This window comes from Pristiophorus japonicus, chromosome 13 (genome assembly GCF_044704955.1).
Source record: "Pristiophorus japonicus isolate sPriJap1 chromosome 13, sPriJap1.hap1, whole genome shotgun sequence".
NCBI classification, from domain to species: domain Eukaryota; kingdom Metazoa; phylum Chordata; class Chondrichthyes; family Pristiophoridae; genus Pristiophorus; species Pristiophorus japonicus.
This window is the reverse complement of record NC_091989.1, coordinates 125,909,974-125,982,062: the sequence shown is the minus strand read 5'-3', so window position 1 is coordinate 125,982,062 and position 72,089 is coordinate 125,909,974. Positions and strand designations below refer to the sequence as shown.

The 72,089-nt window shown below is 42.6% G+C and overlaps 1 protein-coding gene across 1 annotated transcript; it reads left to right on the top strand.

Moving 5' to 3' along the window:
* Nucleotides 1-21,869: 21,869 nt before the first annotated feature.
* Nucleotides 21,870-26,517, top strand: irx6a (iroquois homeobox 6a). Its single transcript, XM_070896927.1, has 7 exons — nucleotides 21,870-21,935; nucleotides 22,849-23,112; nucleotides 23,290-23,399; nucleotides 23,588-23,898; nucleotides 24,321-24,902; nucleotides 25,696-25,804; nucleotides 26,269-26,517. The coding sequence occupies exons 1-7, from the start codon at nucleotides 21,870-21,872 to the stop codon at nucleotides 26,276-26,278; spliced, it is 1,452 nt and encodes a 483-aa protein (XP_070753028.1). The 3' UTR covers nucleotides 26,279-26,517.
* Nucleotides 26,518-72,089: the final 45,572 nt, after the last annotated feature.

The following is a 72,089-nucleotide window of genomic DNA, read 5'->3' as shown; positions in this document are numbered from 1 at the left end:
TGCCTTTAACAAATCCATGCTGGCTTTCCTTAATTAATCCACACTTGTCCAAGTGACTGTTAACTTTGTCACTGGTTATCGTTTCTAAAAGCTTCCCCACGACTGAGGTTAAACTGACTGGCCTGTAGTTGCTGGGTTTATCCTTACACCCTTTTTTGAACAAGGGTGTAACATTTGCAATTCTCGTGTCCTCTAGGACCACCTGTTATATCGAAGGAGGATTGGAAGATTACGACCAGTATCTCCACAACTTCCTCCTTAACTTCCCTCAGCATCCCAGGATGCATCCCATCCAGTACTGGTGACTTATCAACTTTAAGTCTTTCTAATATCTCCTCTTTATCAATTTTTATCTCATCCAATATCTCCATTACCTCCTCTTTCACTATGACTTTGGCAGCATCTTGTTCCTCGGTAAAGACAGATATAAAGTACTAATTTCATACCAAAGCCATGCCCACTGTCTCCCTGCATCGGTCTCCTTTTTGGTCCGTTATCGGCCCCACGCCTCCTCTTGCTACCCGTTTACTATTTATATGCCTATAGAAGACTTTGGGCTAGAAATTGGGTGCAGTTGTGCCTCCTGTTATGAGTGGCGCAAAAGGGGCACAAATGCCGTTGCCACCGGGCACGGCGCTGTCATTGACTTTCACCATATTTAGTGGTAGTTTAGCGGTGGTGCTATGGTGTTACGCCCCGATCTCCTGCACACGGAGATTGTGACGTCATCGCTGTGCGCATCGCCCCATTAGAGTCCCGGACCCTAAGTTCACTTTCGCCCCATGCAGCAGCGCTGGGCTGATCGGGCGGATTCGCTGCTCTCTTGGTGGTCCAGGTAGGTGCATTTTAAATTGCAGAGCCTGCAGTAATGGCCCTTTAAGGGAAGGAAGGGCCCTTTGTACACGGCAGCATTGCACGATCCAGTGTGCAGCGCTGCTGAGATTTCCACCCCGACCACATCCTTTAGCACTCGAAGGAGGAAATGGAGCACTTGATTTAACACTCCACTTCCTTCCTGGAGAGCTAAGGTCAATTTTTTGAGAGTGGGGAAGCATTAGTGACTGGCGCTAAGTTTCCTGGCTTTCAAACATTACCGCCCCCAAACGGGGCGATATTGAATTTCTCTCCCTTTAGGAATCCCTTTTCTGTTAGCGGCTAATCTATTCTCATACTCTCTCCTTGTCCCTCTTATTTTCTTTTTCACTTCACCTCTGAACTTTCTATATTCAGTCTGATTCTCAATTGTATTCTCAACCTGACATCAGACATATGTGCTCTTTTCTGCGTCAGCTTACACTCTGGAACCGAAATTGCCCTCCGCCCCAAACGGGGCACACCTACCATTTTTTTAGCAGATTCACTGCCCCATCGAGGGCCAGTGTTTCACGCGGTTTTGCCCTCTTTTTCCCTCCGCAGTGTAGAGCGGCTGCGGTGAGGCAGACGTGCCGCCTCGCACTGACGTGACATGACATCCCTCCCATTCAGTTAAAGGGGAGTGCCGCTGTGATCTTTGTAGCCACTTCACTGACATCCACTGAGCCACCAGGGAGGGTTTTGGCCGGGCCAATGGCCCGGTACCTAAGAAGGGATGCCGGTCTGCCTGTTGGTGGCCCAACCGAACCCGTGGCCACCATGTCGAGCCGACCATGTGCCCAATCGGTGGCAGCACAGGCGGCATGAAAACCCGTTTCCGCCATTCCCGGCCAGGATACAATATAGGAAGGGTCAACCCATCTGTCTGCCCCCAGTCGGTAAGGCCTATCCGCTCCATTACCGCCTCTTGAAGCGTAAGGAGGGGGGCAATTTCGGCCCTTCTAACTCTTTCAGCATCCAAGAAGCTCTGGCTTTAGTTGCCCTACCTTTCCCCCTCGCGGGAATGTACCTTGACTATACCCATTGCTCGATTACAGTTTTGCATGCCAATCATTGATTCCAATTTACCCGGGACAGATCTGTTCTCAACCCATTGAAATTTGTCTTCCGCCAATTAAGTATTTTTACTCTAGATTGCTCCTTGTCCTTTTCCATAGCTAATCTAAACCTTATGATATTATGATTATTGTTCTCTAAATGTTCCCCTACTGACACTTAGTGCACCTGACCCTCCTCATTCCTGCAATGCAAGAAGTTAAGTAAATCTAGCCATGATGAGGCCATCTCTGGTCTCATTGGCAGCAATGTGCTCCACTGCTGGAGCCATCTGGACCTCCTGCTTCTCCTCTTTGACTTCCAGCTGTTGCTCCTCCTCCTCCTCCACCTCCTCTGAAGAGACTTTGGGATGTGCGCCATGCTGTTCGTGCAGTTCTATTTCTTGCTGCTGCACTATATTGTGCAGCGTGCAGCAGATGACAATGATTCTGGAGACTCTGGCTCATGTGTACTGACAGGCTCCTCTGGATCTGTCACAGCATCTGAAGCGTATCTTCAGCATGCCTATTGTTTGATCTATGACAAATCTGGTGGCTATGTGGCTGTCATTATAACACTTCTTGGCCTCATTGCTTGGCCTCCTCAAGGATGTAATGAGCCACATCTTTAGTGGATAGCCCTCATCTCCAAACAGCCAGTTGGTAAGTGTGTTTGGTGGTGCAAAGTTCTGAGGGAGGGTGGACTGGTGCAGGACGAAAAAGTCATGATAGTTGCCAGGGAATTTGCTGCACATATACATGATGATCTTCCTGTCATTAGTGACCAGCTCCGCATTGAGCGAGTGGAAGTCCTTGCAGTTCACAAACACGCCTGGGTGAGGTGGGGGCGCCCTGATAGCCACATATCTGTAGTCAATGATGCCCTGCACCCGTGGGAAGCCAGCCAGAGTGGTAAAGCCAAGCGCATGCTCAGTAACACTTGGGTTCATCGGTGGCAAAGTTCACATAATTGTCTGACTTGTTAAACATGGCATTGGTGATCTGTGTGATGCATTTGTGGATGGCCGACTGAGCGATGCCGCAAATGTCTGCTGCAGATCCCTGAAAGGAGCCTGAGGTGAAGAAGTTGAGGGTGCTGATGACTTTGACAGCCAGGTCCTCTGGGCTGCAGGTCTTGCTCCAGCAAGCTGCAAACATCTGCAAGGACCTGGTGCGATAACCTGAGCCTCCTTTGTCAATGCTGCTCAGTCATGTTGAGGAAGCTCATCCTCTGCCTGTATAGCCTGTGTTGGGGGTATCACCTCCCACGCGGTGCAGCCCTGTGCTGATGCCCTCTGTCCTGTGGATCATCAGGTTGGTGAGAAGAAGGTTGGTGGTGTTGTTGCTGTCGCTACAGGTGTGCCTGCTGCAGCTGGTGTTGGGGCTTATCCTGGTCCGATTCTGAGGACCAAGGTGAGACAGTATATGCGGCAACCATGCTGATGTAATAGATGGCAGGTCAAGTAGAGATCAGAGGACCAAACTGTCAATGTTGTGACAGTTACCAGCAATGTGGTGAGGGTGGATTTGAGGTTGCCGAAAAGACTTGCAAACTCTAGTCGACTAAAATCTGTGCTCAAAATGGAATCAGCAGGAGCCTTTCCCTTAATGCTCTTCATTAATGTCCTCACTCAATGGGCACTGAGTTTCTGCCTCACATTGACAGACGTGGTCCCTGAGCCCGTGATCTCCAAGGTCATCCAGTAAAAATGAAAAGGTAAGGTATGGATAAAAACCCTGTTAAGGATCTCACAACAAGGATTTAATGAGCTTAATTAGGTCACCCAACTCTCCCGATCGGGTCTGTGGTGCATTGGCACACGCGCCCGAGTTAAAGGCTGGGGATGGGATGATGGCAGGTTCCTGACACGCCGCAATTGCTGCAACTGTTACTGCCGACCCGCCTCCAAACCCGAACGACCAACAGCAGAAGAATTCCAGCCTTTATGTTTGTTTAGGAAACAGTGTCACAGGCCACCAATAATAACAACAACAACAACTTGTATTTATATAGCACCTTTAATGGGATGAAACATCCCTAGTAACTTCACAGGAGTATTTTGAGATAAAAAATTTGACACCGAGCCACATAAGTAGAAATTAGCGCAGGTGACCAAAAGCTCGATCAAAGAGGGATCGAGGGTTATTTTTTTGAGGAGAAGGATGATGACGGCAGATTTGAGGGAAAAGCAAACGGTTCCTGAGGAGAGTGAACCATTAACAATATCAGCTAACATGGGAGCCAGAAAAGGAAGTTGGGTGGTCAGCAGTTTGGTGGGGATAGGATCAAGGGAGCAGGATGAGCTCAGAAAGATCATGAGGGGAGATCAGAGAGAAACTGGAGAAAGATGTGAGGTCAAGGTTAGGGCAAGGGGTCTTCCTTAGAGGAAGTTTGGCCTGGTGGGCTAGGGGAAGGAAGGGAAGAGGCGGCCGAATGGATGGTCTCAATCTTAGATACAAAGAGGTCCATGAGCTCCTCACACTCCTCCAAGTAACTTAGAGCACCTTGCACACCGACTCCTAAAGCTGGAAATACCAGAACAGATATATACATTCTGAGCAAATCAGTTCATAAGTTTCAGGGTAAAGGACTTGGTGAAGCACAGAGCATGAGTGAGCAAGTGCAAGTGGAACTGACAAAAACACAAAAGTGGGTCTGGTGATGTCATTTGATGATGCGTCATCAGTCAATTTCCTCAAAGAGACCATGACCAAATTTATTTTGACATTTGTGCATTGAGGTGCTGCAAACACATACAATAATTTCACAAAGGCACAGGGCTGCAACCAGGCTCTTCCACGACTCCCTTAGTAATACTCTGGGCTGGAAATTCAGTACTACCCATTTTGAGGTGTTAATCCTGTTGGGGTGGTAACTATAGCACCCGTGAAAAGTTTGCACCGCCTACTGGGAAATTAGGTTGAAACGCAGCAAGAGTGAAAGGAAGCGTTAATTCAGTCACCCACATTTCTCCTTTGGTGGTGAAACAGCAGTTGTCATTGGACCACAATCTAGCAAATTTACTAATTACTTACTGTAATACTCCTCATACAACTATTGGTAGAACGCCAGCAGAGTTGTTTCTCAAATGACAGCCATGAACCAAGTTCTCGTTGTTAAAACCAAACCTGGCACACAGTCAGTCGAAGAGGAACAATTAAGACAGAAAGAGAATCATGATAGAGGTAAAGTAAGAGAGAGAAGTGTGAAATTGAATCAGAAGATGGGAGTAAAGAACTATCACCATAAATGCTTAAAGTGGTTACCAGGAAGAATAGTGAAGATATGTGGCCCTCGCACATATTTGGTCAAGTTGTTTGATCTTGGACAGGTTAGGTTTGTTCATATTGTTCATATTTTATCTACAGATGTGGATGGAGTTGAAAGTTGGAATGATTTGCTATTTATGACTCATCAGATAGTCTTGTTACAAGTGGAGTACCAATAACAAATCCGACATCAGATGTACTAGAAACAAGTCCAAGAGAAAGTCAAAATTTAAGCCTGAGTCTGAGTCAGGCAGACAAACAGTCTGAAGTTGTAGAGAGTCAAAAATGTAGATCAAGGGTTGCCCTTGGAGGAAAACTTTCCTCAGGCTCAGCCTAGAATGAGTCTAAGTGCAACACCATGTTTGGAAAGTTTTGTTTGAGAGCGAAGGTATCATTTTCAAAACAGAAAACAAGTGGTTAAGTTTGATTTGTAAATTTTGCAAAATAAATCAATTTTTGTTGTGTACAACCATGCATGTTATGTATAATGATTATTTTGTTGTGATTACTTCTTCATTAAGGAGGGAGAAGTGTAATATAGAGCTCTACCTAATGGACTACTCCACCTCGTGGACTACTATGGTAATGCAACTGCTCATGTAATACAATAAAAGCATCATGTGACAAGGTCACCTGACAAGTTCCTGTAGAGCCATCTTTTTAATGTGTTTTTTGATGTCGTAGAGAATATATCACAGCCACTTCTTCCCTTCCTGCCCCTCCCCTGCTGCTAACCACAGTTCTGTTGCTTTGTTCTTACAGATGAGGAGCCAGAAGCGTGGCAGTCTTCCGTGAGCCGTCCACTTCGACTGACAGGGGAGATGATGAGAAAGGTGACGAAAGTATAATGACAGGGTGAGATCCTCCATCAGTTGAACCGAGAAGAGTCAACATTCCTAGGTTTTGAAGAGCCTGAGGCTACTGGCCCATGTGGCCTGCAGCAATGTCCAGTGCGAGGGGAAGCTCGGGGGTCATCACTCCGGAGGGTGAGTCGGCCTACGAGTCCTGCTCAGAGGTAGTCAGAAGTGGACCTGGACTTGGAGGCTATGTCCAGAGAGTCCATGTAAATGCACCGCAAGCTTATGGGTGCATTGGAGAAGGTCCTGTCGAGCGTGAATGCACTTGCTCTGAGGTTGGGGGAGGCCCTTGCCTTTCAGCAGTCCAATGAGCTCATCCTTGCCCATTTACAGAGGGAGATGGTATATGCCATGGTTGACATGGCAGCAGCTATCACATCACAGGCCCAAGCCATGCAAGGTCTTCATGATGTGATGCTGTCAATGATTGCTAGCATCAACTCTCAGACTGCTGCGTTTCAGACATAGTCAGTCGCAGAGTGATGCCATGCAAATACTGATTGCTGCATTCCTCGCTGTGTTCACCACTGTCCAACCGGGAAGTAACAGTGCCGAAGTAGGCAAGCAATCTCTGCTCCCACAGATTGCTCCGGATGCTGAGGCTCTGCTCCAAGTGTCAGTGAGCTGCTGGGAATAGAAGGTACTGTCTTTGCTCAAGATGACAGCATCCCGTCTCCCACCACTGCCACTCCGCCTTTGCAGCTGCTGCAGTCTACACACCGGCCATTTGAGACTGCTGCCGCCGATGCTGAGGCAGTGCAGTCTGCAGCCGGGCATTCCAGGCCCAGAGCTGTTCCAGGGCATCCTGCTAGGCCATCTGTATTGACTCCTTTACACACACAGCAGCCCTCAAGCAGCCTTGCTGCAGGCACTGAGCCCACATTAAAGAGGAGCAGTAGGCGTGGGGGGGAGGTAAAGGTATGGGGTGGCAAATCCCAGAGCAAGTCTGAATGAAGACTTTTTCCACCTTGGATGGATGTCCTTATCGTGTAAATAGTATTGTAAATATCTTGTTGCTGTTGTTTGACGCCTGCTATTGGTGTAGGGGTCTGAGACTAAAATGGTACATGGAAGCTGGTGTGGAATTACAAATGGCATGGGTGTTTGTACATGTATTGCTGAAATGAATTTTGTGTTACGCTGTTTCAAGGAGTATTTGTTACATTTTTTATTCATAGCTGGTGAGGGGTTGTTGGTGTGATGTTTGAGGCGAGGCTTTTGATGCCGTTAATAAAATGTTAATTTGACCGGTTGCATTCCCGTATTGTGTATTAATGTGTAATTTCATGGAAATGTACCATTCTCGTAGCACATAGCATTGTCATTATTAGCTGCATCCCTCAGCTTCCTCCATTCAATGATGCATTATGAGCCGCTGACATGTGGCCCTTGCACTAGCAGCAATGCCATGCTGCCTCCACCGTAGATGCTGCTCCTCCTCCACGGCTAGCTGGCCATTCAGGGCCATGGTAGGCTACTGTTCCTCTTCCTCCACTTCCTGAGGTGGGGCTGCAATCCCCACAGGCAATGCCTGGGCCCTCATTATGACCAAGTTGTGCAGCATGCAGCACACCACAATGAATAGTGACACTTGTTGAGGGGACTATTGAAGGCTGCCTCCAGAGCATCGGAAATACTGCTTCAACACCCTTACTGTCTACTCGATGATGTTGCTGGTGGCCGCATGGCTGTCATTGTAGCAATGCTCCACTTCTGTTGTGGGGTTGCAGAGGGGGTTATTAGCCAGGTGACCAGGCCATATCCTTTGTCCCCGAGCAGCCAGCCATGCCCTTCCCATGGTGGCTGAAACATTCATGGCACAGTGCTCTCACGCAGGATGAACGCATCATGTGTGCTCCCAGGATAGCGGGCATTCACTGCAAGGATGCACTGCATGTGGTCGCACTCCAGCGGCACATTCAGGGAGTGGTATCCCTTTTGGCTTCTGAATATCTTGCCGTTCTTGAATGGTGCTCATAAGGCCATGTGTGTGCAGTCAATGGCTCCTTGAACCCTCAGGAAGCCTGCAATCCTGGCAAACCCACATGCTCGCTCATTCTGTTTCTCCCTGCTCATTGGGAACATTATGAAGTCCATTCTGCAAGTGTAGAAAGCCTGTGTGACATCATGGATGCAGCGATGTGCAACAAATTGAGAGATGCTGCATATGTCCCCTGATGCAGCCTGGAAAGAGCCGGAGGCATAGAAAGCCAGCATTACATGGATTTTTACTGCAGCGAGCAGTGCATTCCTGATGCTGATGTGAGGCTGCAGATCTGCCTGTAGGAGATGGCATATCTCTGTAACGACCTCCTTTTGGAAATGCAGCCTTCTGATACACTGCTCCTCCGACAGGTCGAGGTATGAGCGTTGCTGCCGGTAAACCCATGGGGGGTAAGACCTCCTGCCCCAAAGACTATGGGCTCTCCTCATTCTTGGGCCGACATGGCCAATAGCCCTTCTAACTTGATGCCGCCTAACAAAAGCAGGTAGAAGGCAATGCTGGCGAGCTAGTAATCCATCCATTAAATTGATAAACTCAAATCGAAACGACTCTGTAATGTCAGATAAATCTGCCACTCCAAAATCAGAGGTTCATGCACCGTGCTCTGTAGAAATCTTGCACTCAATGTGACCTCTGATGAATGCTTTTTCTCCTCTCTTTAAATAGTCTGCAGGTATTGACTATGGAAGATGGGACGACTTGGTTTCTCCTGCGTGATTAGGGGTGGACGCTAAATGTGGAAGCAAATTTCCTGGTGGGTCACTGCAAGCTGCGCGGCCAGGCGGTAAGCAGTTCGAGACACATTACCGCCCTTCCCGGACATTAATTGAGCCGCTACTCAACCAAATTTCTCCCCCTCTGTGTTTCTTGTACCAGGACAACTAAATCTCTCTGAACACCAACATTTAATAGTTCCTCACCATTTAAAAAATGTTTTGTTTTTCTATTCTTCCTTCCAAGCTGAATAACCTCACAGTTCCCCACATTATACTCCATCTGCCACCTTATTGCCCACTCACTTAACTCATTGGAGGCCCTTTGCATCCTCCTCATGTCTTACTTTTCCACCTAGCTTTGTATCATTAGCAAACTTGGATACATTGCACTCAGTCCCTTCGTCTAAGCCATTAATATAGATTGTAAATAGCTGAGGCCCTAGCACTGATCCTTGTGGCACCCCACTAGTTACAGCCTGTAAGAATAAAAGTGTTTAGTAATGACAAAATTGATTCTGTGTATGTATAAATGTTGAAAATGTAGATTATATGGAAAGGCAGTTTGAAGAGACAAAATGGACACCTTCCCCAAGTTCATGTCTCCATGGCTTTGAAACTCACCAAACTAGAAAAAATGTTAATTGGAAAGCCATTAGCCTAATCAAGGTATGGCACCGGGTCCTCCAGACAGACACATGTGTGAAGAGAGCCAATAAGTAACTGCCCTGCAACCAAGACCCAATCCTGGGGCTTTCTGAGGAACAATGGACTTAAGGGATATAAAAACCCAAGAGCAGACTGCTCGTTCTCTCCTGAACACATGGTAAACCGCCCGCTCAAAGACCAGCCGAAACAGCAGACCGTGTGTTCAGCCAGCCAGAGGAAAGTGACGTATACCTTTTTATAAATCATTATTGTAACATTGTATCTGTTGTAACTAAGTCAATCCGTAGGATAGCTGACGACTGCTGATAGCTGTACATGTGTGTGTGTTTAATAAACTATTCCAAAGAATCAGTCTCGCTGTCAATTTAATGCCAGAAATTTAGAAATCTTACAAGCCTGCCAATCTGAAAATGATCCCTTTATCCCTACTCTCTGTTTTCTCTCCATTAACCAATCCTTTATCCATGCTAATACATTACCCTCAACCCCATGTGCCCTTATCTTGCTTAACAACCTTTTATGTGGCACCTTATCGAATGCCTTTTGGAAATCCAAATATACTACATCCAGTGGTTCCCCTTTATCTACCATGCTACTTACATCCTCAAAAAACTCTAATAAAATTGGCAAATATGATTTACTTTTCATAAAACCACGTTGATTCTGCCTAATCATATTTTGATTTTCTAAGTATCCTGTTACTTAATAATGGATTCCTTAATAATAGATTCCAGCATTTTCCCAATGATTGATGTCAGGCTAACTGGCCTCTAGTTCCCTGTTTTCTCTTTTCCTCCTTTCTTGAATAGCAGAGTTACATTTGCTATCTTCCAATCTGCTGGGACCATTCCTGAATTTGGGACATTTTGGTAGATCACAACCAATGCATCCACTATTTATGCAGCCATCCTTTTGGATGTAAGCCATCAGGTCCAGGGGATTTATTGGCTTTTACTCCTATTAGTTTCTCAAGTACTTTTTCTCTACTGACATTAATTACTTTAAGTTCTTCGCTCTTATTAGCCACTTGGTTCCCCACTATTTTTGGTGTACTTGTTGTGTCTTATACTGTGAAGACAGATACAAAATATTTGTTTAAAGTCTCTGCCATTTCCTTGTTCTCCAATATAATTTCTCCTGTCTCAGCCTCTAAGGGACCAACACTTACTTTTGCTACTCTCCTCCTTTTTACATACTTGTAGAAACTCTTACAATCTGTTTTTATATTTCTTGTTAATTTACTCTCATAATCCATTTCTTCCTTTTTTAAAAAATGGTCATCCTTTGCTGGTTCCTAAAGTTCTCCTCAGGCTTCCTACTATTCTTTCCAACATTATAAAGCCTCATCTTTTAATCTAATACTATCCATAACTTATTTAGTTAGCCACAGATGGATCATATGTCCCATAGTGCTTTTATTTCCCAATGGAATGTATATTCATTGTGAATTTTGGATTATTTCTTTAAATGATTGTCACTGTCATATCTTTTAAGCTAATTTCCCAATCCACCATAGCCAACTCGCCCCTCATACCTATGTAATTGGCTTTGTTTAAGTTTAAGAACTTAAACTCTTAGAATTTCACAATGCATTTGAAAGTTTATCATATTATGATCATTCTTCCCTAGAGCAACTTTTACTATACAATTACTAATTAACCCTGTCTCAGTACACAAAACAAGATCTAAAATAACCTGATCCCTGGTTGGTTCCACGACGTATTGTTCTAGGAAACTGGCTTGAATACATTCCCTGAACTCGTCCTCCAGACTACCCTTGCCAATTTGATTTGCCTAATCTATATGCAGATTAAAGTCCTCCACTATTATTGTATTACCTTTGTTACAAGCTCCTATTACTTCTTGATTAATACTCTGTCCTATGGTTAGCTACTTTTAGGGGGTCTATAAAGTAGTCCCACCACTGTTTTCTGCCCCGTGTTATTTCTTATCTCCACCCATACTGATTCTACTGTCCATATGCCATCCTTACTTATCAGGGCTACCCCCACCTCGCCCCCTCTCCTGTTCCAGTCTGCCTATCTTTTCGATATGTCAAGTACCCTGGAATATTTAGTTCCCAACCCTGGTCACCTTGCAACCATGTTTCTGTAATGGCTATTAGATCATACTTGTTTATCACTATTTGTGCCATTAATTCATCAAACTTGTTACGAATGCTTTGCGCATTCAGGTAAAGAGCCTTTAGTTTGAACCTTTTACCTTTATTCCCTGCTTTCATTTTATTTGCTGATTCATGATTACCTTTAAATTGTCTGTCCCTTCAATACACACAATGCTTCTCTTTACCCAAATCGCTACACTGCTCCATTGCCTTGACATTTCTCTTTAGATCTCTAAATTTCCCCTCACCTGACCCCTCCCCCATTTTTTTAATTAAAGTCCTAACTACAGCCCTAGTTATTCGATTCACCAGGACACTAGTCCCAGCCCAGTTTAATTGGAGACCGTCCCAATGGTACAGCTCACTCTTTCCCCAGTACTGGCCCCATAAATAGAAACCTCTTCCTCCCATACCACACTTTGAGCCATGCATTTAACTCTGATCTGTTTGGCCCTATGCCAATTTGCACGTGGCTTAGGTAACAATCCAGAAATTATTAACTCTGAGGTTTTGCTTTTAAATTTGGACCCAACTCCTCAATTTCTCCCAGCAGAACCACCCTCATTCCTAGTTCTACCCATGTCATTGATTCCTACATGGACCATGACAATTGGCTCCTCCCTCTCCCATTCCACATTCTTCTCCAGCTGCAAGGAGCTATCCTTAACCCTGGCAAAACAGCTTTTGTGATTCCCAATTGCGGCTGCAGAGAACAGTATCTATCCCCCTGACTATACTGTCCCCTACCACTACAACATTCCTTTTCAATCCCCCACTTGAATGGCCTCCTGTACCATGATTAGTTTGCTTATCCACCCTGCAGACTTTGCCCTCATTCACACAGGCAGCAAGAACCTCATACCTATTGGATAAGGTAAGAGAAGTGCTATTGGAATACCGTTGGAGGGTAAGGCCTCCTGGTGAGCACCCTGATTTCCCTCCTCATCCCTCTGCACACACGTTCCTGTATTTATTGCTGCCTTTGCTCCCTCCGCCATAGATCCTGGAGGGCGAGGTGCCCCCATTAATGTTACTAAGTGTAGCAATTTGAATCTTTAAAGAATAAAAGTAGCTACTTTTTAGTTGCCACAAGACTTTTGGTACTAAAGAAACTTCAAATTATTGAATTAAACTGTAGCAGTGCGTGAAACTAACAAGAAACCACTGAAACTGCACTAACCTGACAGCTGCGAATGGTTACTGATGATCCCTTTAAATAACATCCCTGGAGCTGGCTTCCTGGTGCTGCACACCAGCTCTCCCTGTCAGTGTTTACTCCAGGTGGTGAGGTAAGTGGTGAGAATCAATTTAACAAATCAGGCGGACAGTGAGAATTGCACACTCACTGATATCACGATTTACCTGCCGTTGACATTCCCAGCGATACCTCTTACCGGCAGCTCTACCGGGGGGAGGGGGAGCAGGATTTGGCATGTGGTGCTGGATTCGCCTCACCCTGGTGATACTTGTCTAGTGCCCTATTAGCGCCATCTACTGGGAGGTGCTAAGGGGACAAATTTTCCCCCTATATATTTAATTAACTTAGCTTACAGTTTAGTTTTTAAACTAATAACTAGATCTAGTTTAAGTTCTAGGTAGATGAAATTAAATATTTACCTGTAACACGAAGCACTATGGGATGGAAATTCAGTGTAGCCTGATTTGAGATGGTGACATTGCCTGGTTGCTAACTTTAGCGCCGGGTGATGTTTACCACCTCCTACTGGGACATTCAGTTTTAGCACCCCAAGGGGGGAGTGGAGCACTAAGGGAAACATTTCACACTCCTCTTAGGAACCCTGATTCCTGGCGCAGTAGTTTGGCATCGCAACTAAAGTTTTGACGCTCAAAAACCGGCATCCTAGTGTCTGAAGAGACGGTCCGATCGACTACCTGAAAACTGGACAAAAATGGACCGGAGCTCCTTTGAAGACTGTTGCATGCCAATTAAGGTGAAATAAGTGCAGGATAACTAAATGGTGTTTCAAAAATCACAACTTATGGACACCCACCTGCTCAGCCATCTCCTTATTGCCTCAGAAGATTGGGGAATGCCTGCTTTCCCTGTCGCGATTAGCAGCAGATGCTAAGGCAGGTAAATCCAATGAAGTTTGCGACCATGGTGTTAACGTGGCATTGCACACGCATCTACATCACCAAGTGGGTGGCGCTCGAGTGCGCAGCGCTAACGGTTAGTGCCGCTGGTGAACCTCTACTGAAGTTCCCAGGAGGCGCTGCCAGCGTGGCACTCGGTCGGTCGGGCGGGCGCTAACAGGTGGTGCCAAGCAGACAAATTTCTGTCCCTATAAGTCTTGGAGGCAAAAGGCAACACTTTCTTCCCCTTCTGCTCTGAATTCCCACTCTTACCAAATTCCCAAGTTCAACACTCTGTTTAAGTGCATTTGGTTTAAGACACTCTATTTTTATAGCTTTGGAGCCACACCTAAGTTACAAGTGCTGTCTCAGCTCCCTGCTCACAGTAATTAGCACCTATTCTAGATAAACACTGGCAGTTAACTGCCACAGGCAGGTGGTTTCTGTTAACTACAGATTTTAAAGTTCTAATTTAAATTCAAAATGTTGAGTCCTAAATGTTAAACTAAATTTCACCTTTTACAGCTAATACTCACCCAGAACTTACAAGAGACCCACTCGCTCCAAATTCCCAAGTTCAACACTTTGTTTATGTGCACTCCGTTTAAGATACTCTTTGTAGACCACATAACATAGTTGGCATAAAGGCTATTTATTCATGGGTCCCAATATGGATAGTAAACTTAATGGTTTCTTTGGGCACAGTTTGGAGTATATGTGGAGATGACTCTTGTCCACTAGATGTTTCAGACACTTAAGTGAATGTATTGACTATTATGGCTTGTTTTCTTCGTGAGTAGTTGATTGCGCTTGTTGGTCAAGTTCATATTCCGCGACAGGTTACTGCTGCCTGTCTTCTTCTGCCTGACCCGTGGCAAACCTCTTTATTACAATGCTGTTTGTTTTCCACGAGGAAACATATGAATTGAGTAACTCGTGCAAAAAAGATTATCTCCAGCCTGCATGATACAATTGTGCACTACAGGTTGAGAGATTTGGCATACATCTCCTGCTGTTGCTTGGAAAGATTTCATGGAGTCGATGTTTAAGACAACAGTTATCTTGACAGCGTTTGACTAATTCCCGATTCACATTAGTGCCAGACAAAACCACTTTGCACTGACACGACAGACGTAGTGTAAGTGCAGCTCTCTTCATTCTTGGACCTCACACCTCACTATATATTGACTCGAAGTGTTCCCAATAACTGCTACGTACAGCTTTGAATAACGCCGAGACAATTATGGAAGATTAATAGAGTATTCCACATGCTTTTCTCTGATTACTCATCGCGACAGTTGAAATTTGAGAATAATGTATTTGATAGAATGTCTAAAAATGAAAGTTAAATACCGTACGTACACACTTCAATATCAATGAGCCATAAAATACCGCGATCATATCACCTTTCTTGTGGCGTGCGCTAGAGTGCCACAAGATGCATCCTTCTCATTTTTAACAAAGAAATGTTTGACAATGAATTCGTCCACCTGTCAAGCGCACGCACAAACAAGCCAAGTTGGCAGAATACCATCTTAATTGCGGTCTGCACGTTTCAATGATTTTGGTGCTCTTTGGTGGTGGATGTATGCGATAGTTTTTGTTTTGTAAGGCATGTTCTTACAGTTAAATGACTCAAACTGCGATACCCCGGCTTAGTTTAGAACCACTTGCATTTGATCTCTTGAACGACAATGCGGAATTTATAATCTCAACTAAGTTTTTTTTCCCCAGTAATGTTGTCAACAAAATTTATTTGCACTTTGCTTGCCTATTTAGTGCACAGTTTAACGTATAGGTCGGCACTAAGCAAATTCAGTGTGAATTATCGCTGATACTCAGCACAGAAGAAATTGTTTGTTATCTACAACACAACCCAGGAAATGTCTGGAAATGACCCTGATTCCGGCAGAAATCATCATCCATTCTTTATATTTTTATATGCAAGAATTGAAAATTTATATTCTTTAAAGTTGTTAATTGGGTATATTGGGATTTTCATTTGTAAAGAAAAAAGTGCCCAAACATATAAGTGGCCAGATATTATTGTACCAGGCAGGTAATAGCCAGCTATTGAATAGCTCTGACTACAATTCTTGCTTTGACACAAAGTAATCTTTAGGATACCTTCACTTTTTCCTCAAACAATGCACCACTACAACACTCACTCTTTGCACTGGATGCAGTTTTACCAGAGCTCCTTGTGCTTTCAGATTAGTGGCATCACTCCCCGGTTGTTACGTTACTGCTTTTGCCTCCACGTGGATCACGACAGAGGCGGCAGCGTACAGTAATTGGCCTATTTATTCGCAGTTGGTGCGACACATGTGACGCAACACACAAATAAAGAGAACCTCGACGAAGAGAAGAAATTGGAGGCATACACAAATTGGGTTCCTAGGTTGCACGAACACTTGTGTTCATTATTTGAAGAAGGCTGAAATTGCAAATAAAGATAGAAAACGATATTTATGGTTAGTACACTGTAGTTTGAAACTCTCCGCACTAATGTGTATACATGTGCTAGAGACAATAATAACACGTTCAGTTAAATGAACCTAATTATACCGAGGCACAGAAAATGTCCATTCCAAGTGCATTGATGTACTTCTGTAATGTCATTATAAGTTATGAAAGCTTACTTCGCTGCAGGGAGGAACAAAGTACTTTAAAGTTGGTTTTAAAAAAAAATGCAAGTGCTAATTATGATCCTAAGGTTAGCCAAGTAATAGTTCTCTCAGCTAGTTTTCAGCGCGTGCAGATCCGATTAGTTTCACACATTCTGTTTATTTCTTGTTGTAGTTCACATTTATACATTAGGGACGTTGCACACACGGTATTATGTGACTGGTGTACAATTACAATTATTTCCCAAAGTACGCTCTGTTGATCTGACAGTGTTCAGGTACCACATCAATAAATAAATTACCAATGCTGAAAATCTGAAATAAAATCAGAAAACACTGGAAATGCGCCGTTTTCAAATTGGGATGAGGGATCTCCACTCAAACGTTAACTTGTCATTCGCTGGCGGATCTGCTATATATTTCCATCATTTTCTGTTGTTTTTTTATTACAGCGCCATAAAATCTGATATGTGTGGCATTCGCTATAGGAAACTGCGTGGTGAACCGAGGAAGCCAGATTGTTCAAGTATATTTAGACCTAAACATATAACCCTGCCCAGAACTCTGCGCTTGGTCTTTGGTGTTCGAGTCTTGATGAGAGCGCCACTATTTCCCATTAAATATACAATTTGACTCCTTTCTCCATAGTCACCGTGACCTACTAATTGCGAACTGTATTATTTAAATATAACTTTGTGAGTGTTCAGTAGAAGAGACAACGTGTAAAAGGATAATAACAAGGAAGCCAAAGCTTGTTCACCTGCTTGAAATTCTAAGTTAGAATGTCTAAATGTACCAATGATTGTAAGGGTGCAAACCTGTTTTTGGACAGTCTTAGTGATTCCCGTTATCACTATGTGACTGCAGGTGCTTACTGCGATGTGACTTCCATTGGGTTGTCACACAGAAGCGAGCATTGAGCACTATTACACTTTACAGCTGTGGGTGGGAACCTCTGCTACAAAGACTTCTTGGACAGATAAAATGCATGAACGATAATTCATGAAGCCCGTTGAAGCAATCAGTCAACAGATCAGAGAGTGAGGAAAATTCAGAGAGGGCTTTGGAGCTTGCTATAAAAGCTAGTATTCACCTCTCTTTTAAAATGTTTCTTGTTCACTGCTATTTACTGTACAGAGACCGGTCAACATAAATTATGTATGCCCTGTCCAGCTGCACTTGTGCATTCAAGCGCTATCCCCAAGATGTGTTGCAGCATCACAGAGTAACATTAGCACGGACAATAACTTCAGGTAATGTACGCAGCATGTCAATTACTTACTAACTTACGGTGCTCGTGTTGTGTCCCCACCCCCATTGTGCCTCTAACCAGAAGTGTTTAAATATTGTCACAGAATGGTAGGTTTTATTCAAATTAGTAACGATTTGTTTCCCTCAATTTATCTAATATCAATGCAATCTGTAAACAAAGTTTTTTTTAAATTATGTCATTGATGTGTACTTGTGCATGAAACACAAAAGGTTAGTATGCAAGTACAGCAAGTGATCAGGAAGGCCAATGGAATCTTGGCCTTTATTGCAAAGGGGATGGAGTATAAAAGCAGGGAAGTCTTGCTACAGTTGTACAGGGTATTGTTGAGGCCACACCTACAATACTGCGTGGAGTTTTGGTTTCCATATTTAAGAAAGGATATTCTTGCTTTGGAGGCAGTTTAGAGAAGGTTCACTCGTTGATTCTGGGGATGAGAGGGTTGACTTATGAGGAAAGGTTGAGTATGTTGGGCCTCTACTCATTGGAATTCAGAAGAATGAGAGGTGATCTTATCCAAACCTATAAGATTATGAGGGGGCTTGACAAGGTGGATGCAGAGAGGATGTTTCCACTGATGGGGGAGACTAGAACTAGAGGGCATGATCTTAGAATAAGGGGACACCCATTTAAAACAGATGAGGAGAAATTTGTTCTCTCAGAGCGTTGTAAATCTGTAGAATTCGCTGCCTCAGAGACCTGTGGAAGCTGGGTCATTGAATAAATTTAAGACAGAAATAGACAGTTTCTTAAACGATTAGGGGATAAGTGGTTATGGGGAGCGGGTGGGACCTGAGTCCATGATCAGATCAGCCATGATATTAAATGGTGGAGCAGGCTCGAGGGGCCGTATGGCCTACTCCTGCTCCTATTTCTTACGTTCTTATGTTTGTCACAAAGCAAATATTAAGAGAACAACCGTTTGTTATTCTGACAGGAATAGTTGTATCAGGAAATGGAGTTTTAAAGGCGATTATTATAGAATAGGAATAAAATAACCAAAGTAATAATAAACAACAAACCCTTTAACAACTGCATGTTTGATCTAATCTGTTTTACTAATCCTACTTTTGATCTAAAAACAAGTTAAAACAAACTATCATGGTCTTAACATTAGTCCACATTGACTATCATGGCGCGCATGGAGTCCAGACTTTGGACGACACGAAAAGATCCCGAAGTGAAGACTTTTGACAGCTCCTTCCTTTGCCTCCCTTTGGATTTTACTGTCGCCGTTTAGGGTTAGTTTTTGAACAGAGTGGGTACTGGTTTTGGGAATATTAAAATCCTCTATGTCGGTTACGCAATAATCTGTGGACGTGTGTGAAACCAGAATTAAACATTCTTGATATCTATTTCTATATCTGTTTACAGTGTACATCATTACCGATCCCAGGAAACTTTGCTAAATAGAGCTCTTTGTTTTAGCTCACCCTCCCCACCTTTTTCTCTTCCTTGAAGACTGTCCCAATGTTTCCTTCTTTGGCTTGATGTCAAGCGTAGTCTAATAACGCCTCCTGTGCAGCACACTGGGACTTTTTTTCTACATTAAAGGCGCTTTATAAATGCAAGTTGTTCTTGACTGAGTGTATTGATATATTTGGAGAACATCTATTAAATAGCTTTAAACGGATAATTTATTTTTAAGTACATTGACGACAACAATTTGCAAATATTTATTTCATTAAAGTATGAATATTCCTAGTTTAGTCGCTTTAATTATTTTTTAGAATTCACTGGACTGGAGCTTTTTCTGCTAAATTTGCAGAGGTCCATTGGTAAAACAGATTTATTGTAATGTATCAGAGACATAATAAAAGAACTGAAATTGTTGCCATGATATTTCTAGGACAATCAATCGGACGTTGATCTACTTTTAAATCCCATTAAAGAGCGCTGCTGTAGTTACACCTTCCGCTATTTGATCTGATTACGAATTTGGACACTTTATTGTGGTGCAGCAGCAGCTCTCTTGCGCCACTGTTAGAGGAAGCTGGTAATTACGGCGAGACGCGGTGGACGGCTTTTGACAAGACGGGGCCACGGAGGGTGGGGTGGGGGGCACCTCTTTCAAGCTCTTCGCCGGGCCGGCACAGCGAGTGATCTGTGGCGTTGAACAGATCTAACCGCGCCCGGAAGAGTGCAAAAGACCAAATACACCACATAGTACTGCCCAAGTGACAAGGGCTTCTTTGCCCCTTTACTTTGCTTGGAAATAAATGGCTGAGATATGTTTGTTATGTGTTTACTGCAGAACCTGTCCCATTTAGCTGGTGAAGTTTATAACAAGTTTCATAATCAATAATAAGCGTGACATGTTAATTATAGGTGGATACATAGGAGAGAGGGACACGACTGAAAGGTCAGACGTTGGAGGCAGATATTGGAATCTGTTAAAGGGCGAAAAAGTAAGGGGGGAAGATTAACCCAATAATCGCCGGCAAGTTTTGCACAATGATCCCCAAGAATTCCTTAGAAGTTCGGGGACTTCGAAAGTAAAATTCTACAGTTAAACAGAGCGATGAAACGGCAAGGACGGGAGCGGAGGGGAACGCTGCCTGGACGGGGCATGTCCGTCTGGAATGGGGATTGCAATCTTTTGTTCATTTCAAAATAAATTGTCCTCAAAATGTACGTGTTTTAAGGGTTCCAAGTCTGGTTAAAAGTTTGAAGATGATGGATATCCGAGCGACCTTACACCTCGCGTAAAAGCCTACAGCACTTTCATTAATTTAAACATATTGCAAATCGTTATTCTCGCCGGCCATAATTAGACCAGAGCAGATAGCTCTGAGTGACGAGCGAAAACTTTGTCTGGATGATCGGAGCTGAAAGGCTGATTTTTTTTTCCCGGTGTAAGTCGTTGGTTAAACAACTCCCCAATTTCCATTTGTTAATTGATGCAATTACGCACTGCTCATAATGGGCACGCCGGTCTCAAGGCAGCCATCAATCACCCACCATTGACCTGTCAAAGCCATATATTCATTTCTTTGGGGACCATTTCTGGCTCTAATAGAGAAAAATGGATACATCATCATCATTAATTAGTGGCTGGCCCTTTGGCCATGGATCGGACGGTTTGAGAGAGAGGGAGTCTGCTCCAGGACACCCAAAGGCTCCGCTTCCATTTTTTTGATTATTAGCTGTCGTCTAGTGGACGAGGTTAAACAATTGTCTCTCCTGGGTACTGCACACCTCCCTCGCCTGTTCTGTGTCAGCTTGAACTTTAATTTATTGCATCTTCGCTCTGATTTTCATTTTGGTTGACGTCTTTAGAACTTTGTTTCAGAACGCCGTGGAAAGAGCAGAAAGATGGGCTGTCACGAAATAAATCAATTAAGGCGAAAATGGTTGGAATTAGGAGCTCACGAAAAACAGCGTGTGGCCCACATTCTACAACAGAATATGGCCTGAGCACACATACGGGTTGGACTGTATATTTTCATCCCTATTCAAACTCATGCTGATTACCACCATCTCGATGTTTTTAAGGGAGAAATGTTACTTTATAAAGATAGTGACCTCATTATGAATTTGAGTACATTAAAAATAAGAGATTGGGAGTGATTTAAAATAACTTAGAGATGAAACTGCATTGAAGATACTAAATCTGAACACGTGTTAATATGATTTGTACAGAAGAGATGTTTTAAGTAGTTCAATTGTATTTAAGTGAAGTTGAACTGAATGATGTTCAGATATATCCCTTTACGTTGAGTTGGGCATTGAAGACATTTCTAATAGGTGCACTGGTACAAAATGCCGCATTTGAAGACAACCTTTCAATTCACCGAGGTTTCCGAAACATTGTTGTTGCTGTGACCTTTTAATTCTGTATATTTTGTAATGTTGTAAAGTGACAATAAGGCTTCCAAGTACTTCAGCAGCCGACGGTGTACATCAGAAAACAACCTGAAAACATTAGAAACAAGTGTTGAATGCATCTAAGAATATTAGATGTTAAATATGATTGGCAAAGACATTATTATATCCTTTCTGTCATGTCGATTCGGGATTAATGTGACGTCACTTTGATACTCTTCCATGGATGAACGCTAAAGAACTATAGACCAGCAAATAATGCAACCGGCAGACTCGATATCTGGCAGCACTTCCGTTATGTCTTTTTAACCCTCTTCAGCTAAATATAATCGATAATTTTGCCTTGAGATGAACACCGATAGGCTTTGAACTGCCCGCTTACGGCGTCTTCAGATTTATAATTGAATCATTTATTATTAAGCCAAAGGCCATGCGTGCACGTTTATCTGGAAGAAGCCACATTTTGAACTAGGTTTGATTACAATCAATCAGAAAGAAATATTGCCTATGGTAACAAAAGGAGCAGCGATGTCGTTCTCTCAATTCGGATATCCCTACAACCCGACTTCACAGGTAAGGATGGACAGCGATTAGCACCCGTTTAACCTACGCTCGGCGTTACGCTCTATTCTTTTGCGCGTTAGTATTTTTTGGAAACTGTTTCACTTTCTCTATATAATGCGTTATATATACCAAGCCCCCCTTTTATAGAGTCGCAATTTTCACGGTGCATTATTTATTTCGTGTTTGTATGTTGAATTCGCCAGTTTTCTTGATACTTGCATAATATTCTGCAACAGACCATTATTTACTCTTATTATTTACCATTACTTTTTGACTTATATGCTACACCTGCAATAAGTTGCACTATTTCTGGATAAGGTTACTTACATATTTTATCATTCTCTGACCACATTGACACCTTATTCATTTGACTTGCATGGTATTGATTACATAGTTTCCTCCAGGTAGTTATCTCTGTGCTCAATATTTCTTGCTGGTTTGATTGCATTTTGCATTTGCAGTTTTTTGTATACCACCCGCTCCCTATAGCCAGTTCCTCAAACTGCATTGTTTCGTTATTATTTGCCTATTTGCACAGCAACAATAATTATTTTCCCTGCATTTTCCGAAACGTGCATGTGCCTTTAAATACTTTTATCTTCCGCTTAAGCATGAATCGCAAGGCATTCTGCCTTTATGTTTTACTGTCGTGCTTCCTTAATAATTTACACTAGTTTTATTTTCACAATGCCACCGCATAACGCTAACGTTGCTATGTAAACTCTCTCCTCCTGCTATATCTTTACTCTGCTGGAATTCCACTTTATGCTGCTTTTGTCATCTATTTTGAATGCATTTGGCTTCGAGGCATATCGACTGCTGCATCCATCGCTGCCTTTTCCTACTCTTTATAATGTTTGTTCGGCTGATCCGTGTTCCGGCTGAAATGACGGTTGCTCCTTTCATTCTTTTCTGCGTCCAGTTTTTCGTGTCAGCGAGTCCCAGCACGACGTGTTGTGAAGCCGGCTCCAGATCTGGGTCTGAAAGCTCCGCTGGGCCGGCCCAGACTGCCATTTGCTGCCCTTCCTATGATAACCGACTGCTGGCCAACGCCAGGACCGAGATCAGCGCAGCTGCCGCGGCGCTGGGCATGTACAGCAGCTCTCCCTATGCAACTGCAGCCAGCCAGGGCTACGGGAACTACCTTGCATACAGCACAGAGCCTTCTGCTCTCTACTCCTCACTGGTGAGTAGCGGCCATGGGGAACATCAGAAGACTTTCCACCACCATTCCTTTATAGTGTTTGATGTGCCGAAGCCGCCCACGTTTGAACTATGGTTAAAAAAAACTTTTGACTATTTTGTGTGTTCTTCTCACCCCCCCCCCCCCCCCCCCCGCCACCCCACCATCCCTCCCCTGCAGAATTCGCAGTATGAAATTAAAGATGGCACTGGGAGTTTGCACTCGGGAATTGCTCCGACAGCTGCTTACTACCCGTACGAGCACTCCTTGGGGCAGTACCAGTATGATAGGTAGGTCCTTTGATCAAAACAAACATCCCCAGATCAAAAAGATGATTGAGAGGAAGCACTTTTTTATTATTAGGATTTGGAGTTAAATGTGTTTAGTGATCTTTAGTTTTGCCATCTACTGCCCGTCAAATGCCCGTGCACTCTTTGTTTAATGGAAGGGATGATTTTGATCTTATTCCTATTTTTAGATGCGGCACCATGGACTTCAATGGCAGCACTCGACGCAAGAATGCGACCCGAGAAACTACAAGCACTCTGAAGACTTGGCTGTACGAGCATAGAAAGAACCCTTATCCCACCAAAGGCGAGAAGATCATGCTGGCTATCATCACCAAGATGACGCTGACTCAAGTGTCCACCTGGTTTGCTAACGCCAGGAGGAGGTTGAAGAAGGAGAATAAGATGACCTGGTCACCCAGAAACAAAGGAGGGGATGACAAGAAAGAGGAACGCGAGAAAAAGGACGGGGAGGAATATGCCACAGATAGCATGGATAACGGTGGGACTTCACATATTTACAAACACATGCACTATGTAATATACTATTTGGGCATAACCTGAACCTATACAAGCGCGCAGACCTTGACTCAATAGATTGTCTTTCATAAATGTAATTATATTATTAAATAACTGGGGGGAAACTTAAATGTGAGGTGCAATTGGAAAGTTCAGAAAAGTTTCAGAAATCTAACAGAAAGTACTAATAGATCATCATAATATGAACAAATTCGACATCCTTTAGATACCAGAGTCCTGATAACCCCATATAGATTGCGTACTACTTTGTAAGGTAAGGATTATTCAGATTTGTCCTTACAATGTTAAGAAAGGGATGCTTCAAAAGTTGTTCAATGGTAAAAAAAATAAAGTAAACATAAACATTACAGAAAGAAATGTTAATATTTTTGAATGTGCACACAGATGAGAAAGAATACAGAAATGACAAAGAGTTGAGATTGAGTGATCTGGACGATTTGGAAGATGATGAATCAGAAAAACTTGAAAGTGACCAAGAAAAGACACCAAGTGAGGTCAACCCAAGGAGAGGTCTGGCGGAGTCTGAGGAAAGTGACTGCAATGTGTCGCCTCAAAGCAATCAACACACCTTCTCCTGTTCGAAAAACAATTCCACCCTTGGGTCTGACTTTCTAGAAACGATAACGAATAAGCCACTTGTTTCAATAGCAAGGAATAATCTCCCGCAGCGCTTTGGGACAGCAGAGAAGCCGAGGATTTGGTCTCTGGCACACACAGCAGCCTCCAATACTCTGGTGGGTTGTCAGAGTGGCCAGTCCCGGACAGGGAGGTACTGCGCGGAGGTAAGGCCGTCCCAGGGCACGGTGAGCCAAGTAGATGATATAATTTCTCTCGGAGACTCTTCACAAGCAGCCCGCATTCTGAGAACTTCTGCATTCAACTTGCAAACGCTTGTAGCCACTGGTCAGCTGCACTGTGCTTCATACCCTGCACTAGACAACTGTCAGTACACATCAGGGACTGAAGGTACCTGAACGTTCGCTGTATCTCCAGCCGCACCAGCTGTGCCTTAAAATGTGAAAATGGCAGGACACGCAGCTGAAAGGCGATATAATAACAGCCCAACGCCCCCTTTCCCTCAACGTGCTATGTGTTATTTTCAAGATGTAAATGAAGGCATCTCTTAATTACACCGAACACTTAGCTTCCAGTCTACTTCGTGACGTAGCTATAGCATGGAATGTGCTTGGAAATCGCGCAGTAATAGGAGATAAACACCGATTTCAAACTGTAAACGTTGTGCCACAATTTTACAAACTGTGCTTTATTGCCGAGTATTGCTATCATTATCGTAGTATAACCAAATACACAGAACATCGTGTTCCAGATTGAATTAGAGTCACAAAATATCTATCTATCTATCTATCTATCTATCTATCTATCTACCCATATATTTATCTATTTATCTACCTACCCATTTATCTATCTAGATATCTATCTATCTACCCATCTACCTACCCATCTATTTATCTACCTACCTACCTAACTACCCATCTATCTATCTATCTACCTACCTTATTGCGCGTGTGTGTATAAAAATTTAGCTACGGAAGAAGGACTGGTAACTTAAGTTGTTCATTATTACATTACATTATATTACAACAGTGACTACACTTCAAAAGTACTTCATTGGCTGTAAAGCGCTTTGAAGCGTCCGGTGTTTGTGAAAGGCGCTATATAAATGCACGTTTTTCTTCTTATTTCTGAATATTTTGATATTTGGACGTAAACGTATTGTAAAACGAATTGTGTTTTTCAGGATTTGTGAGAAATGTGAAAACTGATCTCCGATCAGCAGATATCACCGAAACATGTCTACTGCACCAAGAAGAGAAAGTGAGAACAGCCTTCAGAGCTGTGCTGAAGAGGTAAGGTGAGTGAAAGTTAATAACGTTCCCACCCAACCCTCCCAATTCATTGGTTTTGCGAAAGTTACATTCTTTGGAGCCTTACGTTCATATAAAGTCCTCTCGTAAAATGTACAGCAATATCCACTAAAATATCTTAACTGATTCCAGCGCGAACAGAGGTAGGCCCAATGCTGGGACGCTCCATTGAATTTGAAAGTTGCTTCAAGTCACTGGCTGTAGTTCTTCGAAGAATAGCTACCAGTCATTGAATGCTTACTCTGCTGTAAAAATAACCTGGCGCTTGTTCCGAGCTATACTTTTCATTTACAATTCGACGCTTAGGCTGGTATATAAGTATAGACTACTGATATATTTGTTGAACATTACTAGGATAAAATCGAGCTGACTTTCCACAATCGGGTCTGGTCACTGATGATTTGTTGTACCTTTAATTGTGTCGTATTCTTTTTTTTTTAAATCAGATTTGTTTAGTACAGTACGATGTAAGCCAAGGGGATCCCGCACAACTCCTTTATTTTATGCACTAGTGATCTGACAATACACTGGAACTGAAACAGGATGCGTTTCTTCCGAGCACTGGCAGTGACTTTAAAACGGATGCGCTTCGACTCAACCAGCGGTCAAAGATCCTGTTCCAAAACCAGAAACGTCGCTTCCAACCGTTTGTCCATGCACGAACTTTTGATATACTCGAGAAAAAATGTACAAGAATCAGGGGAGGTCGTTGGGCTGTTATGCGATATATACCTTCTAATAAGTATTAAAGCACTCGACATCTTGCCGCACATTGATTTTTCTATTTTTGAAAGTTGGAACTGGAGTATGTTCTGAAGCCGCTGTCTCGCTGCGGTTTACTCTTTGGTTCAAACTATTTTGCGTTTTACACAGATTCTTATATTTAACTTGTTTACATAGAAGTCGTCCCCCCCACCTTTTTTGTTGGTGCTGTGAAATGTGAATAAATGACACTTGTCAAGCCCATGGTAACGTGATGATTGTGAAAACTGCAGACTCACGGTGACCTATTTAAAACGAAGGTATGTTTTATGCAATTAAATTAATCATATAAATCGCTGAAGCGTTACATAGATATTTTGTTCTTGTAAGAAATGCTTTGAGAGTTCAAAATTAAAAAGTTGCATTTGAAAAACTAACGACTTAGAAATGTCTTAATATTTTTGGCGGTCCCGTGAATTCTCGGACAATTTTGTAGAATCAATTTTGTAATTGTTACTCTTAACACAATCATACAAAAATACCCAGCACCAATTTGAAGAGGTTTGAAAATATTTTGCAAGTGCGATTTCATTGAACATGTACCAATATATACGTTATCTTAGATTAGACTAAGGATTGCCCGATTGCCAGAAGTTTTTAAATACATTTTACGATGTGGTAGAATGTTCTTAATTGGTGAAATGCAGGACGTGTTATTCATCGAAGGTTAAAGCTCAGTCAATGAACCGTCATTGTGCACTTTACATACGAGAGAAGCAAAGCGACAACTTTTTCTATTGTTTGCTACTAATTAGGACTGACAACACTGCTTGTATACTGTTCATTAGAATAAAAGAGGCAGGACAGAATTAGGAGAATAATTGTCCTTTGTTCCCGTGTGCAAAGAAAGTTGCAATGCTGCTGGGCTAACGCGTGCATTTATTGTAAGATTTTGCAAGGACTAGATTTTGTAACAGTCACTTAAATGACTCACACAAGTCTACTTTCGAGATTTAAGACCAGAACGTATATATATATATATTTTTTCTTTTTAGATTATTTTAGATGATTGATATATATATAACCTAAAAATAATATTTATAATTAAAGCTGGCGAGGGGATGTACACTTTGTACTACTTTCTGTTTTGGTTCAAAAACTAAAACACAAATCACAACTTCGAAATCTAGCCACGTTACTGCCACACTTATTACAGAAATGGATGAAGTTTCATCAATTCCTTGTACAAAATCTTCGCTGGTTTCAGATGTGCTTCTTTTGAAATATTACAAAAAATAAAGATGGGTTTGAAGTCATATTATTCACTGTAGAATATAATAAAATAACATCAACTGTTACCTTTTGTAGAGAAATAAACCCCTTATCCACTTCACAATTAAAGCGGACGTCTAATTCACTAGAGGATGTTCAAAATAAATAATGTAACATGTTGCAGCATCATATTATATTATTCCGGTGCACTCCCTTTGTGCAGCCTTGCCAGCTTTCAATATTTTCAAGTTTCAGGTTTACACAATAAACTAAATGTAGCGATCCGTGAGCCCAGGTGGGAATTGTTTATTGATGCATTGCGGAATAAAACTATATCAGAACAAACACTTTTATCTTTGCTGTAGTCATTCTCCAATTTGTAATCATACCAGTCTCTTAACAACAAGCGCCTGAAGTGAATGGCACAGGAGCTAAAGGATCAGTTTAATGAGACACCAAAGCAAGCCTTCAGAGCGCAGAGTCCAGCACAGGGTGTTAGCAATAAAGACTAGTGTGTGGCGGTGAGAATTTAATTACACAAAACTATCCACTTTCCCGACATCTTAATAAACGCAGCGATTAAAACAGTGTTCGGGGTTCTCACATTATGTAAGTAATCCCAACTAGACAATACTTTATTTACTTTCAAGACTCCAGAAGCTGCTGTTGTGACATTTAAAGACTCGAAGTATTTTTTTAAACCCATGCTCCAAATTACAAAAGTACACGCTTTAATTTCTCGCTACAGTCCAGGTATTTGTTACACTTCAACTATGTTTTATTCTTAATTTACTCTGAAATATTCGACGTTATAATTTTCCAGCTTACTTATTTCAAACATAAACAGTTCTGGAAGCCAGCATTAACTTAAGTTAAAGTTCAATTTTGTGTTACAGCAAAACAAAGCATTATAAACAATTGTCACGTTTACTTTAAAATCTAACTATAATCGGAATCAAGCAAAAACTAATGGGCACGGATTTGATTAAGATTTGAAAGATAAAAGAAAACTAGTTTTTTTCCGGTTTGCGTTGTAATAAACCCCAGCGTGTTTTCAGTAACCTTGGCGACAATATGTTCGGTGATGTACAGCCAAGAGAAGCGATTTTAAATCTTAGTATCTTCCTAACCTTAATATATTCCCGACCTTGCATCCACACAGATTCAGAAATGGGCACTTTTTCTATTGTGTAAGGGTTGGGCTTTCGCTATGGGGCTTGTTTTACACAAACCCATTTAGTAAGTTTCGGGTTTTCTGTAATGTGGGTAAACTTAACATTTTTATAGTCTTTTTTTTAAAGAAGGCAAGTTATCTTTAAAAGAGGATGTCGAAATGGCGCAATATCTGATGCTGGGACTGACCCAGGGATTTCAGGCTGGGAAATTAAGCTGGCAAAAGATAAACATTATTTCAAGTCGGATTTGGAGGGGATTAGGTCGTGTAATAAAGAGTATTAGTCTGATTCCGAGGCTTCTTGCAAGTTCCTGCGTAGTTTTGACACAGGGGGACGTGTATGGAATAAATACAACAAAGAACTTGCCCCCTCCCCCCCTCACCCCCGTGTTTGCAGTAGGTTTTAGTTGTGTAAAACTATTCCCAGGAAACCCCCAACAATACCAAATTTTACGCATGTTGTTTGCTTTTAGATGCAAAAAGATTCCAGTTACAGCAATGCTTAATCTTGTTTGAAGTTTCTAGCGCCATCCAAACATCTTTGCTCCTGGCGCATCGACAACCCCCCCTGAGTTCAGCAGAAGCATTTGTGCACCACGTGGGTAAATTGCCCGATTAGGATTTTCTCTCTTAAGTTTCGTTTCCCCTGTACTTGCTTGTCGATAGCTCACTCTTTGCCTCGTTTGCAGCCATGCTAGTTGTGCGTGGAATAAATTATCAATTGCACTACATTAATCGTGGCCTTGTAGACTCAAAGAATTTGTCGGCAGCAATTTCATTCAGGATCAAAATCGCCCATCTCAAGAGTACAGATGTTAGCGAATGCCCGATTTATACAGCCAAGTTCATTTTGATGTAAAGCAGCACCGGCCTTATTCCACCATGTCAACTCCAGTTTTAGAGGGTTGTGGTTACAGAATAAGCCGCATATTTCTTTTAGAATCCCTATAAAGGTCTACAAAATCAGCTAAAAATGAACATTATTGCAACAGAACTAGGGCACTCATCAGAAAGACGTTCTTGGGGATTGTCAGGCTGCGGAATCTTTTGAGTGCATTATGGTTTCTACTGAACAGTAAATGGTAAATTAATCTACATGCACAGAAATTGCAAGTGGGCCCTACATACGCTTCATTGAAAAGAGCCCCAATAATCCTGAAACCAGCCTTTAGTGCATCACCCTATCTTATGAAAACTTACCCTTCTGTCTGTTGGTTTCATATTGCAACATAAAACAGTGTTTGGTCTCAGTTTAGGGGCAGCCTTTGACCCCCTATCTTGTTTCCAGATAAAAAGGCACACCTCTGTTGTCAATTCTCACCACATGCATAATTAAGTTTAAAAACTCAGAGGTCTGTAGCAGTGTAAATGCCACTGACCCTGGATTGATGCCCAGTGATTTCCTACTGAGGTAACTGTGGATTCCAACATAAATATCTAAGTTTACATTACAACAGTAGTCTGATCCACTCAAACCAAATCACGATTGCCTGGACTGAATTGTAATCAGTCAGTGTTTAAACTTACTTGTAGCTTGGTGTGTTCAGAATTAGTTTACATGCCAAAGGTAAATTAAAGCATCAATTGAAAGATATTTTTTCATGTCAGCAAAAAAGAAGAGGTTTTGATGAAGCAATTTAAACCTGTTTTGCAGGAATAAAGCAGTAACAAATACAGATAAAAACACCTATAATTACAAACAAAACTTTATAGGCCCAGACAGTGAAGCCTTTAACAATCAACAATAAAAAATCAAGTTACAAATACTAATTTATTAAGATATTCCTCTGCTGCATGTGGAGCATTCTGAAGAAATAGGGAATATTGTCAAGCACAGAAGACAGAAGGAAAGTTATAGGAGCTAAAGGGAGAACATGAATGTAAAAAACCCAGTTGCTGAATAAAATAGATAGCCTGTGTGAAATTTCGACATCTGTAGTGGAATAACAATCAGAGAGAACTTGGTGGAAGTTCTTGCTCCAAAATGCAATTAGAGTAAACATTTCTGCATTGTTTACATTTCCTATGTGTCAATCAATATGAATATACACCAACTGCAGTGTAACCAGAACAAACAGGACTTCTGTTCTGCAGAAAGGCAAAGCAATTTGTGGATGTCTCAATAACCTGGTGTCACTGAATCAAATTTTCACCTCACAGTGTGATGGACTAGGCTGCTCGTTGTTTGAGGTAGATGACAAAAGGGTCCTTTCTGCAATAATCCATTCAAACCTTGTAAAGTACACAACAGCTGGCAATTTTTTATATTGAAGTGAGGTGAGATTGACACGGACAGCAAAGTTGGTTTCACACAACTCGAGAACTAACTTCATATTTGCTGAAAACGCAAGGAATTAGGAAAGAATGTAAAGTGCGGAACTTAAAAAAAGGCATAGGCAGATTTACAGTGACCTATCTGTACTTCATAAACGCTATTAAAATCACACATCATCTACATGCTGTCTGTAAACAAGAAACAGAGAGCAGTAAACAGTCTGATGTGAGGAGATCATCACTATACACTGGCATCATGTCATCTGGTATGCATGGTCAAACTATTAATATTCAAGGGACTGCAACTAGGCCTTCATAGTTGAATAACACTATCTGTGAGGACATTAAAGGTGGATTTCTCCTGATACACCAGTTGATGCAGTTAAACCCCATTATTTGAAGGTAAAGATGGATGTAAAACAGGAATAAAGTCACCATTCTTCTAAAGCTTTTCCCTTTCCCAAAAACTTGGAAATTTGCAAGTAATGGCCTTCCTTGATTTTCTTGGTATTTTTGAACTGACAGTAGTATGAAAACTAAATGTGCTTTTGGGCACAAATCAGAGTGCTCCAACTCTACTCTATTCCCTGTTTTTAACCTGCAGTCAGGTAATCTGTTCCAGGTTATTTTCCCATGTGTTTTCAATCTACCGCATGCACAGAGGGCATTCATGAAAGCACATTGAGATAACTTGCTCTCCAATTTTTTTTCTCAACTTCCCTTTTGTAGGGGAGAGATCCACTTTGGTACTCTGTCCAATTTCGTGCTCCCCATTTGGTACTCTCCCCACCATTTGTTAATTAGGAATGCATTGACTGAGTAATAACTGAAATGAAACTAGTGTCTGCTGCTCCATGACAACCCAATGTGCTGCACCAGTGGTGTGCTCTCCAAATTGCTTCCTCATAGAACTATCAATTTTAGATTCCAGTGACAATACCAATATGCTACAGTGAGAGATTTATGGTTATACTCTGTTTCTGAAATAGATAAGAATAGTTACTTGTAAAGCAGTTATGATCCTCAATGAAGAAACAAAATTGTGCTGTAATAGATAGTCTGGTTATATAGAACTACAGTAACTCGTGTTTCTCTAGTGATTTTCAAAGTCAGAATTTTCATATCAAAGTTTAATAAAAATCAGTCTGGTATGCTTATCAGGTAGCATGATGATATCATCATGTAAACATTATGTACATGCCAGAGGAATAGATTCACAATCCCCTTCAGCATCACTAAGAATATTCTGTTTCTCTATATATTTTCTCATTTAATATCATCTGTTTCTGACCTCCACATGTAAACATTTTATAATTAGCAGTAGCTTGATTCAATTCACATTGCCAGGTGAAAGAGATGCTTTGTAAGATGGGTCTTTAAGGAGGCAATGGAGGTAGAGAGGTATATAATGCATAGAGTTTAGACGGCTAAAGATACCATCACCAATGATGAAGTGAAGGGAGGGGGAGATGCACAAGAAGCTAGAGTTGGACAAATACAGAGTTCTCAGAGAGCTGTAGGACTGGAAAAAGTTACAGGGAGATAGTTACAGAGATAGGGAGGGGCAAGGCCATGAAGGGATTTAAACATAAGGATGATAATTCTAAATTGGAGCTGTTGGGTGTCCAGGAGCTAATACTAGTCAACAAGGGCAGGGGTGTTGGATAAGCAAGACTCGGTGTGGAATTGGACATGGGTAGCAGAGTTTTGGATGAACTAAAGTTTATGGCGGGTTCAGCAAATCAACAACTGAAGAAGTATCCTGGCAAATGGAGCACCAAATTTTAGGTAGTTAAGAGTTTGAAAGGGCAGTTTTAAATTATTTAGGAAAGAGTTTTTTTCTGGGATGGACACAGAAGGAAATGGAGGTGGAAGAGGGTGGGGAAATGTGGTTGTTGAGGGATAGAAGGCAGTGGTTGGAGATGATCTTGTCAGTGATTCAAGCACCAACGTAGAGAGGCCTTGGGAGATGGCAAGTTTGGGTGAGCATGAATATGAGGAGAGTTTATATGGAGGGAAAGGTTTAGAGAGGACAAGAGGAGAGAGGTCAAGGTGAGTTGAGGTGGAGATTGAAATCACAGAGGATGTGAAGTTGCTCAGTGAGGAAATGATGGAGGATATCTCAGCGAGAAACTCAGGGTGGGGCTTGGCTTGGGTGAACAGTTGAGAATACAGATTTTAAAGGAGTGGCGAGGGGGCTGGAACAAGGTGAGGTGCTTTAAGGAACGATGGTACCAGAGGAATAGGGTGAGATACTGAGGTACAATTTGATGTTAAAGGCCACACCAACATCTTGGCAGTTTGGGCAAGGCAGATGGTGGTAAGTATAGCCAGGTGGGAAGCTTCATTAAGGGGCAAAATGTCCCTACCTGTAAGCCGAGTTTCCATCAAAGGCAGGTTGTGAATATAATCATCCACAAAAAGGTCGTGGATGGCAAATGACTTGTTCATGAGTTAACGGATATCCTGGAGGGAAGGAGCAGTGATTGTTGATCCACTGGCAGAGTCCATAGGGGAGTGAAGGTTGGGTGAGAATGATGGGAGGTGTTTGATCAGATTAGCTCCCAGCAAATAAAATAGACAGAAAGGTGAGAGAGAGAGGAGAATGGAGTTTCTGCTCATAAGAAGGTAACAATGGTGACTTTCAATATGCCCTTGGAGAATGCAGAGAGAGTCACAGAGGATAGCTGTGGGTTCAGTCAAGAAGTATTCAAGCTTGGGATGGCAGCAGCGGAATAGGAAGGCAAATAAATAGTGCTGGGTTGGGACAGGCTTGGGGCTGGGAGAAAATGACCTGAGAGCAGAGAAATAAAACTTGGCATGGTTGGGTGACAGGAAGGTGAAGTGACATGTGAAATTTAAAATGATTGACAGTGGATCGGGACACTGCTGTCAACCCACCACCATGCTACTTTCCCAGATGTCGAGTCTGTCAATGCTGAACAGACCCGACATGCAGCAGCGGAGGAGGCAATTTACTTGTTAAGAGGCTATTAATGACAATTTTGAGCTGAACTCCACATTTTACTAGGTTTTCCATGAGGTTTCCGCTGCTCGGGGATCACATCCACATGATAAGAAATTCTGTACATTTTATAATCTGTCACTTTCTGTATAGAACTTATTTCAAGTTAGCATTGTCTTTTCCACACCATCCATTCATTAGTGAAGTCAATGTCACTTTGCATATCAAAGAGAATCAGACTGATCTTGCTATGGACTTTGGGAGTTGTGTCACCATGAATTCATTTCTTTACCTGGCAGCTGTAAATATGCTATAAAAGCTCCCATCTCACCGCTGTTCACTTTCCAAGATCAAATGTTCTTGCTTACTGCTTTGGAAGGCACATTGAGCTTTAAGCAGGTAGCATGTCTTTGGAGCAATCTTTTTATCCAGTGTCACCTCATTGGAACAAACTCTCTCACCATTGACAGATCACTTCTGTCACCTCAAGTTCACCTGCCATCTATTACATTAGCATCGGTGCCCTTGAATCTATCTCATCTTGGTCTTCAGAGGAGAGAATACTAGGAGGGACAAACAGCAGCAGAACAAAGAATAGTGCAGAAAGAGCAGGCATTAGACGGAGGAAAATAAGCAAAGCCAACTAGCATGGTATTGGAATGCATGTGTATTAATGCGAGGCGTGTTACAAATAAGATTGACAAGCAACAGGAACAAGTTGCCACGTGGAATTATGATATATTCTTGGCTACAATATATTCAGGAGGGATAGGAAAAGAAACAAAAGACAAGGGTTTGGGGGGAGGGGGTAGCAATATTGATTTAAAAAAAAAGAAAGACTTACATTTATATAGCTGCTTTCATGACTTCTGGACATCTCAAAGCACGTTACAGCCAATTAAGTACTTTTGGAGTGTTTTAATGTGGGAAATGTGGCAGCCAATTTGCACACAGCGACTCCCACAAACAGCAATGTGATAATGACCAGATACACTGTTTTTGTGATTGAGGGATGAATATTGGTCAGGACACTGGGATAACTCCCCTGCTCTTCTTCAAAATAGTGGCATGGGATCTTTTACATCCACCTGAGAGAGCAGACGGGGCCTCGGTTTAGCGTCTCATCCGAAAGACGGCACCTACGACAGTGCAGCACCCTCTCAGCATTACATTGGAGTGTCAGCCTAGATTTATGTGCTCAAGACCCTGGAGTGGGATTTGAACCCACAACCTTCTGACTCAGAGGCGAGTGTGCCACCCACTGAGTCATAGCTGACACTTCAAAGTTAATATTACTGTTCTACAGAGGGACAATAATCTAGAGGGTTCAAAGACTGATTCTATATGTTTAGAGTTAAGGAACAGAAAAGGAGCTGTTAAAGTGCTGGGTGTTTACTATAGGCCCCCAAATAGTGAGAAGGAGATAGAGGAGCAAATCTGTAGGCAAATTTCAGAGAAATGTAAAAATAATAAGGCAGTAATAATAGGGAACTTCAATTACCAAAATATAGACTGGGAGAACAAAAACGTGTAAAGGGCAAGGAAGGTGAAGAATTCCATAAAATGTGTACAGAAGAACTTCCATAATCAGTATGTTTCTAGCCCAGTGAGATAGGAATCAGTGCTGGATCTGGTTCTGGGGAATGATGTAGGGCAAATGGAATGTGTTGCAGTGGGAGAACATCTGGGTAATAGTGATCATAATACAATTAGGTTTAAAGTAATTATGGAAAGGGACAAAGAAAAATAAAAAGGTGAAAATACCAAACTGGAAAAGAGCCAATTGTGAGGGGAATAGATAGGCGTTTCTGCGGCTGCAACCGAGACTCCAGGATGGTATGTTGCCTCCCTGGTGCAAGGGTCAAGGATATCTTGGAGCGGGTGCAGGACATTCTAAAAAGGGAGGGAGAACAGCCAGTTGTCGTGGTGCACATTGGTACCAACGACATAGGTAAAAAAAGGGATGAGGTCATACGAAATGAATTTAAGGAACTAGGAGCTAAATTAAAAAGTAGGACCTCAAAGGTAGTAATCTCGGGATTGCTACCAGTGCCACATGCTAGTCAGAATAGGAATCGCAGGATAGCGCAGTTGAATATGTGGCTTGAGCAGTGGTGCAGCAGGGAGGGATTCAAATTCCTGGGGCATTGGAACCGGTTCTGAGGGAGATGGGACAAACCGGATGGTCTGCACCTGGGCAGGACCAGAACCAATGTCCTAAGGGGAGTGTTTGCTAGTGCTGTTGGGGAGGAGTTAAAGTAATATGGCAGGGGGATGGGAACCAATTCAGGGAGACAGAGGGAAACAAAAAGGAGACAAAAGCAAAAGGCAGAAAGGAGATGAGGAAAAGTGGAGGGCAGAGAAACACAAGGCAAAGAACAAAAAGGGCCACTGTACAGAAAAATTATAAAAGGACAAAGGGTGTTAAAAGAACAAGCCTGAAGGCTTTGTGTCTTAATGCAAGGAGTATCCGTAATAAGGTGGATGAATTAACTGTGCAAATAGATGTTAACAAATATGATGTGATTGGGATTACAGAGACGTGGCTCCAGGATGATCAGGGCTGGGAACTCAACATCCAGGGGTATTCAACATTCAGGAAGGATAGAATAAAAGGAAAAGGAGGTGGGGTAGCATTGCTGGTTAAAGAGGAGATTAATGCAATAGTTAGGAAAGACATTAGCTTGGATGATGTGGAATCTATATGGGTAGAGCTGCAGATCACCAAAGGGCAAAAAACATTAGTGGGAATTGTGTACAGATCTCCAAACAGTAGTAGTGATGTTGGGGAGGACATCAAACAGGAAATTAGGGATGCATGCAATAAAGGTGCAGCAGTTATAATGGGTGACTTTAATATGCACATAGATTGGACTAACCAAACTGGAAGCAATACGGTGGAGGAGGATTTCCTGGAGTGCATAAGGGATGGTTTTCGAGACCAATATGACGAGAAACCAACTAGGGGGGAGGCCATCTTAGACTGGGTGTTGTGTAATGAGAGAGGATTAATTAGCAATCTCGTGTGAGACCCCTTGGGGAAGAGTGACCATAATATGGTGGAATTCTGCATTAGGATGGAGAATGAAACAGTTAATTCAGAGACCATGGTCCAGAACTTAAAGAAGGGTAACTTTGAAGGTATGAGGTGTGAATTGGCTAGGATAGATTGCGAATGATACTTAAGGGGTTGACTGTGGATGGGCAATGGCAGACATTTAGAGACCGCATGGATGAACTACAACAATTGTATATTCCTGTCTGGTGTAAAAATAAAAAAGGGAAGGTGGCTCAACCGTGGCTATCAAGGGAAATCAGGGATAGTATTAAAGCCAAGGAAGTGGCATACAAATTGGCCAGAAATAGCAGTGAACCCGGGGACTAGGAGAAATTTAGAACACAGCAGAGGAGGACAAAGGGTTTGATTAGGGCAGGGAAAATGGAGTACGAGAAGAAGCTTGCAGGGAACATTAAGATGGATTGCAAAAGTTTCTATAGATATGTAAAGAGTAAAAGGTTAGTAAAGACAAACGTAGGTCCCCTGCATTCAGAATCAGGGGCAGTCATAACAGGGAACAAAGAAATGGCAGACCAATTGAACAAGTACTTTGGTTCGGTATTCACTAAGGAGGACACAAACAACCTTCCGGATATAAAAGGGGTCAGAGGGTCTAGTAACGAGTAGGAACTGAGGGAAATCCTTATTAGTCGGGAAATTGTGTTGGGGAAATTGATGGGATTGAAGGCCGATAAATCCCCAGGGCCTGATGAACTGCATCCCAGAGTACTTAAGGAGGTGGCCTTGGAAATAGCGGATGCATTGAAAGTCATTTTCCAACATTCCATTGACTCTGGATCAGTTCCTATCGAGTGGAGGGTAGCCAATGAAACCCCACTTTTTAAAAAAGGAGGAAGAGAGAAAACAGGGAATTATAGACCGGTCAGCCTGAGCTCAGTAGTGGATAAAATGATGGAATCAATTATTAAGGATGTCATAGCAGCTCATTTGGAAAGAGGTGACATGATAGGTCCAAGTCAGCATGGATTTGTGAAAGGGAAATCATGCTTGACAAATCTTCTGGAATTTATTGAGGATGTTTCCAGTAGAGTGGACAAGGGAGAACCAGTTGATGTGGTATATTTAGACTTTCAGAAGGCTTTCGACAAGGTCCCACACAAGAGATTAATGTGCAAAGTTAAAGCACATGGGATTGGGGGTAGTGTGCTGACATGGATTGAGAACTGGTTGTCAGACAGGAAGCAAAGAGTAGGAGTAAATGGGTACTTTTCAGAATGGCAGGCAGTGACTAGTGGGGTACCGCAAGGTTCTGTACTGGGGCCCCAGCTGTTTACACTGTACATTAATGATTTAGATGAGGGGATTAAATGTAGTATCTCCAAATTTGCGGATGACACTAAGTTAGGTGGCAATGTGAGCTGCGAGGAAGATGCTATGAGGCTGCAGAGTGACTTGGATAGGTTAGGTGAGTGGGCAAATGCATGGCAGATGAAGTATAATGTGGATAAATGTGAGGTTATCCACTTTGGTGGTAAAAACAGAGAGACAGACTATTATCTGAATGGTGACAGGTTAGGAAAAGGGGAGGTGCAACGAGACCTGGGTGTCATGGTACATCAGTCATTGAAGGTTGGCATGCAGGTACAGCAGGCGGTTAAGAAAGCAAATGTCATGTTGGCCTTCATAGCGAGGGGATTTGAGTACAGGGGCAGGGAGGTATTGCTACAGTTGTACAGGGCCTTGGTGAGGCCACCCTGGAGTATTGTGTACAGTTTTGGTCTCCTAACTTGAGGAAGGACATTCTTGCTATTGAGGGAGTGCAGCGAAGGTTCACCAGACTGATTCCCGGGATGGCGGGACTGACCTATCAAGAAAGACTGGATCAACTGGGCTTGTATTCACTGGAGTTCAGAAGAATGAGAGAGGACCACATAGAAACATTTAAAATTCTGATGGGTTCAGACAGGTTAGATGCAGGAAGAATGTTCCCAATGTTGGGGAAGTCCAGAACCAGGAGTCACAGTCTAAGGATAAGGGGTAAGCCATTTAGGACCGAGATGAGGAGAAACTTCTTCACCCAGAGAGTGGTGAACCTGTGGAATTCTCTACCACAGAAAGTTGTTGAGGCCAATTCACTAAATATATTCAAAAAGGAGTTAGATGAAGTCCTTACTACTAGGGGGATCAAGGGGTATGGCGAGAAAGCAGGAATGGGGTACTGAAGTTGCATGTTCAGCCATGAACTCATTGAATGGCGGTGCAGGCTAGAAGGGCCGAATGGCCTACTCCTGCACCTATTTTCTATGTTTCTATGTCAATGATTTGAGAAGTGATCTAGCACAGGTGGACTGGAAACAAAGATTAGCCAAGTGGGACTGCCTGTGAAAGCAGGCATTCCAAGCTGTAATGGCTGCAGTGAGGTAATTAATGCCGACCTCAGGTAAGTGTGATTGTTTTTTGTTATATATTTTTTGCAATTTATGTTGTGGTGGCGTGGGCTGTGTATTGGGAATGTTTTTGGTGTTTTTTTCAGGATTTTGTTCTCTCCCCAGACCTCTCTTAGAGCGCTCCCAGGCCTGCTCATTAGCTCGGGATTTTCATATGCAACGCCTCCCTTACCGCTTCATCTGACACTCAGGGACCAGCTGCCCAATTTTGTCGACTGAGACGCAAACTTTTTCCAGGCGGTAACAGGACCACCTCACCATCATTAATGCCCCGAGATCCTAAAAGCCGAAAATCCAGCCCTTAAACTTAAATAAAGCCAATTACATAGGTATGAAGGGTGAGTTGGTGAAGGTAGATTGGAAAATAGATTAAAAGATAAGCTGTGGCTAGCATTTAAATAAATATTTTATAATTCTCAACAAAAATACATTCCTTTGAGAAACAAAAACTCCATAGGAAAAGTGATTCATCCATGGCTAACTAAAGAAGCATTAGATTGAAAGAAGAAGCTTATAATGATGCGAAGAATAGTCGTAAGTCAGAGGATTGGAAGGGTTTCAGAAACCAGCAAAGCATGACCACAAAACTGATCAAAAAGGAAAAAAAAAACTCTGAGAGAAAGCTAGCAAGAAATATAAAAACAGATTGTAAGAGCTTCTTGTATGTAAAGAGGAAGAGAGTAGCAAAAGTAAACATTGGTCCATTAGAAGATGAGGCAGAAGAAATTATTATGGAGAATAAGGAAAAGGCAGAAATGTTAAACAAATATTTTGTATCTGTCTTCACAGTGGAAGATGCAAAAAGCATACCTAAAATGGTGGGTGTAATGTCTGTAGCTCCACACTGTGGACGTATTGTGTTACTGCAGCAAGAGTATTTAATAAACAGTCAGGTCACCTGACAAGAAGCAGCTTCCACAGAGAGTTCCGGAAAGCTGCTCCATCTTAAAAGCTTGTGTGCTGTGTGCTCTGTGAATCTATCACAAATGGCGACGATAAATGGGATAATCAGATGAAACAAAGCTGAAATTTTTGTTGGTGAAGGATTCAGCCAGCTGACAGAGAGACTTTAAGAACTTCTCTGTTTTGATTACAGCTAGAAATTCGAGGTAAATTACAAGCACACTGTTGAACTGCCAGAGTCAAAATGGCTGCACTTATGGGAGTGATGGGGCATTTAGGGGAATATAAACGTGACCGGGAAAGGTTCAAAGCATATGTGGATCGGCTAGAAATGTATTTCACTGCAAATAATATAATCGAAGCTCCAGAGAATGCAGAGCAGAACCGGGCAGTGCTATAACAGAAAAGAGCTATTTTCTTAACTGAAGCTGGACATGGGTTGTATGAAATGCTGATAAATTTGCTTGTGCCTTCCGAGCCAAAGGAGACAACGCTTAAGGAGATTTTAACTAAGCTGGAACAGCACTACAACCCTGTAACCCTTGGAAATTGCTGAAAGCTATCATTTTGGTATACAAAATCAAAAGGCCGATGAAAATATCAGTGAGTACATTGTAGCATTAAAAAAGCTATCCATTGTAATTTCGGAAGCTTTGAGAACCGAGCATTGCAGGACCATTTTGTTTGTGGGATGAAAAATGATGTGATCAGAAGAAAGTTATTGACAACGCCTGACTTGACTTTTGATATAGCTGGTCAGACAGCTTGGTCAATGAGCATGGCCGACCAATATTCCCGTGAATTTCAGACTATTTTCAGCTGTCAGACAACCAAGGTGAATTGCCTGCAGGTTCAAAGTAAAAGGCAGTGGGGGCCCAAAGTCTCAGAAACTGGAAATTGTAACAGAGCATTGAAGTCATGCTATCGGTGCTTGGGACAACACATTGCTCAAAGTTGTCCATATGTGAAGGCAGAGTGTTTCTTCTGCAGAAAAACTGGGCATCTTGCGAAGGCATGCCGACTGAAGGGTAAACCAGCTTTTAAAGCTATGAGTAGAAATCCCCTGGGACTACATAGCATGGAAGAACAACATCAGGATGAGGAGATGTTAGAGTTAAAAGTGATCAGGAGCACGAGGTTAACGGAAAGCGATTCAAAAAGTATCATAATCCACATAGATGTTGCAGGATTCAAGATACCCATGGAAATTGACACTGGTGCATCCGTGAGTGTAGTACCGGAGTCGCTATACCGCGACAAATTATGTGATTTCCGACTGGAGAAACATAGAAACATAGAAAATAGGTGCAGGAGTAGGCCATTCGGCCCTTCTAGCCTGCACCGCCATTCAATGAGTTCATGGCTGAACATTCAACTTCAGTACCCCATTCCTGCTTTCTCGCCATACCCCTTGATCCCCCTAGCAGTAAGGACCTCATCTAACTCCTTTTTGAATATATTTAGTGAATTGGCCTCAACAACTTTCTGTGGTAGAGAATTCCACAGGTTCACCACTCTCTGGGTGAAGAAGTTCCTCCGCATCTCGGTCCTAAATGGCTTACCCCTTATCCTTAGACTGTGACCCCTGGTTCTGGACTTCCCCAACATTGGGAACATTCTTCCTGCATCTAACCTGTCTAACCCCGTCAGAATTTTATATGTTTCTATGAGGTCCCCTCTCATTCTTCTGAACTCCAGTGAATACAAGCCCAGTTGATCCAGTCTTTCTTGATAGGTCAGTCCCGCCATCCCGGGAATCAGTCTGGTGAACCTTCGCTGCACTCCCTCAATAGCAAGAATGTCCTTCCTCAGGTTAGGAGACCAAAACTGTACACAATACTCCAGGTGTGGCCTCACCAATGCCCTGTACAACTGTAGCAACACCTCCCTGCCCCTGTACTCAAATCCCCTTGCTATGAAGGCCAACATGCCATTTGCTTTCTTAACCGCCTGCTGCACCTGCATGCCAACCTTCAATGACTGATGTACCATGACACCCAGGTCTCTTTGCACCTCCCCTTTTCCTAATCTGTCACCATTCAGATAATAGTCTGTCTCTCTGTTTTTACCACCAAAGTGGATAACCTCACATTTATCCACATTATACTTCATCTGCCATGCATTTGCCCACTCACCTAACCTATCCAAGTCGCTCTGCAGCCTCACAGCATCCTCCTCGCAGCTCACACTGCCACCCAACTTAGTGTCATCCGCAAATTTGGAGATACTACATTTAATCCCCTCATCTAAATCATTAATGTACAGTGTAAACAGCTGGGGCCCCAGCACAGAACCTTGCGGTACCCCACTAGTCACTGCCTGCCATTCTGAAAAGTACCCATTTACTCCTACTCTTTGCTTCCTGTCTGACAACCAGTTCTCAATCCATGTCAGTACACTACCCCCAATCCCATGTGCTCTAACTTTGCACATCAATCTCTTGTGTGGGACCTTGTCGAACGCCTTCTGAAAGTCCAAATATACCACATCAACTGGTTCTCCCTTATCCACTCTACTGGAAACATCCTCAAAAAATTCCAGAAGATTTGTCAAGCATGATTTCCCTTTCACAAATCCATGCTGACTTGGACCTATCATGTCACCTCTTTCCAAATGCACTGCTATGACATCCTTAATAATTGATTCCATCATTTTACCCACTACCGATGTCAGGCTGACCGGTCTATAATTCCCTGTTTTCTCTCTCCCTCCTTTTTTAAAAAGTGGGGTTACATTGGCTACCCTCCACTCCATAGGAACTGATCCAGAGTCAATGGAATGTTGGAAAATGACTGTCAACGCATCCACTATTTCCAAGGCCACCTCCTTAAGTACTCTAGGATGCAGTCCATCAGGCCCTGGGGATTTATCGGCCTTCAATCCCATCAATTTCCCCAACACAATTTCCCGGCTAATAAGGATTTCCCTCAGTTCCTCCTCCTTACTAGACCCCCCGACCCCTTTTATAACCGGAAGGTTGTTCGTGTCCTCCTTCGTGAATACCGAACCAAAGTACTTGTTCAATTGGTCCGCCATTTCTTTGTTCCCCGTTATGACTTCCCCTGATTCTGACTGCAGGGGACCTACATTTGTCTTTACTAACCTTTTTCTCTTTACATATCTATAGAAACTTTTGCAATCCGTCTTAATGTTCCCTGCAAGCTTCTTCTCATACTCCATTTTCCCTGCCCTAATCAAACCCTTTGTACTCCTCTGCTGAGTTCTAAACTTCTCCCAGTCCCCAGGTTCGCTGCTATTTCTGGCCAATTTGTATGCCACTTCCTTGGCTTTAATACTATCCCTGATTTCCCTTGATAGCCACGGTTGAGCCACCTTCCCTTTTTTATTTCTATGCCAGACAGGAATGTACAATTGTTGTAGTTCATCCATGCGGTCTCTAAATGTCTGCCATTGCCCATCCACAGTCAACCCCTTAAGTATCATTCGCCAATCCATCTCAGCCAATTCACGCCTCATACCTTCAAAGTTAGCCTTCTTTAAGTTCTGGACCATGGTCTCTGAATTAACTGTTTCATTCTCCATCCTAATGCAGAATTCCACCATATTATGGTCACTCTTCCCCAAGGGGCCTCGCACAACGAGATTGCTAATTAATCCTTTCTCATTACATAACACCCAGTCTAAGATGGCCTCCCCCCTAGTTGGTTCCTCGACATATTGGTCTAAAAAACCATCCCTTATGCACTCCAGAAAATCCTCCTCCACCGTATTGCTTCCAGTTTGGTTAGCCCAATCTATGTGCATATTAAAGTCACCCATTATAACTGCTGCACCTTTATTGCACGCACCCCTAATTTCCTGTTTGATGCCCTCCCCAACATCACTACTACTGTTTGGAGGTCTATACACAACTCCCACTAACGTTTTTTGCCCTTTGGTGTTCTGCAGCTCTACCCATATAGATTCCACATCATCCAAGCTAATGTCCTTCCTAACTATTGCCTTAATCTCCTCCTTAACCAGCAATGCTACCCCACCTCCTTTTCCTTTTATTCTATCCTTCCTGAATGTTGAATACCCCTGGATGTTGAGTTCCCAGCCCTGCTCATCCTGGAGCCACGTCTCCGTAATCCCAATCACATCATATTTGTTAACATCTATTTGCACAGTTAATTCATCCACCTTATTGCGGATACTCCTTGCATTAAGACACAAAGCCTTTAGGCTTGTTTTTTTAACACCCTCTGTCCTTTTAGAATTTTGCTGTACAATGGCCCTTTTTGTTCTTTGCCTTGGGTTTCTCTGCCCTCCACTTTTCCTCATCTCCTTTCTGTCTTTTGTTTTTGCCTCCTTTTTGTTTCCCTCTATCTCCCTGCATTGGTTCCCATCCCCCTGCCATATTAGTTTAACTCCTCCCCAACAGCACTAGCAAACACTCCCCCGAGGACATTGGTTCCGATTCTGCCCAGGTGCAGACCGTCCGGATTGTACTGGTCCCACCTCCCCCAGAACCGGTTCCAATGCCCCAGGAATTTGAATCCCTCCCTGCTGCACCATTGCTCAAGCCACGTATTCATCTGAGCTATCCTGCGATTCCTACTCTGACTAGCACGTGGCACTGGTAGCAATCCCGAGATTACTACTTTTGAGGTCCTACTTTTTAATTTAGCTCCTAGCTCCTTAAATTCATTTCGTAGGAACTCATCCCTTTTTTTACCTATGTCATTGGTACCAACGTGCACCACGACAACTGGCTGTTCTCCCTCCATTTTTAGAATGTCCTCCACCCGCTCCGAGACATCCTTGACCCTTGCACCAGGGAGGCAACATACCATCCTGGAGTCTCGGTTGCGGTCGCAGAAACGCCTATCTATTCCCCTTACAATTGAATCCCCTATCACTATCGCTCGCCCACTCTTTTTCCTGCCCTCCAAGATAGAGCTGCGATGTGACTCGGGAGAGAACATTCCTGTGGTCGGTCATATCACCGTACTGGTGAAATACAAGGATCAAGTTCTGAGCTTGTCTCTAATAGTAGTGGCAGGAGACAAATCTGCCTTACAAGGAAGAAATTGGTTTGGATCACTGAAGCCGGATTGGAGTGAGATTTTTCATGTTAAAACGAGATTTGCATCAACGGATGAGGTCATCAAGAATTATCCGAAGGTGTTCTGCGAAACGGGCAATCCGATCCAAGGCTTCAAGGCGAGTGTCAGGGTACAGGAGGAGGCTAGATCGGTTTACTGCAAGTCACGTTCCATACCATATGCACTCAAGGAGAAAGTTGAGCAAGAATCAAAAGACTAGAGACTGAGAACATTATTTCTAAGAGAGATAAATGTAATTAGGCTACACCCATTGTTGTTGTACCTAAGTCCGATGGTAACGTAAGATTGTGTGGTGATTATAAAGTAACCGTAAACCAAGTTCTAGAGGGTAATATCTGCAATACATTGCCAAATGTAGAAGATTTGTTCTCAACACTGAAAGGTGGTCAGATCTTCTCAAAATTGGATCTTACGAATGCCTACTTACAGCTTGAACTAGATGAGGCGTCCAAGTCATGCTTGACTATAAATACTCATCTAGGCCTATATCAATTTAGTAGACTCCCGTTTGGAGTGTCTTCCGCCCCTGCTATATTCCAAGAGGTGATGAACCAGATTTTGCAGGGTATTGAAGGGGTAGTATGTTGTTTAGATGACATATTAATTTCAAGTAGGCAAATTCATGATAACATATTGAATGCAGTCCTCAAACGGCTAGAAAAGCACAGAGTATGAGTGTCTGCTCATAAGTGTGAGTTATTTCAAAACTCAGTGGAGTACTTAAGGTACAGAGTAGACAAAGATGGTTTACATCCAACCAAGGGAAAGCTGGATGCAATCAGAAATGCACCCACTCCGAAGAATGTCACTGAACTTCGATCATCTTTGGGTCTTTTGAACTATTATGGGAAGTTCCTACCAAATTTATATACAGTATTACATCCACTGAATGACCTTTTGACAAAACAGGTCCATTGGAAATGGTCAAAAGAATGTGATACAGCATTCAAGGAGTGTAAAAGCGAATTGGTAGAGGGCACCATGTTAGTTCACTATGACGGTATCTAAGGCGATCACAACATCATGTGATGCCTCTCCGTATGGAGTTGGGGCCATGATCTCTCATGTATCACGTAGTGCGGAGGAGAGACCAATTGCTTTTGCTTCACGCACTCTCAGTGCCAGTGAGAGTAATTATGCACAAATCGAAAGGGAAGCTTAGGCATTAATTTTTGGTGTCAAGAAGTTCTACAAATACTTGTATGGTCGTAAGTTTACCATCGTTATGGACCATAAGCCCCTGATAGCAATCCTCCATTAAAAGTCCCCTGTTCCAACATTAGCTGCAGCCCGAATGCAGAGATGGGCTTTGATTTTGTCAGCATATACATATGATATTTGAATACAGACGATCAGCTGATCACAGTAATGCTGATGCTATGTCTAGATTGCCTTCCCCATCACAAGTTACACCTGATAGGGAAGAAGTGTTCTATTTTTCATAAATTGATGAACTGTCAGTCACAGCTGAAGAGATTGGTAGAGCAACCAAACGTGACCCAGTGATGTCAAAGGTGTATGATTATATTGCAAATGGATGGCCAAACCAGGTAACAGACAAAGATATTTATCCATTCTTCATTTGTAGGAATGAATTATCAGTCGATAAAGATTGTATCATGTGGGGTGCAAGAGTGGTTATACCAAATAAATTCAGGTCCAAATTATTTGGAGACCTCCATGACCAGCACCTGGGAATGTGTTTGACCAAGAGTTTTGCACGTAGTTACTTATGGTGGCCAGGTCTTGATAAAGATATAGAGTACATCGTCAGTCAGTGTACAACATGTCAATCGGTAAGCAAGCAACCACAATCAGTACTGTTACAGCCATGGAAATGGCCTCCCAGGGTGTGGCAAAGGCTACATATTGATTTTGCTGAGTTAGAAGGACAACAATTGTTCATTGTGATTGATAGCCATTCGAAGTGGGTCGAGGTGTTTCCAATGTGGAAAATAACAACAAGTAAAACTTAGACATTTTGCAAATTTTATTTTGTTCATTTGGCCTCCCAGAAGAAATTGTTTCTGATAATGGACCACAATTTTGTTCAGAAGAATTTACACAGTTCACGAGCAAAAATGGTGTGAAACATACCAAGGTTCCACCGTATCACCCTGCTTTAAATGATGCAGCAGAGCGCACCGCACGAATTGTAAAACGTGCCCTCATCAAACTGATGTTAGCTCCAAATCCAAAGAAATTACAGTTGTCATTGGATCGCAAATTGGCTAATTTTCTAATTATGTATCATAATACTCCTCATACAACTGGTAGAACACCAGCAGCGCTGTTTCTCAAACGACTGCCACGAACCAGATTCTTGTTGTTAAAACCAAACTTTGCACAGTCCGTAGAAGAGGCACAATTAAGGCAGAAAGAGATAGAGATAGAGTAAAAGAGAGAAGTGTGCAATTAAATCAGAAGGTGAGAGCGAAGAACCATCACCATAAATGGTTAAAATGGTTACCAGGAAGAGTGGTGAAGATATGTGGTTCTCGCACATATTTGGTCAAGATGTTTGATCATGGACAGGTTAGGTTTGTTCACATTGATCATATTTTACCTACAGACATGGAAGGAGTTGGAGGTGGGAATGATTCAATTATTTCTTACTCATCAGATAGTTTTGATACATCAGTAGCATATCCTACATCTAATGGACTGGAAACAAATCCAGAAGAAAATCAGAATTTAAGTCTGAGTCCGAGTCAGGAAAACAAACAGTCTGAAGTTAGAGTGAGCTCAAATGGAAACCAAGGGCATCCCTTGGAGGAAAACTTTCCTTAGTATCAGTCTCGAATGAGTTTAAATTCAACACCATGTTTGGAAGGTTCTGTTCGGGAGTGAAAGTATCCTCTTCGAAACAGAAAACAAGTGGTTAAGCTTAATTTGTAATTATGGCACAATAAGTCCATATCCTTTGTTATGTATAACCATGCAAGTTATGTATGATGATTATTGTTATAATAACTTCTTTATTAAGGAGGGAGAAGTGTAATGTCGTATTGCGTTACTGAAGCAAGAGTGTTTAATAAACAGTCAGGTCAACTGACAAGAAGCAGCTTCCACAGAGAGTTCCGGAAAGCTACTCCATCTTAAAAGCTTGTGTGCTGGTGCACTCTGTGAATCTATCACAGTGGGGAACCAATGGTCTAATGACGATGAGGAACTTAACGTAATTCATATAAGTAAAGAAAAAGTACTATAGAAACTAATGGGACTAAAAGCTGACAAATTCCCACGGCCTGACAGCCTACATCCTAGGATTTTAAAAGAGATGGCTGCAGAGATAGTGGATGCATTGGTTTTGATCTTTCAAAATTCCCTAGATTCTAGAACGGTCCCAGCAGATTGGAATGTAGCAAATGTAACACTGCTTTTCAAGAAAGAAAGGAGAGTGAAAACAGGGAACTACAGGCCAGTTAGCCTGACATCAGTCATTGGGAAAATGTTGGAATCCATTGTTAAGGAAGTGGTATCAGGGTACTCAGAAAATCATAATATGATTAGGCAGAATTAACATGGTTTTATGAAAGGGAAATCATGTTTGACAAATTTATTAGAGTTTTTCAGGATGTAACTAGCATGGTAGATAAAGGTGAACCAGTGGATATAGTATATTTGGATTTCCAAAAGGCATTCGATAAGGTGCCACATAAAAGATTATTACACAAGATAAAAGCACATGGGATTGGAGGTAACGTATTAGCATGGATAGATGATTGGTTAATGGACAGAAAACAAAGGGTAGGAATAAACGGGTCTTTTCAGGTTGGCAGGCTATAACTAGTGGGGTGCCGCAAGGATCAGTGCTAGAGCCTCAGCTATTTACAATCTTTTTTAATGACCAAGATGAAGGGACTAAGTGCAATGTATCCAAGTTTGCTGATGATACAAAGCTAGGTGGGACAGTAAACTGTGAGGAGAACACAAAGCATCTGCAAATGGATATAGATAGACTAAGTGAGTGGGCAGTAAGATGGCAGATGAAGGATAATGTAGGGAAATGTGAGGTTATTCACTTTGGTAGGAAGATTAGAAAAACAGAATATTTTTCAAATAATGAGAAACTTTTAAATGTTAATGTTCAGAGAGATTTGAGTGTCCTTGTGCAAAAAACACAGAAAGCTAACATGCAGGTACAGCAAGCAACAAGGAAGGCAAATGGTATGTTGTCCTTTATTTCAAGGGGGTTGGAGTATAAGAATAATGAAGTCTTGCTACAATGGTACAGTGCCGTGGCGAGACCACACCTGGAGTACTGTGCATAGGTTTGATCTCCTTATCTAAGGAAGGACATACTTGCCTTGGAGAGGGTGCAATGGAGGTTCACTGGATTGATTCCTGGGATGAGAGGGTTGTCATGATAAGAGATTGTGTAGACTGGGCCTATACTCTCTGGAGTTTAGAAGAATGAGAGGTGATCTCATTGCAACACACAAGATTCTGAAGGGGATTGACAGGTTAGATGCTGAGAGATTGTTTCCCCTGGCTGGAGTGTCCAGAACTAGGGGCACAGTCTCAGGATAAGGGGTAGGCCATTTAAGACCACGATGAGGAGGAATTTCTTCACTCAGAGGGCTGTGAATCTTTGGATTTCTCATCCCCAGAGAGCTGTGGATGCAATCAAACTTACCTTAGGAGTCCATTACTTACCTCTTCGCTGTCGGGATTATTGGATCGCCTGATTTCCCAGGCGGTCAGTACGAGGCGTACATTGGGGCATACTGGTTGGGCTGAAGTTCAAACTCACGCCGGTGTCACAACCAGGGGCGTTGCACACCGGGCGTAGCTCTTCCAAGTGGTGCTGCTCAGCGCCACCGCTAAACCGGACCCGAGGATCGCTGCTGGGCGCTGGAGGCTGACCACCCAGCCAAAACACCTCACCACCACGATTGCCGCTGCTCCGGGGTGAAAAATGGAGCGCAAAAGACCTGAAAATCCAGCCCTTTTTAAGGGTGATATAGATAGATTTTTGGAATCTAGTGGAATCAAGGGATATGGAGATCGGGCGGGAAAGTGGAGATGAGGTCGGCAATCAGCCATGATTTTATTGAATGGCGGAGCAGGCTCGAGGGGCTGTATGGCCTACTCCTGCTTCTTATGTTCTTCTGTTATTAGACATGCGTGAAGATGAGGGAATCCCGGGGTGCATCTGGTTCACAAGGGTCCTTGATTTACATATGGAATCCCCATAAGCATAATAGAAATCACCTAATAAATACAATTTTACAACACTGAAATAAAAATAAATGATCACACATTCAAAAGTAATTAAAATACCATTTAATTAAACATTTAAAATAAAAATTATCTTTTTTGAAAAATAAATTTCAACATTTTTAACCAGTACAAAATTGGCCTAACCTAATATTAAATGTAAGTGAGTGTTTAAATCATTGAAAATATATATATTTTAACATTTATTTAAACCCTTATGCAGGTAAAGGAAGGCTTTACACCTGCTTTTACCAGGGGTAAGAGTTTGCTAGGTATTCGCTGGGCAGCAGTTGGTAAATAGCCCAACCCTGCGTCAGCGAAAATGAATTTACAGCGGAAGGGTAAAAGCTGTCAAGGAGAAACTTGACAGATCGCAAGTTCCAGATTTTCGCGCATGCATATTACATTGCATGCGGAAACCCAGAACGTGCAGGGCACTTACGCTGTGCGTACGCTGTCATAGGTCCCGTAAAATCCAGACCTATATGTTTGGGGATCTTAATCCTTACAACCAAAATATTGTACCAACCTTATTTTAGCAAAGCTACAGGAATAATTGTCACAGGTAATAGAAATAGGTTCCACTGCATACTCTCTGAAGCTACAATTTAGATATGTTATTCAGTCAATGATCAAGGGACATTAAGCTCCATATAACAAATGTCTACTTATCTGGAAGCTGTAAGCACTAGGGTGCAAATAGCAGTAAAATGTTTCATTGCTGATACTGACCAGGTATCACCTTGCTGAGTGTGAAATTCACCTTCCTGTTCCCCATTCGAAATCTAACATAATAAAGCAGGTAAAAGGGAGGGATTTGAAGATTGTAATCTAATCTCGGGCATCAAAATAAATTGCACAAGCTTTGCTCTCAGTTTATGATGTAATTTGAACTCCCTCAATTAGATTATATCCTTCTGATAATTCTCTTTTATCTTTTATTGCATATTCAAACTACAAAAAGAAATGTTTTAAAATTTTGTACAAACATCAGACGGCCTTATCTTGAAGCTCCAAGACAGCGCTCAATTTTCCGCAATGCCGTTTTTTAGCGTATTTGAAGAGTTCCGCCTGGTTTTTTTGAGCCTGAGTACGCCAAAAAAAAAGTTAAAATTTCCCCGTTTTAACTTGTGAATGTGGCCCGGTGCATATTGTCCTTAAGCTCTATGGGTGGAGCCTAAGATCTGCGTCAAAAAGATCGGGTTGCTAGGGTAACTGCGGGCTGAGGCTGGAAAGTGAAACGTACAAGACATTCTGGCCAGCTCACAGCAACCTGCACAAGCACCTTTCAGCTTAACAACATGAAAATATTAAAGAGTCTTTGTGCCAATATCCTGTAAATTGAATTGGAAAGGCTCCCCTTCACCCCCTGTGGGAGCCGGTGCTGCTCCTAGCCCAGGCCGAAAGAAACATAGAAACATAAAAAATAGGTGCAGGAGTAGGCCATTCGGCCCCTCGAACCTGCACCGACATTCAATAAGATCATGGCTGATCATTCCCTCAGTACTCCTTTTCTGCTTTTCTCCATACCCCTGGATCCCCTTAGCCATAAGGGCCATATCTAACTCCCTCTTAAAGATATCCAATGAACTGGCATTAACAACTCTCTGCGGCAGGGAATTCCACAGGTTAATAACTCTCTGAGTGAAGAAGTTTCTCCTCATCTCAGTCCTAAATAGCCTACCACTTAAACTAAGGCTATGTCCCCTGGTTCTGGACTTCCCCAACATCGGAAACATTCTTCCCGCATCTAATCTGTCCAGTCCCGTCAGAATCTTATACGTTTCTATGAGATCCCCTCTCATCCTTCTAAACTCCAGTTTATAAAGGCCCAGTTGATTCAGTCTCTCCTCATATGACAGCCCAGCCATCCCTGGAATCAGTCTGGTGAACCTTTGCTGCACTCCCTCAATAGCAAGAACGTCCTTCCTTCAGATTAGGAGACCAAAACTGTACACAATATTCCAAGTGAGGCCTCACTAAGGCCCTGTAAAACTGCAGTAAGACCTCCCTGCTCCTATATTCAAATCCCCTCGCTATGAAGGCCAACATACCATTTGCCTTCTTTACCGCCTGCTGTACCTGCATGCCCACTTTCAGTGACTGATGAACCATGACACCCAGGTCTCGTTGCACCTCCCTTTTTCCTAATCTGCCGCCAATCAGATTATATTCTGCCTTCGTGTTTTTGCCCCCAAAATGAATAACCTCACATTTATCCACATTATACTGCATCTGCCATGCATTTGCCCACGCACCTAACCTATCCAAGTCACCCTGCAACCTCTTAGCGTCCTCCTCACAGCTCACACCACCACCCAGTTTAGTGTCATCTGCAAACTTGGAGATATTACACTCAATTCCTTCATCTAAATCGTTAATGTATATTGTAAAGAGCTGGGTTCCCAGCACTGAGCCCTGCGGCACTCCACTAGTCACTGCCTGCCATTCTGAAAAGGACCCGTTTATCCCGACTCTCTGCTTCCTGTTTGCCAACCAGTTCTCTATCCACGTCAGTACATTACCCTCAATACCATGCGCTTTGATTTTGCACACCAATCTCTTGTGCGGGACCTTGTCAAAAGCCTTTTGAAAGTCCAAATACACCACATCCACTGGTTCTCCCTTGTCCACTCTGCTAGTTACATCCTCAAAAAATTCCAGAAGATTTGTCAAGCATGATTTCCCTTTCATAAATCCATGCTGACTTGGTCCGATCCTGTCACTGCTTTCCAAATGCGCTGCTATTTCATCCTTAATGATTGATTCCAACATTTTACCCACTACTGATGTCAGGCTAACCAGCCTATAATTACCTGTTTTCTCTCTCCCTCCTTTTTAAAAAAGTGGTATTACATTAGCTATCCTCCAGTCCATAGGAACTGATCCAGAGTCGATAGACTGTTGGAAAATGATCACCAATGCATCCACTATTTCTAGGGCCACTTCCTTAAGTACTCTGGGATGCAGACTATCAGGCCCCGGGGATTTATCGGCCTTCAATCCCATCAATTTCCCTAACACAATTTCCTGCCTAATAAGGATATCCTTCAGATCCTTCTTCTCACTAGACCCACTGTCCCCTAGTATATTTGGAAGGTTATTTGTGTCTTCCTTCGTGAAGACAGAACCAAAGTATTGGTTCAATTGGTCTGCCATTTCTTTGTTCCCCATTATAAATTCACCTGAATCCGACAGCAAGGGACCTACGTTTGTCTTCACTAATCTTTTTCTCTTCACATATTTCTAGAAGCTTTTGCAGTCAGTTTATATGTTCCCTGCTAGCTTCCTCTTGTACTTTATTTTTCCCCTCTTAATTAAACCCTTAGTCCACTTCTGTTGAATTCTAAATTTCTCCCAGTCCTCAGGTTTGTTGCTTTTTTAGCCAATTTATATGCCTCTTCCTTGGCTTTAACACTGTTCTTAATTTCCCTTGTTGAGTCACCTTCCCCATTTTACTTTTACTCCAGACAGGGTGGACAGACCCGACCAAAAGCTCCAGATTAAAGTGAATTTGATTCATAGAGATTAAAGACAAAAAGGAGATTGTTACAGTAATGGAGTTGTACTACAGAACCCGTAAATAAAAGAGGAATCTGTAGACAAATCAAGGGATTAGAGTCGGAATAACAGAATTATTGTTCTGGGAGGTTATAATTACCCACTCTCTCTCCCTCTCTGCCGCTGCTGTCCCGGCCGTGGAACTGGATCCTCTGCGCTGATTCGCTTACCTGCACTGATTTTGTTAACTGCCCAGAAGGTTTTTCAGAGCGGACATGTACGCCATCTTAAGAAAAATCGTAGTTGGCCAAACTTGCATAAATAGCCAGAATTGGTGCGGGTTGCAGGTAAAAAAAATCGTAGCCTAAAAAATTGTACCTAAGTGAATTATGTTGGTGAGAAACTTTGGGGGGACTTGGAGATATAAATTTACTCAAAAAAAAACAGTGCACGTCAAAAAAACGGCCCAGATAATTGGGGAAAATTGAGCTCATAATATTTAACCCCACGTTAAATAATTTACAACTCAAGGTGTTAATTAGACTTAATACTTAAACACAAGCCTGAGAATTTTAAATTTGAGGCATTGAAGGACTGAGGACCAATGTAGGACAGTGAGCACAGGGATGATGGGCAAGTCAAACCTGGTGCAATGGTCAACACCATTTTAACGAGCTGCAGTTTACAGTGGATGAAGGATGGGAGATGATCAGGAGAACATTGGAATAGTTGAGTCTGGAGGTGGAATGAAAGTTTCAGCAGCAGATGGGCTACGGTAAGGGTGGAGGCAGACAAAGTTACAGAGGTGGAGGTAAGCAGTCTTTGTGATGAGGGGCATATTGGGTCACATGGCTTTGCTTTTCCAAATGTTCAGCTGGAGGAAATTGCAACTCATCCAAGACTGAATGTTGAACAAGCAGTCTACAGCAAGGAGACACTGGAGGGCTTCAGAGAGGTGGTGGAGAGGTAACATTGGGTGTCGTCAGCAAGGTATATCTTCTAGTATCCTGAACAACATTTATTCATCAATCTATATCGCTAAAATAGATTATCTGGTCATTTATCTCAATGCTGTTTGTGGGACCATTCTTTGTGTAAATTGGCTGTAGTATTTCCCTGCATTACAACAGTGACTGGACTTCAAAAGTAATTTATTGGTTATGAAGCATTTTGCGAGGTCCTGAGATCATGAAGGAACCTAGATGCATGTTCTTTCTTTTTTCCTATCTGGAAACTGATCCCATGCCTGTGGATGATGTCACCAAGGGGCAACATGTAGATGAGGAAGATAACGGGGCTAGGCATGAATCTTTGGGTCTCCAGCGGTGACGGTGGATGAATGGCTAGATATGCTCCGGCTATGATTGGATAGGTAAGATCGAACCAAATGAGGACAGTCCCACTGAGCTGGATAATGGAGGTGAGGCATTGGAGAAGGATGGTGTAGCCAGCTGTGTCAAAGGCTGCAGAAATGTAGGAGAGGACTGGCAACAGTCACCCAAAGGGTTTCATTCATTATTTTTGTTAGGGCCATTTCAGTGCTGTTTGAGGGAGGCAGAAACATGATTAGAGGGATTCAAACAGGGAGTTGGAGGAGAGAAATGCTTAGATCTTGGAGATAACCACACAATGAAATACTTTTGAGAGAAAAGGGAGGTTAAAGATGGGGTGGTAATTTACAAGAACAAAGGGGTCAAGGATAAGTTTTTTGAGGAAATACCAGAAGCTCCCACAACATTTTATGTATGTCGTATGGTACAGCCATATCGGGAGGCTATTGCATACATTAAATCCATAAGCAAGTGATTCATAATCAATTCACTACCATTTTGAATATCCTTTAATCCTGGAATGGGTTGTTTGATTAAAATCTTGAAGCCTGCTATTCAACAAAGTATTCTAATTATGAAGGATCAAGTAGTTTCCCTTGTTAAGAACGATCTGGCTCCAACTGCTCTGGAAAAATGGCGCAAACTGAAAAAAAAACATGTACACATTCCAAGTTAAGTTTATAAAAATGTGGTTCTCTTTTTAGAATATTATTGGAACATTTCCTCAAGCAGCTCTTTTTACCAGATTAGTTTCACTTGGGGTGTGTTTTCACTTTTAGTTCAAGATGATATCTGCCCTCCCTCCACTCATACAGCTTTCACTCATTCATAATCTTTCACTTTTAGCAGGTATGAGGGAACAATTACATAGCATTTGGAGGTATTTACAGCACAGAAACAGGCCATTTGGCCCAACAGATCCATGCTGGTGTTTATGCTCCACACGAGCCTCCTTCCACCCCTCTTCATCTAACCCCATTAACATATCATAGAAACATAGAAACATAGAAAATAGGTGCAGGAGTAGGCCATTCGGCCCTTCGAGCCTGCACCACCATTCAATATGATCATGGCTGATCATGCAACTTTAGCACCCCATTCCTGCTTTCCCTCCATATCCTTGATCCCTTTAGCCGTAAGGGCCACATCTAACTCCCTTTTGAATATATCTAATGAACTGGCCTCAACAACTTTCTGTGGTAGAGAATTCCACAGGTTCACAATTCTCTGAGTGAAGAAGTTTCTCCTCATCTCGATCTTAAATGGCTTACCCCTTATCCTTATACTGTGTGACCCCTGGTTCTGGACTTCCTCAACATCGGGAACATTCTTACTACATCTAACCTGTCCAATCCCGTCAGAATTTTACATGTTTCTATAAGATCCCCTCTCATTCTTCTAAATTCCAGTGAATATAAGCCTAGTTGATCCAGTCTTTCTTCATATGTCAGTCCTGCCATCAGGGAATCAGTCTAGTGAACCTTCGCTGCACTCCCTCAATAGCAAGAATGTCCTTCCTCAGATTAGGAGACCAAAACTGTACACAATATTCAAGGTGTGGCCTCACCAAGGCCCTGTACAACTGCAATAAGACCTCCCTGCTCCTATACTCAAATCCTCTTGCTATGAAGGCCAACATGCCATTTGCCTTTTTCACCACCTGCTGTACCTGCATGCAACTTTCAATGACTGATGTACCATGACACCCAGGTCCCGTTGCACCTCCGCTTTTCCTAATCTGTCACCATTCAGATAATTCCTGTTTTTGCCACCAAAATGGATAACCTCACATTTATCTGCATTATTCTGCATCTGCCATGTATTTGCCCACTCACCTAACCTATCCAAGTCACCCTGCAGCCTCTTAGCCTCCTCCTCATAGCTCACACTGCCTCCCAGCTTAGTGTCATCTGAAAACTTGGAGATATTACATTCAATTCCTTCATCTAAATCATTAATGTATATTGTAAATAGCTGGGGTTCAAACACTGAACCTTGCGATACCCCACTATTCACTGCCTGCCATTCTGAAAAGGACCCGTTTATTCCTGCTCTTTGCTTCCTGTCTCCCTCATTTCTCCCTCACGTGCTTATGTAGCTTCCCCTTGAATGCATCTATGCTATTTGCCTCAACTACTCCCTGTGGTAGTGAGTTCCACATTCTAACCACTGTCTGGGTAAAGAAGTTTCTTATGAATTCCCGAACTGGATTTATTAGTGACTATCTTATGTTTACGTTCCTTAGTTCTGGTCTCGCCTGCAAGTGGAAAAATCTTCTCTTCATCTACCCTATGATGCCATTTCATAATCCTGAAGACCTCTACCAGACTGTAATATAGTTCCACCTATTGGACTACTGCTCCACCTAGTGGACTACTGTGATAATGCAGCCATTGTTGTTTACAAGAATAAAAAAGGAAGGGAGCCATCTTGTAATTCTGTGTGTGTTGTGAGGTCGTAAGGACTATATCACATTGGCAATGATGATCGGATTTCTGGATACCCAAGCTGAAGTTTGATTCCAGCCAAACAACAGAGAGACTAGAGAGATCCTTTGTTTTGAATAACAGCTAAAAATCCAAGGTAAATTGCAAGCACGCTTGGCTGAACTGCCAGAGTCCAGATGGCCACACCTATGGGAATAATAGGGCAGTTGGGGGAGTTTCAATGCCACCGTGAGACTTTCAAAGCGTATGTGGAGCAGCTAGAAATGTTTTTCACCGCGAATAATATAATCAAAGTCCCCGATAATGAAAACCATAACAGGGTGGTGTTAGAAAGAAAATGGGATTTTTTTTGACTGAAGCAGGCCTCGAGGTGTATGAAACGCTGAAAAATGTGCTTGTTCCTGTCAAGCCAAAGGACACGTCACTGATGCAAATTCTAAGCAAGTTAGAACATCACTACAGTCCTGAGCCCCTGGAAATTGCTGAAAGTTATCGTTTCAGAATATAAGATCAGTTAACTGACTAGAGTTTCAGTGAGTACATTGTAGCATTAAAGAAGCTATACATTCACTATCATTTTGGAAACTTTCAGGACCGAGCATTGCGTGACCGCATTGTCTGTGGGATGAAAAATGAAGCAATCAGAAAAAAGTTGGTGACAACTCCTAACTTGACTTTTGATTTAGCTTGTTAGACAGCTATGTCAATGGATGTGGCCGACCAATATTCCCAAGAATTTTGAGCCATTTCCAGTCATCAGACAACCGAGGTGAATCACCTGCAGGTTAAAAGTAAAAGGCAGTTGGGCCCTGAGGCCTCAGCAACTGGCCAAAGTAAGAGAGCATTGAAGTTATGCTATCGGTGCCAGGGACAACACATTGCTCAAAGTTGTCCATATGTGAAGGCAAAATGTTTCTTCTGCACGGAAAACTAGGCATCTTGCGAGGGCATGCCGACCGAAGAGTAAACCAACTTTCAAGGCTATAAGTAGAAATCCCCAGAGACTACATAGCATGGAAGAAAAGCAACAGGATGAAGAGATACACATCATCAGGAGCACAAGGGTATCTAACAGCGATTCAAAAAGTATCATCGTCCAAGTAGATGTTGCAGGAACCAGGATACCCATGGAAATTGACACTAGTACATCGGTGAGCCATTACCAGAATTGCTATATCTTGACAAATTGCATGATTTCCCATTGGAGAAATCCAAGGCAGAACTGCGAGGCTACTTGGAAAGAAAATTCCTGTGGTAGGTCGTATCACCGTACCGGTGAAATACAAGGTTCAATTTCAGAGCTTGCCTCTCTTAATGGTGGCAGGAGTCAAGACTGCCTTACTAGGAAGAAATTGGTTGGGATCACTGAAGCTGGATTGGAATGAGATTTTTCATGTTGAAACAAGATTTGCATCGAAAGATGATGTCATCAAGAAATATCCGAAGGTGTTCTGCAAAACAGGCAGTCCGATCCAAGGCTTCAAGGTGAGTGTCAGGGTATAGAAGGACGCTAGACCAGTTTACTGTAAGCCACGTCCCATACCATATGCACTCAAGGAGAGAGTTGAACAAGAACTCAAAAGACTAGACTAAGAACATTTTATCTCTGATAGATTTATGTAATTGGGCTACACTCATTGTTGTTGTACCTAAATCAGATGGTAAGGTAAGGTTGTGTGGTGATTATAAAGTAACCGTAAACCAGGTTCTAGAGGGCAATCTCCCCAATACATTGCCAAATGTAGAAGATTTGTTCACAACGCTGACAGGTGGTCAGATCTTCTCAAGTTAGATCTTACAAATGCCTACTTACAACTTGAACGAGATGAGGAGTCCAAGACATGCTTGACTATAAATACTCATCTTGGCCTATATCAATTTAATAGGCCACCATTTGGAGTGTCTTCCGCCCCCGCCATATTTCAAGGGGTGATGAACCAGATTTTGCAAGGCATTGAAGGGGTAGTATGTTACTTAGATGACATACTCATTTCAGCACCAAACAGGCAAATCCATAATAATGGAGCAAAACTTCCAATGTCTTAGACCCGTACAAAGTTTCTATAGACCCGGGAAGACATCGGAAAAGCCGGTTTTCAGCGCACAATGCGCATGCGCTGAAAACCGGCTTTTCCGATCTGTCAAGCTGGAGCTTGACAGATCGTAGCCAGATCGGGTGCGAGGACAGTTGTACATGCAAGTTTGGGCTATTTACCCATATCTTGCATGGCAAATGTCCTCAAAACTCTTGCGCCTGAAAAAGCAGGTGCATAGCCTACTTTTACAGGCGCAAGCTTTTAAAAACCTATAAAAAACATGATTAAAATAAAAATTTAAAAAACATATTAATGTTAAAGCCCTGCCCACTCAGATAATGTTATTTTAAACCCTAACTCTAACTTTTATTAAAAATCGGCAATGTTTTTTTCTTCCATGGAGGAGAAACTATTAAGGCAGAAATAGAAACATAAGATGTTATACATGTTTTTCTTTAAAAAAACATGTATAACATCTTTAATTTCTGTTAGTTTATTGTGTGAGGTGTTTTTTAAATGTTTTATGTATTTTTTGTGAGTTTTGGGGTTTTTCTCATTCATTGAAATAGGAATTTCGTAACTTATGAAACTCCTATTACAATGAATGAGAAAATACTTACCTGTGATTGGGTGTCCAGGCACACGTGACACCTGCGCACGTCCCTACGAGCACGCACTGCGCGTCGCAGGGAGAGGAGGCTGTGGATCGGTTGTTCAAGCGGGCGCAGCAGCTTCAGGTAAGTGCACATTTTATTTCTATTCTTTATTGATTTGCCCGTGGGATATCCTCTTTGGAATTTCTGCCCCATTGTATTGAATGAAATGCTCAAACGACTAGAGAAGCACAGAGTATGAGTGACTGCTTGCAAGTGTGGGTTATTTCAAAACTCAGTGGAATACTTAGGGTACAGAGTAGATAAAGATGGTTTACATCCAAACAAGAGAAAGCTGGATGCAATTAGAAATGCACCCACTCCCAAAAATGTCACTGAACTTCGATCATTTTTGGGTCTTTTGAACTATTATGGGAAGTTCCTACCAAAGTTGGCTACAGTGTTACATCCACTGAATGAACTATTGAAAAAACAGGTCCATTGGAAGTGGTCAGAAGAATGTGACGCAACATTCAAGGAGTATAAAAGCAAGTTGAAAGAGTTCACTAAGGAGATCGAGCTAGCATGTGACGCCTCTCCATATGGAATTGAGGCAGTGATCACTCATGTACTGCATAAAGGGGAGGAGAGACCAATTGCTTTAATTCACAGACTCTCAGTGTCAGTGAGCGTAATTATGCGCAAATCGATATTAGGGGTCAAGAAATTCCACAAATACTTGTATGGTTGTAAGTTTACCATTGTTGCAGACCATAAGCCCCTGACAGCAATCCTCCATCCAAAGTCCCCAGTTCCAACATTAGCTGCAGTCCGAATGCAGAGATGGGCTTTGATTTTATCAGCATATACATATGACATTGAGTACAGATGATCAGCTGATCACAGTAATGTTGATGCTATGACTAGATTGTCATACCCATCACAAGTTACACCCAATAGAGAAGAAGTGTTCTATTTTTCATACATTGATGAACTGCCAGTTACAGCTGAAGAGATTGGTAGAGCAATCAAACGTGACCAAGTTATGTCAAAGGTGTATGATTACATCGCAAATGGCTGGCCAAACCAGGTATCATGGAAAGATATTCATCCATTATTCATAAGTAGGAATGAATTGTCCATGAATAAAGATTGTATCATGTGGGGTGCAAGATTGGTTATCCCAAATAAATTCAGGTCCAAATTATTAGAAGATCTTCATGACCAGCACCTGGGAATGTGCTTGACCAAGAGTTTTGCATGCAGTTACTTATGGTGGCCAGGTCTAGATAAAGATGTAGAGTACATCGTCAGTCAGTGTACAACTCTCTCTCCTGCGACAGTTGGAACTGGTGCTCTCCACTCTCTCTCCTACGACAGTTGGAACTGGTGTTCTCCACTCTCTCTCCTGCGACAGTTGGAACTGGTGCTCTCCACTCTCTCCCCTGCGACAGTTGGAACTGGTGCTCTCCACTCTCTCTCCTACGACAGTTGGAACTGGAGCTCTCCACTCTCTCTCCTGCGACAGTTGGAACTGGTGCTCTCCACTCTCTCTCCTACGACAGTTGGAACTGGTGCTCTCCACTCTCTCTCCTACGACAGTTGGAACTGGTGCTCTCCACTCTCTCTCCTGCGACAGTTGGAACTGGTGCTCTCCACTCTCTCTCCTGCGACAGTTGGAACTGGTGCTCTCCACTCTCTCCCCTGCGACAGTTGGAACTGGAGCTCTCCACTCTCTCTCCTGCGACAGTTGGAACTGGTGCTCTCCACTCTCTCCCCTGCGACAGTTGGAACTGGTGCTCTCCATTCTCTCTCCTGCAACAGTTGGAACTGGTGCTCTCCACTCTCTCTCCTGCAACAGTTGGAACTGGTGCTCTCCATTCTCTCTCCTACGACAGTTGGAACTGGTGCTCTCCACTCTCTCTCCTGCGACAGTTGGAACTGGTGCTCTCCACTCTCTCTCCTGCGACAGTTGGAACTGGTGCTCTCCACTCTCTCTCCTGCGACAGTTGGAACTGGTGCTCTCCATTCTCTCTCCTACGACAGTTGGAACTGGTGCTCTCCACTCTCTCTCCTACGACAGTTGGAACTGGTGCTCTCCACTCTCTCTCCTGTGACAGTTGGAACTGGTGCTCTCCACTCTCTCTCTTGCGACAGTTGGAACTGGTGCTCTCCACTCTCTCTCCTGCGACAGTTGGAACTGGTGCTCTCCACTCTCTCTCCTGCGACAGTTGGAACTGGTGTTCTCCACTCTCTCTCCTGCGACAGTTGGAACTGGTGCTCTCCACTCTCCCATCCTTATATATATCAGTAATTAACTTTTAGCATTGTTGTTGCCAATTTAAGTGTATCTAAGGGTTAAGTCATGGCAGGAGAGCTCGGACACGTGTTATGCTCCTCCTGTACTATGTGGGAAGTCAGGAACACTTCCGGTGTCCCTGACCACTACGTGAGCGGGACGTGTGTCCGCCTTCAGCTCCTGACGGACCGCGTTGTGGAGCTGGAGCTGCGGTGGATTCACTCTGGAGCATGCATAATGCTGTGAATGACGTGAACAGCACGTTTAGCGAGTTGGTCTTACCACAGGTAAAGGGTACACAGCCAGATAGGGAATGGAAGACCAACAGGAAGAGCAGTGCAGGGAAGATAGTGCAGGGGTCCCCTGCGGTCAGCCCCCTGAAAAACAGATACACCGCTTTGGGTACTGTTGAGGGGGATGACTCATCAGGGAAGAGCAGCAGCAGCCAAGTTCATGGCACCATGGCTGGCCCTGCTGCACAGGGCAGGAAAAAGAGTGGGAGAGCGATAGTGATAGGGGATTCAATTGTAAGGGGAATAGATAGGCGTTTCTGCAGCCGCAACCGAGACTCCAGGATAGTATGTTGCCTCCCTGGTGCAAGTGTCAAGGATGTCTCAGAGCGGGTGCAGGACATTCTGAAAAGGGAGGGTGAACAGCCAGTTGTCGTGATGCATATAAGTACCAACGATATAGGTAAAAAACGGGATGAGGTCTTACGAGACGAATTTAGGGAGCTAGGAGTTAAATTAAAAAACAGGACATCAAAAGTAGTAATCTCAGGATTGCTACCAGTGCCACGTGCTAGTTAGAGTAGGAATCGCAGGATAGCTCAGATGAATAGGTGATTTGAGAAATGGTGCAGAAGGGAGGGATTCAAATTCCTGGGACATTGGAACTGGTTCTGGGGGAGGTGGGACCAGTACAAACCGGACGGTCTACACCTGGGCAGGATCAGAGCCAATGTCCTTGGGGGAGTGTTTGCTAGTGCTGTTGGGGAGGAGTTAAACTAATATGGCAGGGAGATGGGAATGTATGCAGGGAGACAGAGGGAAATAGAAGGGGGGCAGAAGCAAAAGATAGGAAGGAGAATAGTAAAAGTGGAGGACAGAGAAACCCAAGGCAAAAAGCAAAAAGGGCCACATTACAGCAAGATTCAAAAAGGGCAAAGTGTGTTAAAAAGACAAGCCTGAAGGCTCTGTGCCTCAAGGTGAGGAGTATTCAGAATAAGGTGAATGAATTAACTGTGCAGATAGCAGTTAACAGATACGATGTGATTGTCATGGAGACATGGCTCCAGGGTGACCAAGGCTTGGAACTCAACATCCAAGGGTATTCAGCATTTAGGAAGGATAGACAGAGAGGAAAAGGAGGCGGGATGGCATTGCTGGTTAAAGAGGAAATCAATGCAATTGTAAGGAAGGACATTAGCTTGGTTGATGTGGAATCGGTATGGGTGGAGCTGCGGAATTCCAAAGGGCAGAAAACGCTAGTGGGACTTGTGTATAGACCACCAAATAGTAGTAGTGAGGTTGGGGACAGCATCAAACAAGAAATAAGGAATGTGTGCGATAAAGATACAGCAGTAATCATGGGCGACTTTAATCTACATGTAGATTGGGCTAACCTAACTGGTAGCAATGCGGTGGAGGAGGATTTCCTGGAGTGTATTAGGGATGGTTTTCGAGACCAATATGTCGAGGAACCAACCAGGGAGCTGGCCATCTTGGACTGGGTGATGTGTGATGAGAAGGGATTAATTAGCAATCTTGTTGTGCGAGGCCCTTTGGGGAAAAGTGACTATAATATGGTAGAATTCCTTATTAAGATGGAGAGTGACAAAGTTAATTCGGAAACTAGGGTCCTGAACTTAAGGAAAGGTAACTTCGATGGTGTGAGGTGTGAATTGGCTAGAATAGACTGGCAGAGGATACTTAAAGGGTTGACAGTAGATAAGCAATGGCAAACATTTAAAGATCACATGGATGAACTTCAGCAATTATACATCCCTGTCGAGAGTAAAAATAAAACGGGGAAGGTGGCCCAACCATGGCTAACAAAGGAAATTAAGGATAGTGTTAAAACCAAGGAAGAGGCATATAAATTGGCTAGAAAAAGCAACAAATCTGAGGACTGTGAGGAATTTAGAATTCAACAGAGGAGGACTAAGGGTTTAATTAAGAAGGGGAAAATAGACTACGAGAGGAAGCTTGCAGGGAACATAAAAACTGACTGCAAAAGCTTCTGTAAATATGTGAAGAGAAAAAGATTAGTAAAGACAAATGTAGGTCCCTTGCAGTCGGATTCAGGTGAGTTCATAATGGGGAACAAAGAAATGGCAGACCAATTGAACCAATACTTCGGTTCTGTCTTCACAAAGGAAGATACAAATAACCTTTCGAATGTACTGGGGGACAGTGGGTCTAATGAGAATAAGCAACTGAAAGATATCCTTATTAGGTGGGAAATTGTGTTAGGGGAATTGATGGGATTAAAGGCCGATAAATCCCCGGATCCTGATAGTCTGCATCCCAGAGTACTTAAGGAAGTGGACCTAGAAATAGTGGATGCATTGGTGATCATTTTCCAACAATCTATCGACTCTGGATCAGTTCCTATGGACTGGAGGGTAGCTAATGTAATGGCACTTTTTTAAAAAGAAGGGAGAGAGAGAAAGCGGGTATTTATAGACTGGTTAGTCTGACATCAATCGTGGGGAAAATGTTGGAATCAATAATTAAGGATGAAATAGCAGTGCATTTGGAAAGCAGTGACAGGATCGGACATAGAAACATAGAAAATAGGTGCAGGAGCAGGCCATTCAGCCCTTCTAGCCTGCACCACCATTCAATGAGTTCATGACCGAGTCAGCATGGATTTATGAAAGGGAAATCATGCTTGACGAAACTTTTGGAATTTTTGGGGGATGTAACTCGTAGAGTGGACAATGGAGAACCAGTGGATGTGGTGTATTTGGACTTTCAAAAGGCTTTTGACAAGGTCCCGCACGAGAGATTGTTGTACAAAATCAAAGCGCATGGTATTGGGGGTAATGTACTGACGTGGATAGAGAACTGGTTGGCAGACAGGAAACAGAGTGTCGGGATAAATGGGTCCTTTTCAGAATGGCAAGCAGTTACTAGTGGGGTGCCGCAGAGCTCAGTGCTGGAAACCCAGCTTTTTACAATATACATTAGCGATTTGGATGAAGAAATTGAGTGTAATATCTCCAAGTTTGCGGATGACACTAAACTAGATGGCGGTGTGAGTTGTGAGGAGGACGCTAAGAGGCTACAGGGTGACTTGGACAGATTGGGTGAGTGGGCAAATACATGGCAGATGCAGTATAATGTGGATAAATGTGAGGTTATCCATTTTGGGGGCAAAAACATGAAGGCAGAATATTATCTGAATGGCGGCAGACTAGAAAAAGAGGAGATGCAACGAGACCTGGGTGTCATGGTTCATCAGTCACTGAAAGTGGGCACGCAGGTACAGCAGGCGGTAAAGAAGGCAAATGGTATGTTGGCCTTCCTAGCTAGGGGATTTGAATATAGGAGCAGGGAGGTCTTGCTGCAGTTGTACAGGGCCTTAGTGAGGCCTCACCTGGAATATTATGTTCAGTTTTGGTCTCCTAGTCTGAGGAAGGACATTCTTGCTATTGAGGGAGTGCAGCGAAGGTTCACCAGACTGATTCCAGGGATGGCTGGGCTGTCATATGAGGAGAGACTGGATTAACTGGGCCTTTATTCACTGGCATTTAGAAGGATGAGAGGGGCTCTCATAGAAACATGTAAGATTCTGACAGGACTGGACAGATTAGATGCGGGAAGAATGTTCTCGATGTTGGGGAAGTCCAGAACCAGGGGACATAGTCTTAGGATAAGGGGCAGGCCATTTAGGACTGAGATGAGGAGAAACTTCTTCACTCACAGAGTTGTTGACCTGTGGAATTCCCTGCCGCAGAGAGTTGTTGATGCCAGTTCATTGGATATATTCAAGAGGGAGTTAGATATGGCCCTTACGGTTAAGGGGATCAAGGGGTATGGAGAGAAAGCAGGAAAGGGTTACTGAGGGAATGATCAGCCATGATCTTACTGAATGGCGGTGCAGGCTCGAAGAACCAAATGGCCTACTTCTGCACCTATTTTCTATGTTTCTATGTTTCTATGTCAATCGTTAAGCAAAAGACCACCATCAGTACCATTACATCCATGATATAGCCTCCCAGGGTGTGGTAAAGGTCACATATTGAGTTTGCTGAGCGAGAAGGACAGCAATTGTTCATTGTGATTGATAGCCATTCAAAGTGGGTAGAGGAGTTTCCAATGCAGAAAATAACAGCAAATATTGCCTCCCAGAAGAAATTGTTTCTGATAATGGACCACAATTTTGTTCAGAAGAATTTTCACAGCTCACAAGCAAAAATGGTGTGAAACATACCAACGTTCCACCATACCACCCTGCTTCAAATGGTGCAGCAGAGCACACAGTACAAATTGTAAAACGTTCCCTCATCAAACAAATGTTAGATCCAAATCCAAAAAATGACAGTTGTCATTGGATCAGAAATTAGCTAATTTTGTAATTACTTATCGTAATGCTCCTCACACAACTACTGGTAGAACACCTGTGGAATTGTTTCTTAAATGACAGCTACAAACCAGGTTCTCATTCTTAAAGCCAGACTTGGCACAGTCCATAGAAGAGAAACTATTAAAACAGAAATAGAATCATGATAGAGGTACAGTAAAAGAGAGAAGTGTGCAATTAAATCATAAGGTGAGAGTGAAGAACCATCAGCATAAATAGTTAAAGTGGTTACCAGGAAGAGTGGTGAAGACATGTGGTCCTCGCACATATTTGGTCAAGATGTTTGATCATGGACAGGTTAGGTTTGTTCACATTGATCATATTTTAGTTACAGATGTGGAAGAGATTGGAAGTTTGAATGATTTGAGTATTTCTGACTCATCAGACAGTCTTGTTACAAGTAGAGTACCAGTAGCAAATCCTACATTAAATGTACAAGAAGTAAATCCAAGAGAAAGTCAAAATTTAAGTCTGAGTCTGAGTCAGGCAGACAAACAGTCTGAAGTTGAAGAGAGTTCAAATGTAGATCAAACACATCCCTTTGAGGAAAACTTTCCTCAGGATCAGCCTAGAATGAGTCTAAGTTCAACATCATGTTTGGAAAGTTCTGTTTGAGAGTGAAGGTATCTTCTTTGAAACAGAAAATCAGTGGTTACGTTTGATTTGTAAATATGGCAAAATAAGTCCATATCTTTTGTTATGTATAACCATGCAAGTTATGTATGATGATTATATTGTTATAATTACTTCTTCATTAAGGAGGAAGAAGTGAATATAGTTCCACCTAGCGGACTACTGCTCTAGCTAGTGGACTACCATGGTAATGCAGCCATTGCTGTTTACAAGAATAAAAAAGGAATGGAACCATTTTGTAGTCCTGTGTGTGTTGTGAGGACATAAGGAATATAGCACACAGGTCACGCATCAGTCTTCTCTTTTTTTTAGAGAAAAGATCCCCAGCCTGAACAATCTTCCCTTATATTCCCTTTATGCAAAGGGAAACCTCTGTAAACACTCAAGCACCATCTTAATTAACAATCACTCTGTTAACTCGCTAGCCTGCCTTGTGGTCTTCTGCTAGTCTTCACAGACAATTAATTTAATGAGACAATGCACTTTCTCCTCTCATTATCATGAGATTGATGTACTCAATGGCTCAAGTGTCCATGCCACTCACATGCCTTTAATGTTGTCTTCTCTCTCTCCAAAGAAAAAGCTCACCCATAAACATCACATGAGACATCATAGATAGACAGACAGACAGGTTTTGGAAGATGGGATGGTTGAAGGCAAGTTGGCAGCAGAAATTTGGTAAAGACTGGGCAAGCCTCATCGTGCATAGTCTTCGTTTTATGTGCTTCGTCAAAGTATTGAAATGCCCTTACATCCAACATCTATTTCTTCAAGCACATGTTATAATGGTCTTATTGGATGAAGAGGGTGGCCATTTTAATGACCATCCTGGAACTTCTAGATCTACACCTTTTGTCACTTCATTACCATCTACATGAGCTCCATCCCAGGAATTCCCACTCAGCAGGAAGTAGATAGCAAGTCAGAATGGTTTCACTGGGTAAAGCACTGAGCACTCTTGAGAATAAGAAATGGCTACAGTAAACAGGTCCCTCTAAGGCAGCAGCTTCACTGACATGAGAATCAGTTATGGTCTTAAGGGCTCCAGGGGAATCATCTCAACCTCCTCACTCAGGGAGCACCTCATAGGATAAGCAGACTAGGAAACTGAGCAAGTAAATTAGCTGGCACAAAGGGTCAATACGGTGTTAATTGTAGAAAAGTAATTGTGGATAGGATGATTTGAACTTTTCACACCTTTTGGCAAATCGTTCTGTAAACTTGGCTTGTGCACATAAATATTTGACATCATTTCTGTTCATACGTTCAACTTTTGGATGGTTTGGATGATAGTGGGAGAAATGGAGATTGTTGTCTCGTTAAGAAACTTAGCAAAAGTCTTTGATTGTGATGAACTTTCAGAGTGTGTTTATTTGGTGAGACACCCTTTATTTATTGAAGGCACAGGGCTATCAGTTATTTCCTCTGTTCTCTGACTCTCAATGCTCCCCGTTCTCCCCTTCCTCTAAACCTTCCTCATGTTGTGCGGAGGGAAGTCCTTCCACCTCTTCTTCATCATGATCACCTTCAGCTTTTGCAAGCAGTAAGCGTTTCCTTATCACAAGTATATGTGGTATGCAACATCTGAAATAATTTCTGAGATTCTCGCTGTGCTGCATTGCAGGGCTCCATCAGAACAAATGAACAGATCGATCGGCAGGCAAGGTAATACCAACCTTCAGTAGCAGCATACAAAATAGCCATCTCAATATGGTAGCTGTCTCAGAAATTCCTTTTGTGTTTGATATTAACCCACAATTATAATCAACAAGAACAAAATAGGAACTGGATCTTAATTAAGTAGAATACTTAAATCTATAGCCGCGATTTTAACTGGGGGAGGCAGTTGTGGGGGTGGGCACCAAGGCGGGCAGCAAATCATCCTGACATCATTAGCCTGAGGACCGGAAAATTTTAAATCAAAGTTAAATTTTGATGTTTGTCTTTCTGTTTGTAGTTGCGGATCTAGTCCTGCTATTTCAGTCAATTTATATAAGCGTATCAAAGTCCTGTATATCATTTTTTATTCATTCGTGGGATGTGGGCATCACTGGCAAGGCCAGCAATTACAATTGGTGGTGAGCCGCCTTCTTGAACCGCTGCAGTCGTGTGATGAAGGAGAGAATTCCAAGATTTTGACCCAGCGACGAGGAAGGAACTGCGATCTATTTCCAAGTCAGGATGGTGTGTGACTTGGAGGGAAATATGGAGGTGGTGGTGCTGCTGCCCTTGTCCTTCTAGATGGTAATGGTCACATGTTTGGGAGGTGCTGCCAAAGAAACCTTGGCAAGTTGCCAAAACCTGGGCAACATTCAGGCTTAGTCTGATAAGTGGCAAGTAACATTCGCTCTACATTATAGATGGTACACACTTCAGCCACGGTGCATCGGTGGTGGAAGGAATGAATGTTGAAGATGGTGGATGGAGTGTCAATCAAACGGGCTGCTTTGTCTGGATGATGTCGAGTGGAGAGTATTCGATCACACTCCTGACTTGTGCCTTGTAGATGGTGGAAAGGCTTTGGGAAGTCAGAAGGTGAGTCACTCGCTGCTGAATACCCAGCCTCTGAACTGCTCTTGTTGCCACTATATTTACGTGGCTGGTCTAGTTAAGTTTCTGGGCAAAGATGACCCCAGCATGCTGATGATGGGAGATTCGGCATTGGTAATGACGTTGAATGTCAAGAAGAAGTAGCTAGACTCTCTCTTGCTAGAGTTGTTCATTGCCTGACAATGTAGAGCGAATGTTACTTGCCACTTATCAGACTAAGCCTGAATGTTGCCCAGGTCTTGCTGCATGCGGCCATGGACTGTTTCATTATCTGAGGAGTTGCGAATAGAACTGAACACTGCAGTCATCAGCGAACATCGCCACATCTAACCTTATGATGGAGGGCAGGTCATTGATGAGGCAGCTGAAAATGGCTGGGACTAGTGCACTGTCCTGAGGAACTCCTGCAACCAGGGCCAGATTAAGGGCCTGATGGGCCTGGGGCAAACTGATCCAAATGGGCCTATAGTTATGTTTGTTCATGTTCATTATATTACGTATATGATTCTGATTCTGAGTATGAAAACATAGGCCAGTATATTCAACAATGAAAGCATATATTCTATATCACGTAGGTATATATTCTGGTTCTGGTAACATTGCAATACTAGATTCCTATACATATATGCACATTTCTCTCAATAACATGTGAAATAAAACAGGTTCCTGCATATTCTGTTCTGTATATAGGTTCATTAGTGTATATAGGTACTTCTGTATATAGCTATAAATAAGTGAATCTATTTTCTCTCTTATTGTCTATTCTATTCAGCCTATTTGAGAGGCCTTATATTCCTACTTTTATTTGGTGGGCCTATGTTCTTTGGTGGGCCTGGGGCTGCAGCCCCATGCACCCCATGGTTAATCCGCCCCTGCCTGCAACGATGTCCTAGGCTTTTAATTGACCTCCAACAACCACAACCATCTTCCTTTGTGCTAGGTATGACTCTAGTCATATAAGAATTTTCTTCAATTCCCATTGATGTCCATCACCCCCATTCTCAGTGACCTACATTGGCTTCTCACCTTCCCCTTTCCACCTAATCAATCATAATCAAAATTCTTTACCATCAAATCCTTCCATGGTTTCACCTCACATTACCTGTTAACGGCTTAAATCTCCTCCCGCATCTTCCAGTCCTTTGATTCTGCCCTGCTATGCATCCCACACTCTCTCTCCACCTTTAACAGCCTTCACAAAATGCATCTCTTTGACCAAGCTTTTGATTATCTCACCTA

Coding starts and splice junctions, on each gene's coding strand:
- irx6a (XM_070896927.1), top strand. CDS start 21,870: ATGGTAACAAAAGGAGCAGCGATGTCGTTCTCTCAATTCGGATATCCC. Junction 23,899..24,320: donor CACAGATAGCATGGATAACG/GTGGGACTTCAC, acceptor ATGTGCACACAG/ATGAGAAAGAATACAGAAAT. Junction 24,903..25,695: donor GTACACATCAGGGACTGAAG/GTACCTGAACGT, acceptor TGTGTTTTTCAG/GATTTGTGAGAAATGTGAAA.